The sequence below is a fragment of the Dromaius novaehollandiae genome, chromosome 7 (assembly GCF_036370855.1).
Source record: "Dromaius novaehollandiae isolate bDroNov1 chromosome 7, bDroNov1.hap1, whole genome shotgun sequence".
Taxonomy (NCBI): Eukaryota; Metazoa; Chordata; class Aves; order Casuariiformes; family Dromaiidae; genus Dromaius; species Dromaius novaehollandiae.
In genome coordinates, this window is record NC_088104.1 from 25,473,613 (window position 1) to 25,545,701 (window position 72,089).

Sequence of the window (72,089 nt, forward strand, 5' to 3'; positions counted from 1 at the left end):
AAATAAAACTGAATTACTTTTAATATTCTAAAACAAAAACAAAACAATGTGGGACATGATTTCTTTCAAACCTTTCAGGACAAAATTGTGAGCAGCTCATCTGACTATATCTGTTATTTTCTAGCTTCCCGTGGATTAAGATGTGATTAATTGTATTTGAAAGTTAGCTGGCAATTGCGTATGCACACAGATGATTACACACAATATTTTTGCTGTGGAACTCATTGCAACAAGAAACGGCCACGCGACACCTATGATCACCAAGCTATGTTAAAGAAATCCTTTTTCTAAGGATTACCTTAGGCTCCTGGAACTAATCATGTAAGGTTAATTCCTCAGAGGTTGCTGCAACCCAACTGCAGAGCAATGGAATTTGGCTTATTTTCTAAAGAAACATATGTGCTATTATTTACATAACATTGACTTGACATTACAATGAGTTTCACAAAAATGCTAATAATTGCAATGATGAAGAAAGGAGTCTGATGACACCACTGCCTTTTAGAACAATTATAATTTCATTAAAATAGGAACATAACTTATAGATTTTATTTTCTTTGATGATTTACTCATGCAAACTGCACATAAAATAAAACAGTACAGTTTGTGAAACATGTCAAATGTAAAGACCCAAAATGCTAGGTACAGAAGTAGTGTGACATACGTCTCAAAACTGAATCCATGGTTGTACAACTAGTAACTTTTCTCTATTTGCGGAACACAGATAGATTTTAATGGTTCTTCTTCCAGCCCCACTGTTAAATTCATTAACTGTTTACATGTCTCCTATACACTTATGTAGACTTATTTTACAAGCGCGATAGTTTTGTTATAAAAAACGCCACTTATATAAATATGATTTAAAAAGCCTTTGTGTTTAGGAGAGCAAATTATAGTGTAACCAATGAGGCCTTATCTAGTCCACCAAAACTACAATGAAAAGTAACTGCAAAGTAACTGTATAGCTTTCTTGCAGAATTCACATTTTGTGCCTTTGCAATTAATTTCCTTCTCACAAGATGTCTGTTGTATTTTACCATCCCAGAAACATAACCATTATAGCTTTTTTCCTTGAAATTGGGAAAGACTTCTAAACACACGAGGTTATCAACTCAACTTCCTTATTTTAAAAATACAAAATACTTAGAATCCTTATTATTTTCATGCTTAAAGCCCTGAAATGAAATATATATATGACTTAGATATGTCTTTGTCCAGTTTTCATTATAGTATGGTTGTATATATATACTGTAGAAATTATGATTTTCTTGTGGATCAATTACAATTTTAGATTTGAAACTGAATCAAATATGAAATTTGATGGCACTGACACTTAAAACAGATAGTATACCGTGGAGAAGGAAGAGCAAATGAACTACACAACCCATTATAAATGCATTAAATCTTTGTTATATACATAGAGGAATCCTGCTTTACTGCCAGTTGCTACTATGCTTCTGTTTTTGCTATTATACAAAGTTTTCCGACCTGAAAGCACACATCTACTTTTTTTAAACAACTTAATCTATTGTAAAATATTGTACTGGATTTTGAACATGAGTACAGAATCAAAATAGATAATGGCACATTTAAAAAACTCAATATCCTACAGATGATTGGATAATGAGAAAAAGTGTACCTACAATCATCTCATCAGAAACAAACTACATCATGGAATGTTAGTTATCCAAGTTCGCACAGTAAATAACATTTTAAAACTGCAATCACCTATCAGCCAGCATCACATTGAAGGCATCTTTAAACATTCAAGCAAAAGACTGCTGGCATAAACTACTGAACCATTCTCACGCACACACCACACACACCACATAATTACATTGTTTCCAAGATACCGTAGATACTGATTTTTTTTCCACAAGAAAGGTATCAAAATTTTTGCTACTAAAAGATGACAGTGCTTACACAAGAATTAAGTACAAGTTAGCTTGCAAATACAAGACAATGACAAAAAAAGTCTTGAATTGTCTGAAGAAGGATTTTAGGCTTTTCTGGCATCCAAAACCATGAGTAAATTCCTTAGTCTGTGACTCAAAAATCCACAAAATATCAACCTACTTTGGAATACTAAGTATTCCATATTTGATAACCCTGTATTTTACAATATGCTTACTGGTTTCAGCCTAGCAACAAAGGGTAGTTACAGATATCTGCTCTGACTGGAAAAGTAAAGCTCTCTGCCCCCCCAGAATGAAAGTGTTGGTGTGTGAGGGGGAACTGACATCAATTTTCAAAGAAATCTATTTAGTAATGATCCTCATCTCGGATAGGTATGTGCATAAAAGTACTGTATCTCATATACTGTACTGGCCCTATTAAACAAATTAAAAAAACCCCAACAGTTAAAAAGCCAAACAAAATGCTATACACAAAAAAACCCAAATATTTTTCTCCCAATGTTCCTCCTCTCATAATGTGCAAAACAACAAAAAGGCAAAAAGACTAAAAGCAAATTTACTGTTACTGTCTTTCTCTTGCCTAGTGCTTTATGACCTTGCTAACATTACAAAGTCAATAGGGACTATGCAGAACTTTGGTATAAAATGTCACATAATATTACTATCACAGTCTTGGGGATGACCTTTAGTAATTCACCCCAATGCTTGTTGAAATAATACCAAATTAAAAATGAAATAAACCACATTGTACTGTACACACACTTTACACATAGAGCACAGAAAATAACTAGTAAACCTAATATTAAAAAAAAAAACAGTCTTTTGCTAAGAGACTAAAAACTGTTGTTCTGTCTCATCTTCATCTGCCAATCATTAAAGCCAAATTTAAGTTTGATTTTTAAAAAGGAATAATTTTAAGCTACAGATTTCTCCTAGATGGAGACTGGTCTTTTGCCGATTTCCCTTTAAAGTCACAAATGTATATCTAAGAAACTGATGCAAAGCAAGTTTTTAATCAACTTCCTGACGGCTGCGACTGGGAGGGAGGCGCCATGACAATCTGGGAAAGCACTGGCTCTGTGCTCTGGTCCGCCATCTGGGTGAGAACGGAAGTGGCCACTGCTTCTGCCTTGGAAGTTGAACTCACTCCATTAGAAGTGCTGACAGAACTATGCTGAATAGCTTCTGTATGTGGACTACTTGGCACTGATATGTCTTCGGAACTGTCATCTTTATCTGCAGCTTAAGAAGAAAAATTCATTTATTTTTTTTCTGGAATGCACACCACCACTTTCCAGACAACAGCAATCATCTTCTAAATAATTAAAATTCATGGTATAATTCAGAACAATAAATTGCCAAAAAAAAAAAAATCTTATTTTCATGCTTTTTCAAAAATACTAGTTTATAAGCAAAAAATATGGACCGCATTATGGAGTATTTAGGAAACAAGTAAATTTTCACATCTTTAAAAGCATGATTAATATTGTTCAATTTCCCACCTAGTAAATAAGCTGATGAGTATGACACGTAATTCTAATGACAAATGCTCCTGTCAATAAGCAGTATTTAAAGATTAAAATAGCACAAGATCTCCTAATACTACATAAATTCATTTGATTTAGATTTTTAGTGTACCACCTACTATATTTGCTTAGTAATCGAGACTAATTCTATGTTTAATATTAGTTGTGAAAATCTTATCTGAAAAATTGTGTAGAACACTTATTAGTTGGACAATTCTTATTAGTGGGACAATACTTCCAGAGGTTTTCAACCTACATTCTTTTCACATAGTGAAGTTCAGTAACATTTTTTACTATGTAACTGTCTCTCAATAAGAGTTAATTTATTAACACTTTGTTTAAAAAAGATTTAGGTATTCTACACAAAACTGAAGTACTGAAGTGAATTAGCCACACAGTCACACCAACTTTTCTCATGACGAAGGATAAACAGATTAAAAGAGTTTACAAACTGGCCTGGTTTAAAGTGTTTTTACTCATACAGACATCCTAGAGTCATGCTAAAATCATGCTTTTTTCAGAGATGCAAAAGTTAGCCAAGGTATTATGCAAACATTCAAGCAAAAAGCTGAGCTAAGGACTAAAAAACAAACAAACAAAAAACCCACCCTGCTGGTTTTCACTCAAAATAAAAAATATGAATACCAAATGCACCGCTTCATGTTGCTTAGTGTTTTCCAAATATTCTTCACAAAAGATTTATGTACTGACCCAAACCCAATATACAGGTGGACAACTGGAAGACAAAAAGCCCTTTCTAAACAATACTGACCAGTGTATAACATAACATCAAAAAACACAAACACTATCTGAAGAAACACAAACTGTTGCCTGTGACATAGCAACAGAATAAAGTTTGATTTGTCTTTAGGATACCTATCAGATCTGCTTGAGATTAGCCTACAAGTTCAAAAGTTACCCAGCAGAATAGAAGAGATGGGATAAGATGACACCAACTCTAAAAGATAAACAATACTGTGATCATCCTGTCTCATTTCCATACAAAACCAGGCTACTAGCTGTAACTAAAAATGAATGCAAAGCATGAACAAACAATGATGAAATGAAGTTTATGATGAACTGAGGTTTGTATGAAGTACTGGATAATAAAAGTCACTGAATTAGCAAGACAACTCTACAGCAAAAGAAAATCTTTAAAGCAACCCCAGGTATGCTACAGACACTCATCTTCAAATCCTGATAATAATAGTTCTACTAGCATTGGCTGCTTCTGGAAAAGCAAGGTAAGGTCAGAGAGATGTGTAAGTAAGCAAAACTGCTGTATTTCTTCCTAAGAAACACTGCCTGCATGGACAAGGTAACAATTTCTCTTTATATCCCTATTACAAGAGCATGGAGATAATCCTTTGAAAGTATCATAATGTTCTTACCCACAAGGCTAACTATTTTTACATGTATTGTATTTTTTTCAAAAAATAGATCTTTCAAACATCCAAGGAGCTAGACGGATGAAATTGAGCTAGGACTGCTGACAGTTACCACATATCTTAAGATTATATGGCAACTGACTATAGCAAGAGGAAGAGACATAAAATACTTCTGAAAGATGTTTGTGATTCTCAGTAGGATTTGTGCATTCAAGAGAAAGGGAATAGAACACGAACATGCACCAATTCAGTTAACACCATTCCATAGGAGTTCATCTTCGCTACAATTCCATCAAGAACAGCACGATCTGATGTAAATAAAACGAACACGTGCAAACTTTGTTAAAAACAGAAGGAAATTTCCTGAAAAATACTGGATTAATGATTAGGACAGCAGCATATTCTTTCCCTCAAACAGAATGAAATGGCAGTGAGTGGCTCATCACATATCAAATACAAACTCCATACTGTCACACCTGCTCTTCCTCTTCTGAGCTGCTGTTATTCTCATAGAAATCTCAAAACTTCCTAGTTACGCTTCTTTTGGTGATCCTGATCCCCTTTTTGGCCAAATCCTCCTTATCCTCAAGTAGAAAAAAAGGGGAGTTGTAAATGCTGCAAGGCAGAGATAGCCAGGAAGTAAAGCAGATCATCATCTTTCAGCCAGAGAAAAGAGAGCTACTTCCATTGTTCTGTATCCTGTAACATGTATGCTCGCTGTTAATTCAACTTAGAAGAAATGCTTGTAGTAATATCACACTTGTACAGAACAGGAGAAGGACTTGGTTTTCTGGCTCTGGTGAAGTCAGAAGGACCATAGATGCAATGGAAGAAACAAATCTGAGAATACTAATTATCACCCATGTACAACAGAAGCTTTCATATCTCATTGAGCAGATGAACATACTGTATTGAAGAGATAAGAGTGCAAGATTCAGTTATTTTCAGATGCTAGGGGCTGGAGGCAGGAGCTTACAGCAGGCACAAATTATCATGTAAGATACAGACTTAATTGATGCTAATGAATTTGACTAGAAGCTTAATTCCTTGCAATAACTAAGTAATATTTACAAATACCCTACCTACAGAACAGCTATTTTGATTTCCTTGGTAGCCCTAAGTTTACAAGAATAGCAGCCAAAAATGGAATACACAACTCCATTTGAAGAATTAAAAACAAACAAAAAAGTCTACTCAGTGAATACAGAGTATACCTACAGTCACCCTGCTGCAAAGGTCGCTTGTTTTCTTAGGCCTGAAGACTGGGAATAAAAGACAAAGACATGCAGAAGAACACAGGAAAGTCACATTCCAAACCCCAAAGTGGGAATGCGTAAGCAAGCATTGAGATAAAGCGATCTGGAACTCCTCTCAGTCCCCTGACAATCACAAGAAAGGAAGTCTAATGCTAACTCTGAATAAGGCCCTGCATGGACTATAGAGGGACTCAAGCCTAGAAATGCTGATTTCCAGTGAGTTGGCTTTTGTGGATATCCCCTTCGGTTACTGAAGGACTGTCACCGCTCAGAGACAGGCTATAGGAACACAGTAATTATTTGAGGAGTGGACCTGGTTAGTCATCTCCTATTGCTTCTTTAAAATTAGCTAGGGAAAGAACCACAGGAAAAAAAATTTAATATCACCTACATAACAGCATCTATTTAACTTAAAGTCAGTTTTGTGTGAAAGCTCTGGAAATTTATGGCAATCTTCTAAAAATAAATATGAAAAATATCTAAAACACCTTTTTCAACTTTTTCACAGCTAGAATTTTTACTCCACATTTTCCTTCTGAAAGTTTTCAACTTATTCCTGCCTCAAGTCCAAGAAAAGTCTGAGAAAATATATAAAAGGAGACTTTTAGAAATAATTTGGTAAGGAAGAACTGAAATGAAAGCTAAATGAAAAGCATTTAGATTTCTCCTATATACTGCAAATATATATATATTTTTTTTAAGGACTCATTTAAAACCAATAGCATTCCTCTTTGGGAATGAAAAAGTTTAAACTGGCTGACAACTCATACACTGCACCAGAGTTTCATCACTGCTGCCTCAAAACATAATAACCATTCTTCTGGTTTCTCTGTCCTGATAACACACTCTTTTGGAGCAAGCACAAGAGATTTAAAATAATGAAAATATGGCTCCGAGGAACAGTCTTAGAAGAAGAAAAGAGAATTTTCATTCTCGTGCTCTTCACTTGGTCTGAGGCAAAAATGAGTACAGGGAATCTGAAAGATCTGAGAAGATGATATGTAGGTAGGTGCCAAAAATACCCTGCAAAACCATAGATTGTTTGGGCCTATTTGTGTGAGTCATGAGTGAAACCCCATGAAATTGGACTTAGCTATTAAAACAGTCTTCATGGTATAAACCAGCGCTGTCTCAGCAATGCATAATATTCAGCACTGCAGGAACACTGTCTCTTTTACTTCCACTGGGACAGAATGCTAAACTGCGCGATACTTTTTGAAGCAATTCAACATACATGATCATTCCCCAGTGAACATAGTAAGTAACTATTTAAAAAGACTATCTCCACTATTTTCATGAACATATTAGCTGAAACAATTTCGCACCCCCCCATAAATTATAATGTGGGTCACTTAGCCTAAATGTTTTCCTAACAACAGTCACGTGAAGATAATGTGACATAATGTCTTCAAATAAATAATGTTAAAATTATCATTTGTGCTGAACTTTTACTTTCAAAAGACCGTTGAAGAAACTAGGCAAGCTATGCCTCCAATTCCCTTGCTTACTATAACTGTACTTTTTTCTAAAATGTAGGCTGTTGCTGCTGATTAGTATTTTAGTACTTATTTATTTTTCATTCTTTAGTAATTTAGGAACATTGTAGTCCTTTTCTGAGGGCAGAAAATAAACAGTATTACTAAACAGGCCATCATTAGTACTTTAACAAAGAAATCCTTAGCATGCACTTAGTTTGCCAGTCTATTTTGAAAATCTGTGTTTTAAAATTTTTCATGCAAATTCAGGAACACATATGTATCCTCAAAACATCAAAATTCAAGACCCTTCTTTTCCTTTTGGAAAAACCTTGCATGCATAATGTTATCCCCTAGTAGCTTCTGTATGAAATTATGTTGTTCTGTCAGATGGGAGCCATAATGGCCTCATCCCTGCAGCAATCATTGTTAATATAAATCCCAAACATATTTCTATACAGTTCCAATTTATTCCAACATGCTATTTTCCATCCTGTCAAAATGACTGGAGATCAAAGGACCAAGATTTATAAGCTCAAAACTGACAAAATCAGTATTCTAAATATATATGGCAGTGGATAGTTGCTAAATCTCCTGAATCTTTTAAATTAAAAAATATTGCCCATTCTGATGAAACTGCTTACAATGACTACAAGTAAAGATGGTGGCCATTAAGTTTTATCGCAAGCACCTGAGGATCTGTTTGCATGCAATACAAAATGTTCCTTTATTCTCCTGCATTACTGACACGGGCAAATTAAAATGAAGTGGCTACATATGGCAGAAACAATCTTCACATTTACAAATATCCTGAAATATCACTAAATCATAAAAACGAAAGCTGTGGGTTATATATTATGAATGTTGCCTAATGCATTCCCAGCTCAGTTATTTGTTACAAATTTGTGTACAATGGACAAAATTGGCCATTTATTCTACAACAGCAGCAGCTGGTTCTAGCACTGTGTTTCATATCCAAAAATGAAGTTACAAGTCAGGAAAGCATAATTAACCTTTAAAATGCTGGAAGGATGAAAATCAAGAGAGTAACTTAATCCTTAAATATCTGGTTATAGAAAAGTAGTTGCTTAATGTGAAAATCAAAACAATCTAGAAGACGGTGTACAGTAAGAGCAATGAACCTGCATCTGATTATTTTAATGGCTTGACTGATCCTGGATGTTATGGTAAATGAGGGCAGCTGTTATATTACCTCTACTAAAATCTTATTACGATATGGGAAAAAAAACAAGGACCTTTCACTGTACTAGGCTAAGATAAAGTATAAAGAAATGGTTTATCATGTGCTATTAATACTTTAATTATATTTTCCAAAGCAGGTATAGTAGCATACAGTCTTTAAAAGCTAATTATCATACACATTTATTAAGCCAACATAAAACCTTTAATGTTATGCAACATTTCAGCTGAAAGGACTTATAAAAAATATTTCTAAATACCACATTTATTCCTGTCTTGCAATAACCTTTGAGATTTTTTTTAAATCTTTAATGCAATATTAGAATTGCACTTCTCATTTTTAATGTTCATTCAGTTCACTTTCGCAGTATTTCATTGATGCAGCCTAAGGCTATAGGTAATGGAACATTACTCACTATGATAGCCAGATTTCTTCTGCATGGCGGTTACAGGGCAATCTTTATGAGCCAGAAGAAGCTGTTTCAGCTGTGCCACTTCATTTCTCAGCAGGGTGACTTCATTCTAAAGGAGAAGAAAGTTATGTACTTCACGCGGCTCAAACTACACACATTTAAAAGGTAAGTATTAAGTTTTATAGGATTTTCAGTTGTTCATTTAGGGGTAAATAAAATACAATAAATTTCCATTTGGTATATATTGAAAAAATTTTTTAAAAAAATCTTTAGAATACTTAAATATTAGCTGAAAATTGACTATGTTTTACTTAAACTAGGAAATGCTTTTATGGTAAACAACAACATATTCTTCAGTTTGCAGACTGCAGAGTCCGCATATAGTCTCATTCACATGATCCAGCTACTATAAGAATCTTCTGCGGGTTTTGTGATGAATTCTAATCAGAGTAAGCCTACATTTAACTACTCACATTTTAACAGATGCCACAGCCAACAAAATAGAAAAATTAACCAATGCAGAATGATATTTGGCAACTATATTTAGATTTAGATTTTGTAAAAGGAAATCTCATGTGATGTAAAAAAATTTGGCAAGTATCTATTGATTTTTACATTGATTTTATTTTTGGTAACCATGCACAAACCAAGTGTTGTAGGAAGAAGCATCTATAATTGATAATGATAAAACCCTGAAATGTCAGCTTATGTCATGAAAGCAGTGTAATCTAGGAGGCAGCGCTTGCAGGATCTAGTAACTGGGTTCATTTCCAAGCTACAGCACTCCATATTGGGTGACCTTGAGCAAGGTCATTTTACTTCTTTGTGCTTCAATTCTCCCATTTGTAAAACGGAGGACAAAGATACTTACCTTCCTTGTAAAGCAGTTTGATATCTATGGATGAAGAAGCACTACAAAAATGCATTATATGTGACAACCCAAATTAAGAACAGTATGTCATTTTGATAGATCCATTTTCACTTAAAAGAGCAGAAAAATGTTTATATATCTACAGAATCCAGTCATCTGTAATGCTTTGGGATCCCTACACCTTGTCACTATACATTTTTTTCACAGGTTAATTTTTCTTTTCAGTGTAAATCCCTCTCACCATTATGAAGTACTTGAAGTTACTTAGCCTATAAGAACCTTTGCACGTTAGCATAATATACTACACGTCATAATTGCTCAGTAAACATGTTTCTGCATTTAGGAGCAAGTTAAAGAAAAATGTAACAGAAGAAAATTGGATTGCAAATAAACTTACATGGAAAAAACACATGAGAACTTCGGCCTATTTACTTGCAAGTTAGAAATGAAGCAATACAGTCAGAGGAGAGATGAATTATAACTAAAAGTATTCTAAAATAAGGAAATTTTAAGAAGAGAATTTGGTTTAATTATTATCCTAAATATAATTCATAAACATAAAAAAAAAATTGTTAAGACAAAGCTGCTCTTTGTGTCCTCTCCTTTCATTTAGGAGATAAAAATCTTAAGTATTCATACTTGCAAAGTTCTCTTGGAAAACTATTAAATACTACTTTTCTATTCAGTCATTTTACTGTGCCAAATATCTCCTTTAGAAACTTGGTATTTAAAACAAAAAACAAGAGCATAAAGAGATGCAAAAATCTGACTTGAGTGAAGTTTCAAAGGAAAGAAAAAAGTGATCACAAACCAAAAAGTTTCAATAATACAAAAAAACCACTATCAGCTCTCAGTTCCCCTTTCAGGCTTCCCTGGAATCACATGTCCAGAAATCTTGGGCTATCACTGGTAAGTACACTACTTACACCTTCAGTTCTCAGTCTCCTCTTAGTTCACCACGTTATTTACTGAGGAGCCACAAGTGGATGCCAAGCAGGCAGCTGCACAACAAAATCAACAGTTTGGGGGCGGGGGGGAGGGGGAAGCTGATGTAGCTTTGAGACACTTACTGATAATCTACAGTTGCTGCAGAAGCAGCAGTGTTCAAGAGTATAAAACATACTTCTCCTGCTTGTTTTAAGGAACGTTGGCAAAATAAATGATCCAATCCAGAAAAAGTTTTCAGTGAGTTTCTAACCTTTGTCTCTCATATTTTAAGGAAGAATTTTATACATTAACGGCATATATAAAAATGAAATGGTTGCTTACCAGTGTAAGTAACTCTAATGTTTATGAAAATGATCGAAAAGGCAGTTTATAGATTAATTTCAGTTGTATTATAAGTATTGAATTATGCTAAGAGCAATATAAAAGAACAAATATGGTCTCTTACATCAAAGCAGATTCGAAAAATGGGACAGCACATCCTGTATACAAATTACAAAAGTTGAGGTATTGTCATTGAATACATACCTTTCATTGTTACTAACACAAACACTGTGCCAATAGTGCCCTACTCAGTTTATGAATTATTCCTGAAAATAGCAAGAGTATGTCTGCTAGATACAGAGTATAGGGAATGTCAAAGAAAGGCAATCAGTAGTTGCCATCTATGTATTACTAGTAAAATCCACTCTTCGTTGGTAATAAAAGAAGATTCTTAAAACTGGACCAACAAGTATACATTTTGGTTTTTTCTTACTATGTGTGTGATATTATCAAGTCCCTCCATCTCATCGCAAATACATTAACATGCGGTTTTCTTTACAGAAAAGAGGCTAACAAGAAGAAACTCAAGGAATAAACACTTCAAGAGACAGCATAAAGAAAGTTTTAGCACTGGGAAGGTGAATGCTCCTCATCATTAATGAGATACTCAAGTCAAGTATCAGGATAAATGTTTCTTTATGCAAACATGAAATATACTTTATACACTATCTAATAAATAGAAAATACAGAATTTTCTTACATTCATGTATTCCAAAATGCACTGTTGGAAAGCACAGTTCTGGAAAAAAGCATATCTATTTCTACCCATACTGCATTTTTGAAAAGATACTTATTTTCCCCTCTGTAGTCTCAGCAAGGTATACCATTCAGTGTACGACATTCTCTCCCATATCTGCCTATTCTTCACTGGATCCAAAATGAGTATGTAATTGTGGGATTAGATTAACAAGGTGTGGGACAACGTTTCTGAGATATGTTTACCAGAACTATCATCAGAGAGTCAGGTAGCAGTGACTGTAGTGGGGATAGCTTATAGTCCAAGTTAAACACTAGTCATCCTTTTCCTTTTTGGATACACCTGTAGGGAAAAGGACCTTTACTTACGTGCATTTTTTTTCATAATTTAGCCTCCTCTAAGCAGCATTAGCACAAACCACCACTGATTGCTGATAATGGATGTCCTTTAAAATTTACAATGACCTCCCAAGGAAGGCAGGCCATCCTTCTACTCGGAAAGAACGCTATTCATTAACACTATGCCCTCTAAGATTATTAAAGCAGCAGGACACAAGCAGAGACCATACATGAACTTTGGTGTCTGATACTGCAATACGACTGAGTGGCCGCTGGGGACAGACTGTCAATAGTTCCTTAAGAACATCTCTCACAGAACAGTGTATCCTGCAGTAGTTATGCAAGCTCAGAAGCAACACAAAGTGGTATATCAAATTTAAGATCCACAAACAATCCAACTTATTAGTAGAGAACAGAATTCACAAAAGCAAGCAGCTAAAAAAACCCACCCCAACTTTTAAAAGGTAAAGCATGAAACAATTTACAGAACAGACCCTATAAGTAAAGGCAAATAAAACCTAATCTAAATGTTATTGACAGGATGTAACTGACAGAAATGTTCTCTTAAACCAAAAATTTGAAAAATAATATAAAGAAATAAAATGAAGTTATATTCAACCATCAAAAAAAGAAATAAATACAGGAACTGGAATGTATCAAGGAACGTCAAAGTAGACTTTTCTTGTACAGAAGTTTGTCTACAGAAAGCTGAGAACTATGAACATACATCAGCTGAGTAAAAAAACATTTTCAAAATCTGTATGTACTGTTAAAGGGTTTCCTTTCTTAAAAACCTTTAAATTTACATAGTTTGTGTTTTCACACTGAAAAGAATTTATACTTAAAAAAACTGACAACTGTTGAAAGAAGTTAAGACTTCTTATGCGAAACAATACAATATAATTTTAAGTTGTTTTAGTATTAACTTACTTTTGGAAGAATGACATCTCAGTAAATTCAGTTGAGCAGGGCCTTTAGATATTAACAAAATATGATCTACTAAACCCTAACATGCAGTCTATAAAACTGTATACTAAGGCAAAATTCTAAACTTATTAAATACAACATAAGTAATCATGGGTCATTACTGCCCACTACGCTGATCAGCTGTGTTAGCCTGTCAAGTGTAGAATTATTAAGGAAATACAGGATTGATTAATGTTTTCACATAAAGTACAGTTTAATTATTTCTCTGACATTCAATTTTCTTTACAAGTCATTCTGTTCTTCACAGTTAACGGTTTTGCTTTTGGCAGACTGTAAGAAATTTCTTTTTCTTGAATTCACTATTACTGAGTTAACTCTTAGATATCTGGAAATCTAACTAAAGCTTTCTTCATATGATACATATTTTAAACCTGAATAAAAATTTAGATGCAATTATAGGTCTAAACAATGCACCTGGATAAATATCATAATATTTTACACAGGCAACCACAGTTATATATTAATAGGTTAGGAGACCTTAAGGAGATCACTGACATAAATAAAGTCACAGGATAAACAAACGTTTTTAGTATCTACTCTAAAATAGATAAAATATAATAATTTCTTTTCTGACTTTGGACTCTAATCCCATCCCTAATTTTATTTCCAAGGAGACTAAATATAACACATACTACAAACAGGGCAAAGGCAAATGAGAAAAACTGGCTCTATGGGGGACAAAATGTGGCATCCTGTATGGGTTAACACTTTTTAATTTTTTCCATGAAACGGCTTCAATTGCAGTTCTTAAAAGTTCTCAAGCAAACACTTGACACTTGTAGCAGTTTAAATAGAGCACGTTGCTACCTGATAACAACAAGGCAAAATGTTAAATTTGAATAGCTCTACACAGCTGCATTATTTTTATTAAAATATCTGAAAACTACTCTAATTCTATGCTTCACCTATTAAATGGGGGTTAGAACATACTGCATATAAAAAAAAAAAAAAAAAAACAGGGTTTCTTTCCTGTTAATGAAAAGCAAAAGACTACTAGGGTATTCTGCAACTGTACAACACTAATGTTGGTATTAGAATAGTGGCTACAGTGAACAAGGAGTGTGTGCATGTATACAGATAAAAATAAAACTGTAAAATAACTTTTCATTATTGGCTTCAGAAACTGACAATTTATTACCAAAGGCAATATGGTACTTACATTGTTTTGAGTTAAAAAAAAATGGATATTTATAAGTTAAAGGTAGTTCATTTAATACTGAAAATTTCTTTTACTAAGAAAACTGAAATATGGCCAATCTTTTATTTTCCCCTCTTTCTTCTTCCCATTCATAAGTCTGTCTTCACTTATTTCTTAGAGTATTTAAACTATGGTACTACATACCATTTTGTCATTAAAAAATTTAAAAGATTTAAAAGTCAGTGATTACATTTAAAGAACATCTACAAATTGTGAACAGGTATGAGAAGACTAATATATTTCTAAGTAATGTAACTTATGCTGGGGTGTAGTCTCACGATTCTTGAAAACAGGGAACAATTTCATGTTGTGTGATTAGGCATGAATTTCTTGCATTTTACAGTCTGGGATATCGAGTATTTTTAAAGACATGAAGATGAAGATGGTTGATGCATTGTAATTTCCGTTACATGACAAAAAAGTAATCTCAACATGCCCTACTTTCCAGATAGCCAAGCTGAGACACTTTCTTTATCATATATCATAAGAGAGGAATTTTAATAGGAGGGATATCTGTGAATATTTGTCAGTTTGGGTCAAACTCAGCCAACGAGCTCTGAAGAATGAACAAGAAGGAAAATTTGTAAATATCAGAATATTTTCCATCAAGTTTTTTAAAAAATTCTTTATTTAGGAAATAAATTTTCTTTTTTATCATTTCCAAAATACAGCTTTTAGATTTTTTATTTTGAAACAATACTTGGTGCTAATTCTTATGTACGGCTGGAAAACATTAAGAAAGTATGTTTTATCATTTAACAGTAGCTTAAACAAAAGGGTCCTACATTGTCCTACAGGGGAAAAATGTGTCCACATCACAACTTTCGAATGACTGACCACCTCAGTGGAGTTGGAAAAATGACTGGGAACATACACTAAACTATCTTTTTACAGCACACATCCCTCACTATAGGATTTATGCACACTGTGACAGCAGTGTGGTAAAATCTGCACTGCCACTGCCTGTGCTGTACCTGTTCTGTGGACAAAAGAGGCCTTCAGTTTCCAGTGATGTCAATCTGGCACCTTTCACGAGCCCTACATACACTCTGAAGGAAAAAAAGTGAAGTTTAGAACCAAAAGACCAAAGGAAATCAAAACAGAACGTATTTAAATAACTCAGGTTGTGATACAAATTGTTAAGAGCAAGATGTTCAAGTTAAGGCTATTATTTGGCTAATGAGCCTTTACTCCAATGTACCTTGTCATCCTTGTTAGTATCACAGCTTGAAAGTTATTTAAAATGGAGCAAAGGACAAGTGGGCAGGATTCTTAGGTTCACATGTCTTGAAAGTTAAATATTTTCCTATATTCTTAGTTTACTGATATGTGCAATTCAATGCTGAATTTTCAGTTCTGAACCGAGCCACCATCTACAAAACTATTTATATTTCAGATTTCATGCAAAGTGTGTGCTCCATTGATCCAGGATCATTGTCTATAAAAAATATACCTGTAACTGGCCATTTAGAGAGCTCAAGTCCTCAGCTTTTTTCTCCAATGACTGCACCCAGACTTTCCGCTTCTGTCGGCATCGGGAAGCGGCAGCACGGTTTCTCTCCAAAAATTTCCTTCTTTTCTCATCAGGGTCTTCATTGGCAGCTCTTCTTCGCCGACCACCTGTATTTGCTGTTTGCGGCGTAGGCTGAGCTGGTGATGCCTGAAAACAGTAAAAAGTAGTAAAGAGGTTATCAGTGTAATACTATTCATGACTCAACCTACTGAAATCATATAAACACATCACATCTTTAGAAAAGCATTCACAATATTTCTAAATATATTCAGGTTATATACACATATCTTTTCTAGAAAGTTATGTGATGCAACGGTACAGCTATTTCTTTTTTAAAAACTTCTACTGTATTTACACTCTTCACCATATTACATTAACACTTTACATTTTAATCAAAGCTCTAGTTTTAGGGTTTAAAAAGTGTACTGAAGAAAAGCCACTCACTTCATGCTGTTAAATTTATGACATTCATATTTGGCACATAAATAAAGCCTGGAAGAAATACCTCTTAGACAAACTCTCAGACATTCTTGTACCAATTCTGATGACATAAGATGACTAAGTACTTACAAAACTTAAGTAACAAAATTTACAAGTTTTAAAAACGTTTATGCAAAATAGCTTTAAAAAATTAGATTTGGCAGTAAACACATTTATACAGTTTCTGCTTTTACCTTTCCCAAATACCCTTCACTAAAACCTAATTACAATTCTAATACTGCAAAATTATTTATGCTCAATATATAGAAGCTGCTTGTCAAATAATTTGAACATTGGTTGGTATTTACTGATCACTGCATCTCCAAATAGCAATTTCCTACACCTCTTGTTGTTGTGTTCCCTCATCACGCCACACCAAGTTCTTTTATATCTTCCCATATATAATGACATGATCAAAATATTTCAAAATTAATTATGCATTACACTCCTTTCAGATATACAGACCCTGGGCAAGGATCTAATATATTACAATAATATTATAGATCTTAAAATCACTTCAAGTGATAGTATAGACAGTATATAACTGTCTACATTACACATTCACAGGTGCACCTGCACACTCAGTCTAGCAGAGTAAGAAAGTTTTATTTTTAAATTAAAAACCCCCAAATACATATCAAAATACCAATGCTAACTCTAGTGCTTCTTGGCACAAATTTTGGATGGGTAATAAAAAAAAATATCTGAGAACTCAAACCAGTGTTTAGGAATGGAACACTGGGAAACGCTTTCTTTGTACCAGTAAGACACTGAGATTTTTCACAGCAGTATCTACAGGACTGTACACCTAAGGAGAAAGATTGAGACTAACATCTACCTTCTGAAAAGGCCATATTTGCAGAGGTTGCCATACCAAATAGGTACATGCCAATCTTAAATTTTTGCTGTATAAAAGTTATAGGTTGAATCAGTAAGTAACAGCACTTTGCCCCAGATACCATATTTACCTGGCATGACCTCAAAATCAACAGGGTTAAAGATACTTGTAGGAGTAAATCAAGTGTATGAAATACTTTTGAAATTCAGGCCATTTACAAATCTGTAATTGCTTTTTCTTCAACTAACAAAATACGGACTTATCAGCAGAACTTTAAAAAAAAAAACAGGCTTGAGACACAGTTTCTGTGATTCTTCAGCTTTAAATGTTTCCAGTACTTTCCAGTACTACACAAAATAACCAAACAGCAAGCTTTCCATCTTGAAAACTCTGCTATGTAGTATTATGAAAATATTCTTCTTTAGAAAACTTCAGGAAGTATGACAGAACAGTAGCCTTAAAACAGAGATTATCTTCCCATGATGTAACTTTTTGCTCCAAATATTTTTTTGGATCTATTATTTGATTACACTGGCCAATCTAAATGCTTTCCCTGCAGCTGCAATTAACGCCTATGGCTATTGGTTACAGGCACACAAAAGATGCAGGTCCTTCCATTTCTGGACTAGGTATACAGTTTTTATAAATTGCTATTATGCCATGAATTCTGAAAACTCTTGAGATTTTACAGACATTTTGAAATTGTTGATCAAAGCCAAGATTTCATCATCTAAGTTGGGTCATTGTTGTTATGAGAAATTTGTTACATGCTCTGAAGAAGTTTTAAGATCTTTTTCACATGACTTTTTTCTTAACAGGTTACAAAAGCCACATGAACATCATCCTCATGCAAAAAAACAAATCTATTCTTAAAGATCAAGTTCTACAACCCTGTTCAATATCAGAAAAGTAACACTTAAGAACAGGTATTTCACAGCAGTTTTTGTACTATTTGGGGAGCTAGAAAACAGATAAGGAGTATATGAAGTATTTACTTAAATTCATATGTTTAAAATGATTTATAAGGGTAGAAGTGAATGATTGCAACTCTGTTTTACTTACTTTGCAGGCTGACCTACAAAATGAAATAAAATATACCAACGTGATATGTCCTTCATATTTGTCTCATTCGACGTTTGTTCAGAGATACTGACTCTGTTTTCACTGTCACCCACAATTACTTTCTTAAGAAAGCACTTCAACAATTTTCTTAAAAGCAGAGCAGCAGCTGTTCTCCAGGATGCGAACTACAGCTTTTGAATACTTCTGCACTCACACACAGAAGTATTGCCTACAGCAGCACTCGCACTCAGTCTGACTCAGTTCTTGTCCTTTTCTCTCCTGTTTTTATCTATCATTCAAAAGGAAAAGAACAGGCTCCTGAGCTCACAATCCCCCTTTCAGTAACCAGGAGGACATGGTACACTTAATCACGCACCTGAGACTCTTCCTGCGGCAGCCCAGAAAAGATCCTTCAAGCAAATTAACATAAGCATGATACCTGATGCAGTTATAAAATTCTAAGGAGTGTTTACAATATAAAATATTAAACAGATGCAATACAAATACAAAATAAGAGCACTTGATTTTTTTCAAATATATATTAACCAGCTGTACAATTTTCAGTTACCACAGAATTCCCTGGTAACACACTCCAGAAATTAGAAGGACTTAATTCCAAATTTGAATAGATAGGAAATACCTATTTTGAAATTATCATCTTCAATAACACCTTAGAAGCATTTAGGAACACCACTAGAAAAATGTTCTTACTGTAGAAATACTGACATAACATGCCAGCAAAACAAACACAGTATACATATAGCAATCTGGCAAAATTGCATATAATCATAAGCAAATAAAACATACCAGTAAAAAGGCAGTCTGCTGCATAACTGTATTTATACTCTGAGATTCTGCCAGTATTTTAGCAGGGCAATCTACTTCTCCCTCAAACTTGTAACTCCAATAGCAGTCTGTAGCACATATTAACCTTTATTTTACAAATCAAGAGGATGGAAAAAAAGATAATTGTTTTTTGCAAAACAGTGAAGGGAACAGGAAGTACATTTTCGCTTTGTTGGCATACCGGTGTTTCAGTTGTTGAAGTTGCAGGTTGTTGTAGTGATTGTGGCCGTGGTTCCTCTGACTGAGTCCTAACCAACCCACTTGGATGTCCCTTGGCAGTATCTCCATTTGTTACCTGAGGGTGCTGCTGGGTCAAGGCTGCTTTCAACCTCTGAAAGGAGAAGAAAAAAAAAAGTCCTTTCTGTTTTTCCATAATGGAAATATTATAGCATACTAACTTCAGGCATTATTAATCATTTATAGTTGCAGTTACTTCTATTTCCCAAATCTCAGCTCAGACTCTAAAATAATTGTTTCTTTTTAAAGGCCTTCAACAGTGATCTAGACGTATACCTGATAAGAGCTTACAGTTTCTTGCAGGCATTGCTATAGCAAGGAGGCTCTATAAAGGATCTTAAAGAAAAGGAGGGTAAGCTGTATGGAGAAGTAAACAGAAAAACTCCTCCATGATAAACTGTGCCCACAGGAAGATGACTAGAAAGGAGTGAGCGAGCAGTTGCTGAGGCTGATACTACCCAAGGCACAGACCAGAAGGCTTAAGGACAATACACTTGAGAGAAAAAATAGGTAAAAACAGAACACAGTCTTTCAAATAGTTTAAAAATGCTGGTGCCTTCTGATTATTTTTAAATCATTTGTCATGACTCCACTCATTCACGTTCAAGTGAATGAAAATTAGTCGTCTTAGCATACCTCAATGCTGGCTTTGCTACTCAATATAACAAAATGTGGCCATATTTCTGCAGTCTTACAGCAAGGAACAGATGTGCCATTTCCTGCCACTGCTGATTTTATGTCAGCCTCAGAAGATTAACAGGAACACCACTAAAAGAATGAGCCTAGATTTATCCTTACTACGTCCAGGCAGTATCTACAAAGCAAGCAGAGTCCTGCCAGTAAGACAAGGGAAGATGTGAAGATGGATGAAAACCGATGGGGATCTTTTCCAGGCACAGATGTTTCCAGACACTTCGCTAGACCTCTTACAAAAGGCTCAACTGAGACACTTGCAATGAAATACATGAAAATTAACTGAACCCTACAGGGTACCAGAAATACACAAAGCTGGCACAGGACTCAGTAAGCAGTAATACTTTGGTTTGAGGCTGCCCAATAAATCCCAATTTTAATTCCTAACTTTTGTTTCTTGCAATTTAATGAAACTAACCATTTTCTACCACATCTCTAATGCCAAATATACTTGTCCATAATTTCAAACCAGCATCATCTAACTGATTTTTGATGAGCTCTAGTATCACTGTAGTTTTGAGTATTAAGAAAATATTGACCAAGGGGAACAGTACCAATCTTAATGAAGTGTCTTTTAAAAATACTGCAGCTAGGCTGCATTTGATCAGCTCCAACAAAAAGCAGAGGACCCTGTAGTTATTTATGCGGATCTTCTCTATAAACTGTAGTATGCAGCCTGTCTCAACCATTAAGGCATTGGTGACAGCCCTCTCCTACTTTACATTACCAAAGGCCTTCCTGGCTCTTATTTTACAACTAAAACAGATTGCAGATCATGTCTGTCAGAATGTGCAAAAATCTTAAGGGCTGTAATATGACAAGTTACATCAACTATCAAATCTATATAGGTGACCATAGTTTCTAACCACCACTGCTAGATACCCCTCTGAAGGGTACAAAGAGAACCTAGGAAGTCTAATTCGCAGCATTCCTCTGCTGCCTTGCTGCTAAGGAATATTTAGTCAGTGACTCCTGCAGTATGTCTCTTTCCTAGTGACTGGTCTATATTGAATACGACAGCACACATTATCCCAGGTGGTGACAGTTCTAGCTCAAGTATTTTTTGTTCAAAACCAAAAATGTTAGAGATCCTAACACCTCCATATGGACATTCTCTACATAACTTTACACAAGTTGACCAAAGAAATGATTGACTTCTAAAAGCCTGGGTCCTGGCTCATAATCCATGAAGTGGAATAAGTAAGTGGGACTTTTTCTTTTCAAGGTATTTTTTTCTTCCTTAAGAATACAGGAAGTTATACAATAGCAAAATATAATGGAGTTAGATCATTCAAAAGCTGGATACTGCAAAATAAAGAGTACCTGCACAAACTCAGGTAAGCTCTATTGACCCCATATATTATGATAGTTTTAAATTTCAAACACAGTTTCATCTCTGAACCATTCACTCGTGGGGATGAACCACAAACAAAGCAGACATACAGAATTACAGAGACAGTCAGGTTTTTTCAGGTTTTTGTTCTGTGGTTAAAGCACTGGGGTAAGACATCAGGACCAAAGAAGGTGCTTTTAGAAAAGTATGCAAGACAAATTTACAGCAATTCCCCCAAACCATTCCCCAAATCCTCCCAGCTCTTGCTAAAAGAATACAGCTTGAGCTATAGCTGCAGGCATTGGGGCTGAAAGGCATAAACTTAAATATAAGATGCCCATAGTTCTCAGTACGTGTATAGCACTCTGAAAATCCTAACCCATTAGATATTTATCTTAGCTCCTTCTTTACAGCAGTAAAACTCACATGTAGAATTAACTTGTACCTTCCTAACTCACCACAGGAAAACGAATCAAAAAAACCTCAGTCCCTGTCCCAGCTAAACAATAGGAGAAAGGTGGAAAAGCTTGTTTAACTAGAATTACTAAACAATATGATCCCACTACAAGAATTCAAAGGTTGATTTGGCAATGGATTTTTTTTTTTTTTTTTTTTTTTTTAAGTTCAGACTGTAGTTCTGGTAATTAAATGACAAAATATCCTAAACTACTAGGGAAACACACCACCTCAGTTTTTTTTTTTTTTTAAAAAGAAAGTCGCAAACAGTTCATGTTAGTTTGACAGTTTTATCTAATATCCTTTCCACACATTATTAACATCTGATTTTTTTTTCAAAGTATTTTCATTTATCATTGGAATTATCTTAGGAAGCATTTCTTAAATTATAACTTGCTGTTTAGTAGGATACGTGACAAATAACCAAGAGGCAAAATCAAAACAGTAGAGACATCATAACTAATTTATCCCATCAGTATTTCGATTTCTGCTGAGGTTTCTGAGGGTATGCGCTCTCTTTTTCAAGGCAACATGCTAGCAAGGTCTAGGAAGTTATTGTCACTCAAAAATTACTCAGCCAAGATATAGCAACTTACCATACATCTGCTCATCTGCCACTGCCATAAGAAATAAAAATGATTAAATTTCACCCAACTAAAGTGTCCAGATATTGGAGTTCAGTGATAACAAGTTAACTTGTTCTAATTTTCATGGCAATGGAATACACATTTATATGATTGTGTGTATGGCCTGCATGTCTGTTCTACTCCGCTTGTGACTGTATGGGCAAATACTGATGCAAGCACTTGCCACAGAAAAAAACAAAGTCTGTAAAGTCCTGAAAATGCTCTGTAGTGTTTGCTTGAAGTCATTAAAAAAAAAGTTTCACTAGTATATTCATTTCCTTAGTGAGAGAGTGCCCAAGTTCAGAAGATTTGCAAAATGAAATAAAACTGATAGGCATTTGGGTATTTTTGGCACATAAAGCAAATATTTGTATATGATCGTCTAGCTCTATTTTTTCCTACCTCTTCATTTCTGTGCTATAGAAATGAATTAACTATATTTGCAAAGTTAAACTAAAAAAAGAAAGTTCATATATATTATATTTCTATACTTAACATTTAACTTGAAAATAGCAGTAGAATGTGTAGGAAATAGCACAATATTATCTACATTATAAAACATATACTGTCAGGCACAATGGATGTGCAAAAAGGCAAAGCAGGACTTTACTTTCCACATTGTAACTCTAACATTTAAACATAGTAATTCTGCGCATTTGAAAGTGGAGGTTACTACATAAACAAAAATACAAAACCATTGTTTTTGTTTTATACCATAGAGATTCAAAGTTATGAAATTCAAACAGATTTATTATGCCTAAAATTATCCCCAAATCAAGAAATACTGTGAAAATCCAAGGAATATCTACAGCTTTTCATAAGGAGATATCCAGGTACCATGTTTAGAAATAGTTTTACATCTCAGAAGGCAATACTGGAGTAAAGTGTTATTTGGATGTTGAGCTTCCAGTGAGTAGTGAGGTAGCCATCCTGAACACTATGAATCTCAGCTTTAAAAATCAAATATATTGTAACAAATATCAGAAGAAATATATATAAGTATTATTACATGGGGAATCTTGATCACAGCCAAGGTTTATTTAATTTCATTTGGTTATTAGAGGCAAACTGAAAGTGGTATTTTCAACTAGTTTAACAGCTTTAAAAGTCTTTATTAGTAAGGTTTTGTTGTTCATATATATCCTTGAAAACAAATCCTTAACACATCTGTCAAAATTTGGTAGGACTAGATCATTCCATCAACAGCTCACAGAAACAAGATATTCTCCAGAAACAATTTATGAAAAACTCAGATCCATATTTCATATCTGCCACAAAAGCTCATCAGAGTAATAACCCTCCTTCTCCTGGGTGTTATCCTACCATCTGCTGCTCTATTACTTATCTTTATTTTGCAACTAATTAGCAGCATAATCTTCTAAATTCAGCAAGTTAATTATCATTATTGTGGTCTTTGCAGCATCATCAGTCCTTATGAAGTCTTGTCTCTCCACCCCCAGAGAACACATGAAAATGAAGTAGGTTGTGAGCGGGTCTGTTTCTTTAGAGCAGGCTCATTAGGTGTTTGCTGATTAGCTCGGCATGCAGAGAGACAGGTCAGAAGAATTCTGCTGAACACAAGGTCCCATGCCGGGCTCAAGCAAGTTAATGTAGGCTTCTGAACATTTGCCAGGCTGCCCTCTGTCAGTTCTCAGTAGAAACCCCCTGCAGAAAACCTACTGGTTACCTACTGTGTGCAAGGTATTTCTCAGTTTGTGACAAAAGGTTTTATATGGGGAGGAGGACAGAAGGGAAACATCCAGTGTAAAAGTTGAAGCAATTTCTTCAGAAACTTCTGCAATCCATGTAGAAAGATCTGAACATTTAGTTTGCATCCACAACCTGCACATCCAAGAAAAGGAAGCTTTACAACTAGGAGTAGCCTCATTGCTCACTTTTTATATGTGAGGAGTATGCAATTTCTGATCTCCTCCCAAATAGATGAAGCAATTCTGAAATATTTAGAATCATGTATCCTTATCTTATTGAGGAAGTTTTTCTTTCCTTTTCTTTTTTTAACTGCAGCTATTACATCTATCCTCTAAGCATCTCAAATATCACAAAACTGACTTATGCATTTGATTTTACTGAAGTACATGGAATTTAGTTTCTTTTGCACAACGACAAATACAGAGCACTTCATGAAAACGGACGATTTATAATACGATGCGTGCCACACAAGATTTTGCAACCGATTTTCACTCTTATCAAATGTCACTTTCTGTACAAGACACAGGGATATTTTCAGAAAAACAGCACTAAAACAGAGCTTGTGCCTGAATAGAATCTGTCAAATTTCACTTCACAAGCAATACAAAGATAAGGATCCAAGAATATTCAAAACCACAATAGGAATTAATAAGAAGTAAGAATTTCTTTCACAGGTGTGAATGGAAAAATCTATGTTGACTACAGTAGCTTTAATTCAGACAAAAATTAAAACACAATATAATTTCACGTAATTACCCTCAGCACTGAAATATATATACTATAATGTTTCAGTCCTGAAGCCTACACAATCTAAGTGTGCTTAGCATACTCTTCTTCCACTAGATTCCAGCTGTTTTAGTTGGAGAATCACTTGCAGCAATAACACCTGTCATAAGAATTCAGCTGGCTAGTAGTCAATTTTTGTCTCTCATGCCTTTTGTATCTTCATTTTCCTTTATCTACATTTTTCTTGGGTTACGTTTTTTCTTCCTCCCAGCCATCATTCCTTCCAATTTGTACATTTTTTGTATTGCTTTCTCACTCATTGAACCTGTTCTCATGTGTAACTGTCCCTCTACAGAATTCTTGTGACCATTTGGCGTCAAACAACTTTACTGTAGACCAGAGAAAAGAGCATCGCAGCAAAGAAAGAATATGCTTCTAGAAGTGACGTCAGTAACTCCCTTCACACGAGTAATCAAAACTCTCATTCTGAAGCAGTTTGACACTTCAGACCAGAAACTTTATCAGATATAGAAGTACACGAGTCTGATGTTTTGTCAGATTTCCATTGGTACAAATGCTCCACTGAAATGGTTTAGGCACTGAAATTAAATCATTTTTAGAATATTTTATGTGGTCAGAGACCACATAAAACAATCTTTTTAGCTGTGACTAGGTAAACATTTACAGATGTGTCCTCTCAATACTGCAGTGAGATGCCAAAGCAACATATATTAAACAGAATACTGCCCAACCAAACGATGGCCCAACTGAAAACGAAGCTGGAAAACTCTAAGCTAAAAACATTTTCAAATGTCATAAGAGAGCACAGGCAGGAACTGAAGAAAGTTTCCAAAAGTTGCCCATAGTGGAAGAAAACCCCGAAACACCCAGCAAGTATATTCTCTAGAAGCTTTACAAATAAAGCTAATTTGGCATGCTAGACAAATCAGTTCCCTTAAAGGATTCTAAGGCTTCTAGGACAGCCAAAGGAAAATTTTTTTTGTGTCATAAGAAGGCATTCTATATCCGTTACCAAACAAATCTTCTGCTAGTTATTTTGCGCTTTAGCTTTTAAAAACCAAAATGTCTGTTTTACTAAAGCTTACTCAGGATTGTATATAAAGAAATATATGATGTTTTATGTGCAATTTGGTACATGCAACTCATAAGGAAACAAAAGGTATTTATCAAAACAGAAAAGCGTGCTATTTTTACACTAATAAAAAAGCAAAAATTAAGTTTTCAATTTAAATACTTAAACTCCATAGATATTAGAAAACAGTAGCATTACAATCTGTGATTTGATTTTGTAAAGGTCAAAGAGTTCTTACCTTCACCTTAAAGACTAAGAAAGAAATCTACACAGCAGCCTTTTGTAAAGAGGTAAGAGATGAGGAACGAAATCACAGCACAAACTATTTTCGTTACACAAAACTCTAAAAAGCCATTAGTTCCTTGAAATACCAGAGGAAAAAAAACAAAAACAAAACAACCCCCCCCAAACAACAACAACAAAAACCTCCCAAACCAAAGAAAGAACTTCAGATATAGTCTCTGTAAAGAAAGGCACAAAACACAAATGAAGCCAAGTGCCTGGTTCCTGTCTCAGACTGTGCCAGGTATTTAATCCGAATAGCAAAGAACCATGCTTTTTACTCATGACTAACTCTGCTTTACCCATAAGACTGTCCTTTCCTCAGAAGGCTGTATGACAAGCTGAGGAAGCTTTTAATTACAGGACACTGTTTCCTTTGGTGTTTATTATGTCTGCTTGTCTGGACATTGGATTTTTTTAAAAAAAATTTTTTTAAACTCAATTAAGGGACAGTTCTATTTCTGATAACAAATTTGCAATTTTTGGATATTGCATCTTAAAACAGCTACTTCAAAGACTGTTTCAAGAATTGTATTCCAAATCTCTAAAGTAGATAAATCTGTTTTAATAAAGAATACCTTAAAATAGTATTGTCATATATGTGACAGTACAAAATGCAGAATGCCATATATATGGCATTTGAATGAAAGAAAGATTTAACCAGTGATGGCCAGAAGCATGGATTACAAACCCCTGTGAACTTACAAAAACCATACCAACTTTCCAAATTCAGTAAATTGTTTAAGTATATTTTTGTTACATTTGCTATAAATTCTATTTTTACATTATATAATGCGATATGAAAAAAAACATGAGACTGAAAGGTCAGTATACAAAGAAAAACAAAAAGAAAAGCAAACTCCAAATAATAAATAACAAATGAAACAAAATTAAAAAAAAAGAAAATTAAAACATCTATAAAACTCCTGATTCCTGGGCCTTGTTTGCTGAGACATAGAGACCTATGGAAGTACATCACACGTTCCCTCCTCCACAAACTTCCCATCCAAAAGACACTAGCAGTAGTAGACTGACAGGCTTCATCCCAAAATGCAGCAGAAATGTGGCTATAGTAGACAAAAGAACTCAGGAAGCGTTCCCAGATTCTGCTAATTTAAATATACCAATACATCTACAGATTGTAGCCTACTGTTAATAGATGAAATACATATACTTATTAAATTTAATTCAACATAGTAGCTTACATTTCAGCTTTAAAATGGAACTTTTAATGAACTAAAAATAAACAAGTACCTAGAATAAAAATTAGACATCCAAGCTTTCTGTTGGCTTAGACAAGAACACGAATGGAAAATACATGCAATTGTCATATATTTGCAGAACTTGATATATAGCAAGCAAACATAGCCCTTCAGGAGATAACATCACAATGAAAAGATCTGGCATCACAAAGACTTAAATTTTGAAAATGAAATGAAACTTCAAAGTTAATAAACCATGGCACATCTGCCAACAATGCATCACATGGCACAGTGAGTTACTCTTCCTGTCAGAACCTTTTCTCTGTAAACATTAGAGTTTCTCATTAAATTGCTTTTACTATAAGAGTGATAAGAAATGAAGTTTTTTATTTTTGTGGATAGGCACTATATAAAAGTAAATGAGCATTAGAAATGTACGTAATTCTGATATTCCTGAATTCTGCTCGTGCTTTATATTAGGAGACAAGAACAGAAGAAATATTGCAAATATCCTTTTACAGTCTCATTTAAAAAAAGATAAGCAATCACTGAAGTGCACATATTAGCTAAATTCTAACGAGAAAACTAATGAGACTGTTAAAATTTAAGTTTAACAATCTTTGTTTTTCTTTGCATCTGAGCGATTGCTACTTCCTCTGCAAGATCCAATCTTCCCTGCATACACATATTTTTGCCCCACATAAAATGTTCATAAGAAAGATCACTCAGTAATATGCTTAAGCAGCTAATTTCTTGCCCAACTAAACAAAATTATTTGGAACTAATTTCTTCTGGATTTCACACAGCAGAATTTAATGAATGAGTCTCCTGATTCAAAGCAATGTGCCATTTCTGCATTTCCTGTTTTCACTTTCTTACATTCTTCTCTCCCAGATAAGATAAATTCATGCCCTCTGAGGTGATTCAATTAAATATTCCCCCAGCTCTGAAAAGATTCCTTTTGCACAGAAACAGACCCACTTCCCTTCTGTTCCTAAATAAACTATTTTAAAAATCATCATGCTGAAGAGAACAGAAGAATGAAGGAAGATCTGACAGCATCAGGAAAAGTCAGTGCACTGGTGACCAACTCTTCACAGTGGTCTCAGCATTTCTGGAACACGGTATAGTATTGCCACTCTACTGGAATCCTGTTACTCCAAAGAGCAGAATAATTAGTGTTCCTAGACTTATTGTTGATTATATTGTGATTTAGGGAGAAAAAACAGATAAGAAAAGAAAGTTCACAGGTTAAGGTCAAGAGAAGCAATACATCAAAGGATGATAAGAGGATTCACAATTCTCACCTCAATACCATCCCATCAGCTACTGTTATCAGCTCCGTACATAACGTTAAAGCATCCGTAAGAAGGAGGCTGACTACTTGTGCCATGAGAAAGCCCTCCTGAAAGATCTGACATTCTTTAATCCTCTCATTTCACTTACCAATATTGATGTATAAAAAAAGCATTTTACATAGATGTTTCCAATTCTTTTTCAATAGAAATTAAAAGTCAGAAGAGGAACACTACTTACACGACAGACAGTTCATGAAGGCATCTTACAAATACATAAATGGGTTAATTACTGTTTAATAATAGATTTCCTACTGCTTTAGAATGGAACAAACAAAACGGCAAAAACAGAAGCAACTACCTCATGCTGTAGAAAACAAACAAGAAGTTCCACCTACCACCTGCTACTTCAAACTACCATCTGCTTAAAGTAATTCAAAAAAAAAAAAAAAATCTGCCTCCTTTAACTCACAGTATTCCCAGGTAATCTCAGTCCTCAACCGTACCGCCCCATCTCTTCCTCCCCCAAGCACCCTGCAACAGGATCTACCCACATACCATACAACTTATTACGTGTAACAATAATTCTTATCTGCTTACAGAAGTCCTGCAAAATGGATTATGTTCAACTGAAACTGAGAATATTGCTAAAAAGCCTTTTCTGTTCCTACAGTCCTTTTTCTTTCCCTCCCCTGAAACATTGTTTCCTTTGGGAAGAAACATCATATTCTGCTTCTCTGAAGGTGAAGTTCAGTGCTGACATGACAGCAGTCTTCTCTTTCTTCAAACTAATAATATTTCCTACCCTTCAACACAAGGAGTAAGAAGGAGCTTAGTTAAAAAAATCTGATTCACTTCAAAGAATAATACAAAATAAGAACAGAATAACCATTAGTAACAGAACTAACATACACTGGAAATAAATGTGCAGCTATTATTTTTCTGTTTTTATCAAATTTTGTACTTGCAGAATTTAGACTGTAACAAAAATTAACAAATAAGTTAAAGCCCTTTAAAAAGCAATAGAATTTAATTAATTTATCAAGTCATTCTTCTTGAGGAATAATGGAGTTTTTCACTTACCAATTTAGCCTCAGACTGCACTGGCTGTGGGGAGGAAGGCCCTGGGATCCCTGGGATACTAGGCACCATGGTGACAGGTCTAACAAGCTGACCAGATAAAGTATAAAAATGAAGAAAACCTGAGTATGTTATCATAAGACAGAGCATATGATACCACTACCTCTGAAGCCAAAACAGCTATCAAGCTCTTATAAAACTAAGTTCTATGCTGCATTTCAACAAATCTGCAAAACTTTCAAATTAATAAAGCATCATGCTTACTTACTGGAACTGCAGCAGGGACATGCACATTGGAATTTGTGATTGAGGCAGGAATAGCAACAGGCATGGTTTGTCCATTAGGAAGATGTAACAGCAGAGGAAAAGGACCTGGAACTGGTCTGAAAAAGGAATGAAGTGTATAAAAGAAAATTTGTATAGAGAAGAGAACAAGTCTGGTACATTATTAATTTTATTTTAACCCTGACTAAAACTTAACTCTCTCTCTCTCTCAAAAAAAAAAAAATATATATATATATTTTTTACAGCTGTAACATAATACTTATTTAGAAATAAAAATAAAGACTCAGTCATGTGGAGAACATGAGACTATATATCAAGTGTCGCAAAAATAGTATATTTCGCATCTGATGCACTGCCACATTACACTAACGCATTTCAAATTCGAACATTAATTGTAGAAATGGTAAGTCACAATAAGCAAGACAAGAAGTCTTGTCTTCAAAATATGTAAGAAAACATTCTACTAAGATTTATGTAACTTACACTATTGGTCTGTTAGAGGATGGAGCCTGGGTAATAACAGTACTAGATGTTGGTGATGGTATCGCCTGCTGAATAATAACACTTGAGTCAGAACTTGTAAGCAGCACATTAGGAACCTGTAGCGATGCTGGACGAACTATTGTTGATGTAGGCTGTGCAGTCTGTTGCAGTGACACCTCCTGAGGAAAAACAAAGATCAATCAGTTTGTAAAATACAATTATAGACCATTAATTTAGACAGTGCAATGAACACACTTTAATGGGACAAGTCAGAAGATCTATAACATTAATGCAAGTAGAATCAGTTACATAACTTAAAAAATTCAAAAAAATAATCTTTTAATGATAAATGAATCATTTAAACCATCAAAACCAAATTGTTCAAGTGACATTTATCTTAGTTTTATAACAAATTCTGGCTCAAGGTATAAAGTTGCCATTACTAATAATGCAATTTTGATTAGGTATGAAGTTTTTTATGCCAAGAAAGAAACCCATGGCGCTTTCAGCACCACTGTGCTGCTGGCTGCCCTAATAAGGAGACATCAGCGTCCTTATACTCATTTCGACTTCCTTTGTTCTAGATTTAAACAACAGAAACAAAAGAGGTGTACTGTTCAGTAAAAAGGAAAAAAAAGTCATTTTCTTTTCGAAAAATTTATCCCTCAGCTATGTACTTCTCCATTAACTAGGCCGCTATTAAGTTAAAAATACTCAGAGTGTTACATTAATAGCTTTGCAAAATATTCAAGTATCCTGAAGCAAAAGAAATGATTTAAGCATGGAAATTAAATTTCCTTGATTGAAGGTAAACAGCAGACAGAATTGACTGCAATCCTTAGATTAGCAATTAAGTATATTATGAACTATAATATAATACCTGCATTCATGGTTTATGAGAACCTAAAAACGCCTTACTGAAGCAAGTGTTTTTCTTCCCAAGGAACCTTGCATATTGTCAGACATTACTTGTGATTTATCTTTTTTCAAGTTACCTATTCCTTTGTCACTGACTAGAGCAATCAATGGTACTCAAAGCTACACACTTAAGACTAGCACAGACATAATCTTCCCCACTGTTAAACAGAGTGCTTCCCAAGAGAACATGTAACCATACCACATAGGCTACAATGATTGCCCTTTGTTTTGGATAAAGCATAAGTTTTTAATATTCATCAACAGAGCTTTAAGTAGTAGGGCCTTAGCTGTCTTACAGATTGTTTTTCTTTTCATATGCCCATTGAACTATGAAGCACTCAGAGGAGTGCATTTATTTAACTGTAAGTGGGCTGGCAAACTGTGGGCTTTGAAAAAGAAAGGGCTTTTGGTGATCAAATTTGCTCTCCTGAAGAGCGCAGAGGCTATATTTGTCATCAGAGTCAATTAGTTCATTCAGGTTTTTCCCACGAAGGACGTAAAAGATTTTATTTACAGCAAGCAAGAGTTTCTGGAGAATAACACAGTGAACTATATTGAGGTATTCAAGAAATTTTTCTTTAGTCATCAGTCTAGTGTATTTACATATGTTATAATGTTTAACCACATACTTAGAATTACGGATGAGCATTCAGTCAAAGGAACAAAAACAACAGTAGGGAAATGCAGAAACAGAAAAAATTTAGAAAGAATTGACTAAAGCATCTTCTTACGACAACGTTAAAATTGCAATTAAAGAATTTGTCAAAACAGGTACTGAGGTCTTAATCTGTGAGAAGGGCTGCATGGAGAAAATGGAGAAGACTGAAGTGCTTTACTGTGAGAAACTAGAGAAAGACATAAGGAGAGGATATTTGATCTGATAATCTAACTTTAGAAATGATTAATTCAGAAATTAGTATTGAATGATTTGTCACTCGTTTCAGCTTCACTTTTTCCTGCCTATCGCTTGCCACTGTTACTTGTCTTCCACCAAGGATGTGATAGCCACCAGAAAAGTCCATTCCCGTTCTAGGCATCTGACACAGGAACACCCACATCTGCCCCAAACACTGGCAGCACAGATCTAAGAACTCACTTTCTTGTTCTTTCCTTCACCTGAAACATCTTCATACATGGCAACCACACTCCTAAATAGTCATCTGGCTCTCAACAGGTCTAGAAACTGCACATACAGGAAATGTGACTACCATGAACAGCTTGCAGACCTGCAGGAGTGGTGCTCCAGTCTTGAGCAACTGGTAAGTATAAAATAGTAGAAAGTCCCACTTTCAGGTCTGTCACAGAAAATGCTGTCAAGACAGCATTAAGACTTCGATCTTCCACTCTCCAAGCTCTGACAAAGATACGAAAGTCAAGCCAACTCTAATGCTTGATGCCGTGAATCATATATGATTTCGTCTCTTGCCTCCCAGACTACTGGTAAAGTTTTGTGTGCGCATGCACTGTATAATTTATATAAATAGATTTTATGAGTTATATATAGTTTATATATATATATATAAATACACATATCATTTATGTATTTTTATATTTATGTCACATAATTTTTATAACACCTGCAGAATTAGTAGCCACCACAAACTCATGCTGATTCCCCTAAAAAGAGGAAAAAGCCAGTTAGCTAACAGCAGCCATGTGTCCATTTACATAGCTTTAAAACAAAAACATAAATTAACCTGACATTTGTACATTCTCAACCACAGTAATGTCGTAAAAGCCCCTCCTGTATGAGTCTGCACGAATGGGTTCTTAAGCACCTGTGTGTGTGGATGGAGAAATAGCTGCCACAATACAGAAGGCAGTGCTGAGAAGTAGTGTGTCAAAATCTCCCAAGAACTGATAAGCTCCAGAAAATAATGGTCCTTTTGAATCTGCAATAACTAATAAACTCAGAACACCAGCTTAATGGGCACAAGGCCACTAGCTTGCAACACAAACTTGCAGCACATGTTGGATAACTCAGATCACATCCAAGAACATGGTGGCTGCTATATGCAAACAAGACTACAGGATTATAGATACACCTGGTGAAAAAACAGATGCCTTGAGGAACTTTCTGAACACCTAACTAGAAGTCACTGGCAGGTCAGTACAACCCTTGGCTTCTGAACAAACAGCTGCTCCTGGCCTCCCAACTGCTGCTCCAACCAGGTAAGCATGTGTGAGTGACCGAGTAAGTTAATGCAGCATGTGAATACTTACTGGTTATTATTAATAACAGCTTAATAATAAGAGGTGTTCTAAAAAACATTGGTTATAACCTGGATCACTCCCCGACTTGACCCCCTACTAGGGAAGAGGAAATTTACAACTATTACACAAAGTAACCCCTATGGAAGACAGATTTCATCACTGGCCAAATTCCTAATAAAACCTGAATCTATAAAATTCTGAAAACACAGAAACCTCATGTGCACATACTTATTTCCTTATTTAATAAAACATTTGTGCTTTGTTTAAAAAAATACAGAAACAATCCTCAAACATTGAGGAAATGTAACATTAACATGCTAATTTGCTTTATGTTACACTCTAGAAAACACATGCATGTGCTAGTTACTGTAGCAGTAATATAAGCTGCAGATTTAAGAAGTATCAGAGCTAAAGGAAACTGACACTTTATTAACATATAAAAATAAAACCATAGACACATCAGTCAGATAGAAGATACTAATTGGTAGCCAGAGAATTGCTCTTATTATGAAGTGTAAAGTATTTTAAAAACAAGATTTTGCCTAAAATAAAATAGTTTATAGGTATATTCTGTTTAAGAACAAGTAAAATAGAGATGAATTGGCAGAATCAAGAACTTAAGCCAAAGCAATCTTACCTGTACCCACCTTTACAAGAATGTTTAAGCCTATTAAAAGATATTAGAGACTTACTGAAAAGACCTCTCCAACTAAGCCCATCATCCTTGAAATTACAGTATTTTCCAAGTGTCAATGGTTGTTTTTTTGTTGGTTTTTTTTGTTTTTTTTTTTGTTTTTTTCTTTCTTTACACACAGAAGATTATGGCTACTTTCCTTTGAGGAAGCTATTTCAGGAGATGCATATTTGCAAGTATTTTGCAAGTATGTAAAGCAAACATCATGCAACAACTTCCTAATGCTATCAATAAATTCATGGAATTGTTTATACAGAAATATAGGTGGTCACAACTGACACTGACTGACGACTACTGTTAGAAAACAATTGGTTTTAAAATAACTAAGTTAATCAGGGAATTAGCTATCTGGCAATGACTAAGCAACTTGTGAAACTTAGTTGAAAGTCACTTTTAAAAATATTAAGAAACTATAATGAGTTTGAAAGCTCTCAAAGAATAAATTAGGTTTCATTTGTTTATTATTTTAAGGCTGAAAGCCTTTACTTCTAACGGTATCTTGGTCCATTACAAGCAGAATTTCAGTTCTTACTGAAGCCTAATGGAACTAAGAGAACTCTCTCAGAATATGAAGAAGAGTTGAGTATAATTTTAAAGATTCTCTAAGAAATTCTTTCAACAACTACAAAGAAAATTGGAACCTTCTTGCGTGTACATTAACAGGCTGTAATCATTTAAGGCTACTAAAACATATTCAGCCAATGAAAGGGTTACAGTGGCGTATATTTTAAATCCAGCTATGCCCTGAAAAAATATTTTCCCTCCTTCAGCACATGTATAGAAGGAGAATACAGAAATCTAACTGAGAAAACAGCACTCTGCTCACATTTCTCAACTTCTGCAGGCCACATTCAGCAGCAGCACACTCCAAGCAGCACCCTCATCCTTGCTCAGCTTGTCTCTACAATCAGACATCAGAACAGCATTAAGCAGCAGCAGCTTTTTACTTCAGCACTAATACAGTGACAACGCTGAAATTACATCATGAATGAGACAAGTTTATAACCACTGCCAAACATTTAGATATAATTTTCACTTGTAATGATGCTAATGAGCTATTGAAGCACTACTGTAAAATAAGAGACTAGTATTATCTCCTGTCAAAAATCAGACTGTTTACAATAAGTATTCACAGAGAAAAAACAAACTAACCTTGGTAAACTATGAAACAAAGAAGATTTAAAATTTAGACTATGATTTGCTTCATCAAAGCAGCTCTTTACATATATTCTTTTAAACTAATTATATACATTTTTGATTTCAGGATTGTCTTGATTACCTACGATTAGTCATCTTCGCTAGCTTATAAAACTCAGTGAAGCTTTCAAAAGACAAACCTAAATTGAAATTTTATTAAACTGTTATAGTTTTCTATCACACACTTATGATTCTTCTCACACTGATGCATGTTGGAAGACTGAGAAACAACAGGCATAACTTGAAACAAGAGAGGTATAGAATAGCCATAAAGAAAAACATTTTCACCATGAGGACAGTCAGGCATTGGAACACCTTGCCCAGAGATGCTGTGCAGTCTCCATCCTTGGAGGTCTCAGGACCAGACTGGATAAAGCCCCAAGTAACTTGGTCTGAACTCATAGCTGACACTGCTTCGAGCAGGAGTTTGGGCTAGGAACCCCTTGAGGTCCCTTTGAACCTGAATTATCCTGTGATCCTAGAAAAGTTCTACTGATTTTGGGGAATAAGGTAGCTAAGTCTGTCAAATGCAAGCTGCCCACTAAAGATACACATAGAAAAGACTGACTGGAAAAAATATAGTGCTTATTATGTTCTGCTCATAGCATTTTTAATTCCAAAATTAGGAGTAGAAACAATTCATTTCACTGATTTGGCTTGTTTTTGTGTTCTCCAAGAGAACTCCATGTGATGAAAACACTACTAGTCACATACCGAAGTTATCATTGATATTAGACTATTTATTTCTTCTGTAGACCAGTAGTTCTAAAACTGATTTGACAGCAACATCCTCTAGTGACAGACAACACTCCAGGAACCGAGTCTTCTAAAAATACTTGAGTAAACACAAAAGAAGCAAATGCCCACAATCATCACTCTTAAATACATCGCTCTAGCCTATAAAGAGTATTGTTTTTGAAACAAAACTATTTGGAACTTAACTTTTAAAGACAGCCCATTCGTCCCTGTACGTTTCACAAGACCAGTTGTTCTACAAAACAATTTAGGGTAAAATACAACAAACAAAAATGTAGACATGAAGAATCTTAAACTCAGACTTCAAAAGCTTGCTTTTTTAAAAAAAAAAAAATTACACTTTTTGTGCCCTTTCATGAAGCACAAAGCAGAACAGTCCTTTTAGCTTTTTTTTTTTTTTTTTTTTTTAAAGCAGAAAAGGAATAATAAAGCTGATTTCCTTTCTAGCTTTACTGGATGACCTGTGGGATGCAAAGAAATATTTGTGGTGAGCAAAGCTAAATAAAGAATTGAAGAAATTAACTACATATCCACAGATATCTGGCACACAAGAGTTTTTTCTTTCAACCAGCTGAGTAGCGTAGCTACCTCATCACGTGCAACAAACTTACAGATCATCAGAAGATTTGAAAAATGAATTCCAAGAAGAAGAAAAAAAGTTCTGACCTTTTCATCATTGGTAGTAGATTCTGGATGAGGTAAAGGACTATCTTGATGAGTTGTCTCTACAACAGAAGGTTCTTCAATTTTATTTCTTATAATTGGTGTTGCAAGAGGAGACAGATCTAGAGGCATCTAAGAGCAACAGTGTAAAATAAAACTAGTCAATCATTTAAAAAAATGAATACTTAACAATACTGTAAACAACTAAAGAAATATCAGCCTTATAACAACACTGAGGTGCTGATGTTTGGAAGATCTTGAAGCAAACACATTAGTAGTTAAGTAGATTTTTCCAGCATCTGCACAAATGCCAATCTTCAATAATATGTTGTCATGTAAATTCAACATGCCAGACTAAGTATTTTCTTTCTGAGAATTAAAAAAGCGCTTAAAGCTTTCCTTTCCTGAAAGTCACATGAAGATTATAACTGAGGAAGGAGCGTGGCAGACAGCCTAAGCATAACACATACTCTGTTATGGAGGGTCTTAGGGTTTCCCTAAGCTTGCTGTCTTTCCCCCAAAGTTAACTGTTTTATGGCATTTGCAGAATGATGACACATTTTTCCCCTCACACATACTGCCCTCCAGAATAAGGATACAGAATATGTCTAATAAGTGCTACTAAGTATCCAGTTACCACACTCCAACATCTGTTGCATTATAAACTCAGAATGTAAAAGCCAGACTTAAAATAAGATACTATCCTCCTACAAATTACTGTATCACATCTCACAAACCACAAAATACTAGCTTCATTTCCGTATTAGGAAGGCCATTGTGGACAAATTATTTCAAACTCAGTACAGCAAGTGATTATTGAAAAAGCCAAAGAAATTGTTGAGAAAAAACACTTAAGCAAGCTTTATATTGATACGTAGGTTAAAAAGATCAGGATATCTAACATGCTGTAAAGAAATAAAGTTAGAAAAATATTTAAATACTATTGATCTGAAAGCCTTACGTACTGCTGCCTAGTCTGCTATACCAAATACCATTAGAAGAAAGTTCCCTCAAATCTTATCTTCCACTATACTCTTCCACATGCTTTTTAAAATTCAATCCCTAATTTTCCTACTGAAAATGTTATTAAAGGAGACTGAAGATTGTTAAAGTGGAATTTCCTTTCAGAGACACCCTACAGAAAAGACCAAAATACCAAAAAAGTAGGAAGTGTGCTATTAGGGTAATTTTTTACACCCCTTGCCACAATCGCTTACCTATGCTACACAACAAGAGATATGGCAGGGTTGTTTCTTCTCATAACACAGAGGTCAGCTTGCAAAACGAATACCAATTAAAGAAATTGTAAAAAAGTTACATATTTTGTGATACCCGTAACCTCCTCCAACGGTAGCAGTGAATTACTCCAGAAAATTGCTATTAATAAATCCAGGATCAATATCACCACATGTATCATTTTAAGAACAGTGTGTATGCACCAATAAAAAATCATTATTTGAAGTAATTGTGGGAACAAAGTGCAGATTTTGTCAGAAACAGATAATAATCCATCATATTTATAAATGCCTATTGAAATCTTTACTGACATGGTGAAAACTGGCTGCTGATTCTGCAAAATCTGTACATTTGAGTAAAATTTTGATCATGGCCTATGGCAGCTAACCAGATAATCGATCAAAGACAAAAGTTACTCAAAGGGTACATTAAGTAAAATTTTTTATTTACATAAGTGTCTGTATGTTTGGGCCCCAAACCAGTTGCAGGTGGGAAGTACTAAAATAAATAGAAGAAGCCACACCTAAAGAAATGGGAAGTTCCTCATGAAAACGTGAAACTGCTAAACAGATTCATTCCAAATTTTCCTTACATTTCAATCTGCTCAGTAAAAAAAGAAAAAAAAAGTAGATGTTGGGTTGTGATCAACATGTATTTCTAGGCAAAAGTGATTTCAACATTGCTTAACTGAGAAACTGAATACAACTATCACAAAGTTACTGACACTTCTTTAAATCAGTGATTTTGCTAAATGTTGTCAGGATTTAAATCTCACTATCAGTACTGCCTATTCTAAAAATAACCTCTATATTTAAAACCGTATGTATTCAAAATAATTGGTATTCATATACTATTCTTTTCACATGGCTTTCTTGCAGATGCATTTCTTTCTATAGAAACTCGCTACTTTCCAGATCATTTGCTTATTCAGGACCTAATGAAATTTCTGTCAAAACTAATGAGTAACTTCAACAGATATAGACCAGACACTTAAAGAATTAAGTCAATGGAACAATGCTCGCTGTATAAAATTAATCAGGTAAACTAATCTTCAGAAGAGTAGATCTTAAATTTGTATTTTCTCTGTAAAACATATATAAGCAATTGGATAGTGATTACTGGTATAGCTTAGAAGGCAATACAGAAATCAAAATCTGATTTTTAAACAATTTTCTGATATCAAAAAAGTGGAAGCTCTGAGATTAAAAAGTGTTTGAAGGAAATTTTCCATATTGTCAACATACTTTCTTAATGTCATCTTCAGAGGCCTTTTTAAATTCATTTTCAAAAGGACTTGCTAGTTCATTGAATAAGCCCACTTCTTCACAGTTCTTCAAGAATCGAGTTGGTGTTGGTGTCTGATCTGAAGGGTGGGAAAAAGAAATTATTTTGAGAAAAAATTTATGAACTTATAGTAATTTTTTCCAGAATAAATGTAAGAAAATAGCCCCAAAATATCAAGCTAATTATTCATTTAATTAAATATCAGTGACTCACTAAAACAAAAGCAGACTTACTTTAAGGAACAGTCAAAAAAAATCTGATTAAAGTGAGGTTTATCCTTTAACTGTACTTAAAAACAAGACACCCTATAAATTTAAGAAGCCTGTATTTAGTTTACACAAAGTTGTTATAAATAGGGTTCATTAATTACTTATTTAAAATGAATTTATAATAAATGAATGTGAATATTAACACTTTAAGCTGTCCAGCAGTTCACTTCAATTGCTTCCTTTCTTCAAAAAGCTAATGTGCATGGAAAAGTATAAGTATTTGTGGATGTTTGGGATGCTTCTACATTCAGTTTTCTTAAAAACTGTTTATTTAATACATATTTTGAAGATCGTGGTTAAGGGAAGAAATCCTTAAAATCAATACTTACCAGCTTTGTGTTGATTTTCTCATGATGTATAGTATTCAGAATAACATGCTCAAAATATGAATGAACTTTACAATGAAAAGAATGGTGATTTCTGCTTTGATACAACAAAGTCCAGTATGCCCTGAAATGAGTCATAAACCCCAAATCCTATGATTGTGATAGTATTGCACTAACTAAATTTGCTCTTTTCTTAGATAGAATTATCTTCCCACTCTTATCCAGCCAACACGATAGAGATTGATAGGAAGCAAGCTAAAAATGGAGATGTGAAAGACTACCTGAATTAAAAAAAAAAACCACACACACACACACACACACACACACAGAGGTAATATATGGGTTTTGCATTAATATGTTTAGTTTTTGTAAGCTGACATTCATTTATGATTTTGGTTATGGAGAAAACTTCCTTGTTTCAAATAATAGACATAAGATGGAAAGAGAGAAATAACATGATTAAAAAGTTTCTTATGTCTTGAAAGCACACTCCTTTGTCTCGCATGCAGGCCAACCAGCAGGGTTACTCCACCTGCTGGAGACGAGTAACTGAAGTTTGTGAACCAGTAAGGCCCTTATGGTACTGGGAAGATATCTAAGTTTTCCTTCTGTCTGCACCCAGAGACTGGAGGAAACTATTCTGAGGTGCATAGTCTAGGATAGCACACTATTTTAGTGAACAAGCAGGCTCTATTTTCAAAGATGCGGCCTACATGAAGTACTTTTTTCAAACATGAGAGAAAACTGCTTTTACAGCTCATAGTTTGCTTTTTCCCCCCCTCTCCTACAGGGGAAACAGTAGCAACTATCCTCAAGCGTGCTGAAGTTCTAAAAGCAAGTGTGATACAGTACACAAAACGGATCGACTCCTACGATGTTTATACAGGCAAGTTGGAAACGTACGACTTCTGGTATCTTACTGACTACTGTAAGAATCAGTTTCAAAAGTCTTTCTATAAAATTTTTGGTAGTATGCATATTCTCCTTATTTCACTAGAAACCATGCTCCATCAGATTCTGCTACAAAGTAAACGCCTTTAAAATGTTATGAATTAGTAAGATTGCGTATAATATCAATTAACTGAGACGTTTTGATTGATAGTGCATACAGTGAAATGTGATTGCAAAGAGAACACTGCCATGGTTTCATTCTCACACCCCTGATTTGAGAGGTGCCCCTTTTATGGTTTCATTGCTGAGGATCACAGATAGTATGTTAAAAACACGTAACAGTCAGCTTAAGAGTAGCATAGTTTTATTTGTCTGCTCCTCACAGTAAGTTAGTTGCTTAGAGAAAAAGAAGTTTTGAAAAGATCTGAAAGCCTTTGTGAAATCTATTTAGGTTGTTCCACCACTGAAAAACAGTCTGACTATAACTTCACTGTAACTTCATAGTTAGCATGTGCTATCTTCATTCAAGAACTTTAAACTTTAGAATGCAATTATCCATTGGTGGTTACTTCTCATCCTAGAGAAACAAAAAAGTTAATAGTATAACTGACCAAGAAAATATTGAATTCAGAGGTGGAAATACAGTAAAAAAAAAAAAAAACAAAAAAACAAAAAAAACCACACACACCCAAATTTTTATCTTCCTTCTACTATCTCATGTAAAGAGTAAGAGTTATTACTGATTGATTTTTCTGATGTCATCACATATATTAGAAATTAAAAGACAAAGAATAACTAAGCCATAAACATGTTTCAGTCTGGTTACAGATCATGTTAGGCATGGTCTTTAACAGTGTGTTCTCATATAAAAACTTATTACATAATTTAATCAATTATTAAAGTATTGAAAAGACATTATATATCAAATCCAAATAAAAGTTAGTTATGTATAAAATATTGGCTTCAGATCCCAACAAAAGTTACTAATGCAGGAAAACACTGACTAAACACATGTCATGGTCAAACACAGTAAGGAAAACCTTTTGTACTCTGTTCACAGAAATTATGCATTATGTATAGAAAATACACAAAATGTACATACATTGCAGCAGAAAAGTGAACAAACTTTAATATAAGTATATACTAACCAGCCACAATGACACTGTCATTACGAGCTGGACCAAATTTCAGTGTCATCTCATGTTTATGTTTATGGACAGCCAAATGATCCTCGTTGGTAAAACGCTGTGGCAAAAAGTTTTAAAAAAAAGTTGTAATTTTGAATGTGAACAAAGTGAATACAATTCTACAGAAAGTCATTCTTTACAACATGTAGAATTATTATAAACTATGCTAACAGACAACTCCCTTGTTCCTTGGTCAACAATACCATGCAAAAAATATAACACTCAAATAAATAATGTTCATAGTAACAATATTAGGGAAATGGTAATAAGTACCTGCATTCATCAAAAAAACAAAATAAAATTTCAGAGTGATGCAGACTTCACTAACCATTAGCAAACAGCTATTTGCTGTAGTAATGGAGCTTGACAATGTTTAGTAAATGACTATACTTGATTTCTGTAGTTTGTATTATTATAATAATGAAAACTGATCAGACTTTGCTGTATTTAATAGTGTAAAAACAAAACAAAATATAGCTACTTTTGACTGTTCACTGTCTAACACAAAAGACAGAATGGGAAACATTGGGGCAATCTCAGATACGTAAAGGCTGTCAACAAACTAAACTAAACAAGCTAAAAAGCTGTCAAGTTTTCAGAAGTATCCAGCAGTTTTAGGCATCCTTTCTCCAAAATTTTGGGCACAACTTATGAAAAAAGCATTAAGCATACAAACTAAATGCTGTAAAATAGATATCCTTACTTAGAATAACTTGAAGTTTGCTGTGCACTTGGAATAGGGGTAAAGTCAGTTAACTGAGATAATCTAAAGAAAAAGTTTTGCAAGATGCAGGTTTCCTAAAAACAAACAAAACCAACCTACTTTTTACAAAATATTCTGGTTCTTACTTTCCCCTGGGAACATTTGGAACCCAAACTTTGTTTCTGACTCTCCCTCAATAATTTAAGTCACTCCACATACATCTTGCAATAGATACCATCAAGTGTCATAGAAATCAATATAGGAAGCTTTGTTAACCTTAGAGCATAGTTTTACAGAATATTTCAGTGAGAAAAGGAGATAGGTCTGTGGAGCTGAGGAGGGATTTAAAAATTCAAGTTTAATGAGAGGACATTTTTTGTTAGAAGCTTGCTTGTCATGGGTTGTGAATTTCCAGCTATCTATAGGTCCTCTCTGTCGTATCTCTAGATACAACATAAGCCAGAAACTTTGTGTTCTTTCACTCTAAGACACTTTCAGTACCTCTTCCTGTCTCCATTACGTGATAGACAGGCTCCCTTGGAGGGAATGGGATCTCCAGATCCTGACTCCCTCTCTGTTCTATAATATGAGCTGGTATCTGGAGGAGCCTTGCCCATTTTCAGGGACATGAACTTCTTTCTTCTTGTAGCCCCATGATGCATCTTCTAGGAGGTTTAGTTACCAAAACACTTCTGATAGAGTTTACACCAAAACCAGATTCAAATAGCATGGGGACAAACACGATGCTTAGGGAAAAGCAGGCTTCTTCTGTTGCTTTTGATGTCTCTGAACATATTAGACATAATAAGAAATCTTAGTCCTTTCCCACTTTAAATACAAAAGGATCCATTAATGAAACACTAATGCTGTCAACCATAATAAAATCTAAAGTCTTCAGAAAAAAATGAAAATATTTTGAACTCAAAATCCAAATAAATCCAAGTACATTAACATAATGAAAAAATGCAGCTTGCTCAAGAAATTAATTCTATATAAAGGCAGCAGGGATGTCTTAATCTCATGCAGCAGATAATGTAGATTCATTCGTTTTCTGGTTACTAAATTAAAGTGTTAAGACAGTTTCCTTTTAAGCAACCATCTGTTAAGATGCTTATTAGTAACAATTCTTCTCTTCAGCTCACATTCAGTGTTCTATCTACTAACACTATTTAATAGAACATATACAAACTACAATAGGAACTGAAACACATTTCATGGCATGCATACTGTTAGCATCTTCCTTTTTTATATATCTGTATACCTCTCTCTATAGCTATGTATATAAAGTTCTATGCCATTAAATACTTGCAGTCACAATGGATGTAAAAATTAACCAAAATTTTAGGTTATTGCAAAGTGAGAAAAAATTGAGATACTTTACTTAAACTTCTGAGGACAGAATGACCACGAGTTTCACAATGGCTAACATTTGAATATTCTGAAAAATGCAGGTTACCTAATATAAATTAGTGTTTACTGAAAAAAAAGAAAAAAAGGAAAAAAGGAAAAAAAAGAAAACAAGCAAATAAGGCAGGGCTAGAAAAGTTGTTTTCAGCTCAAACAGGATAATTTAATTAGTTTTTCCTTTTAAGGATATTATTTCCTAATAAATACATATTTAAAATGCTAGAAATTCTTGCTGTCACCTGCTTTTCAGCAGAGCTGGAAAACAGATGCTTTCTGCCACTTATCATAAAACCCCTTTCCTACAGTCGCTAGAAATATGTTTCACTGTCATTTCTATTTGACATTTGTTAATAACTTCAAATCAGCCCATTACCTGGCCACATCCAGGGGCAGTGCATAAAAAGGGTTTGTCATCACTCATATTCCACAGGTCGTTGTGTTACCTGTATTAAAATGAGCATGGAAAGTATTTAAAACAATTGCAACAAATTATCAATACATCAACATCCAAAAAAGATGTTAATATTCCCTGGGCAAGAATTTCTGTCTTCCGGCTGCACTAAGAATTATCTAAATACCTGAGATTCAAGGATATTTTGGTTCAGAGTACGGTTTCTAAGCTCTGTAAGGAAGATACACAAAACCAAACAGAGACATAGTAGGTTTTGAACATGGATCTCAGTTGGAAAGGCAAGTATTTGTATGTAACACAACTAATTGCAAGAACTATCTCAAAATGTAGCAAGACAGCTTACTATTGAAATAAAAATATATAGCAATAATTATCTAATACCCACAAAAAAAGGACAAAGGAGTAGATAGAATTGAATAGTCAAGAATATACTCCAGAGAGACAAGAGAAAGCCATTGATTTCTTAGTTTTTTCATGATCCTTAAAGCTCATCTTTAAAACTAAGTTAGCGAATAGCCCTTTATGTAATCTTTCATAAATGTAATTACAAAAACATGTATTTTATTAATGTTTTGGCTATATAGCTAATATTTATTGACAGGCTAAACAATATTTAAGAAAGAAGTAATAAATATTAATGCTATTTTACTTTGTGCTGTGCTGTATACTCAGAGATATACATACCTGCCAAATTTCACATGTAAGCTGATTTCACAGGGCAAACTATCATATCCTCCTTTTCATGGCAATGAACTGTAATTGAGAGAGACATTAATTATAATGCATACTAAACATGTAATAACATGTGATTATTCTTTCATAATCTCCCTGGATAATATATAATATATAATTATAATAATACAACAATATAACATAGACTACCCACGATTCATCCATGAAACAACGCTTTCTCAAATACATAGTTAACTTCAACCCATCTACCGATTAGTTATACCTTTTCCCAGAGAAGAGATACTTTTACAATTAACTGTTTTGGAAAGACCCTCTCATTCTACTTATTCTTGTTTAAAAAAAAAAAAAAGAAAGGAAAAAAAAGTTCCAGTATCCCTTATTTTTAAAGTGAGAACTCGACATACAAAAGGAAGAAGTCAGGCCTTAAATTAACCTAACAACTCAATCAGGGCCAAAGAAATCAGGGCCTAATAAAATTTAAGGGAAAATACTGAAAAGAGTAAAAATACTTTAGAACTAACATCTTTTCTAACTAAACGTCTCAAAGCTGGATGCCTGCAACAAATTGTAGTATCCAGAAAATTTAAGTTTTACAAACAAAGAGGGTCTTTCATTTAAGTTTCAGGTGAACCATTTTAGGTCAGAATTTTAGAATTAAAATGTGCAGGAAGCCAAAAAAAGTGGAAAAGGAAAAGAAATATGCTGTTTGCCCTCATAGCAGAGCAAGAAAAGAAAAGAAGAAAAATCAATCTCTCCCCTACAGTCACTAAGAACACAACATATTTGTACCATATGTTGTTATGCAAATGTAGTGATCTACTTGAATCTGTCATGATACCATACCAAAAAAGCATTGTAATTCTATACATTACTTTGATACTGTATTAACTTTTTGAATAAGTGGTCGACATGGTTTTAGGAAGCTGTGCGCAGGAGCTGGAACTTTCTCCCTCATCATTACGAACCCTCCACTCCCATCTCAATCTGCTGGAGGACTAGAAACTCAAGTTTATGTTGGGTTCCACTTCTCTTTTTCTACTTATCTAGTTACTGGGCCTTACTGTAGCACAAGACTTCCCTTCTGGTTCCAGAAAACCAAAATGAACCTGCTAGTACAATAAGTCTTCTCGGGCAGTTCTCTAGGAGAGGGAAGGACACCACTGGACAGGAGAAGAGAAAGGAGAGTGCACCCCTTTCTTGGCTACTCCATCATCCTACGAGCCCAAAAGAAACATCCCAAGGTAGCATCACTACACTTTGGGAAGAGGAAGAGGGACACAAGATGGGATCCAGCCAACCCATGCAGGGCAACGTGTAAAATTGGTATGCAGATGCTGTGACATCATTGACTAAAAACAAAGTTCTGATACAGTGCACATAAAATCCCGATACTGTTGTCATGTCAGTAAACATGACAGTGATGTGTAACTTTCATCTCACCACTGAATTTCTCTCATTTTAAGGTCAAATGATAAAGGAAAAAAAAATGAAGGCACCAAATTGGCTAATTAGCCAGGCAATGATAAGCACTCTTAACCCATCTGTGGCTTTACCCAGTAGGAAACACAATCTAGCATTAAGTATGCATATTAGTATGTAGATCTAACAGCATTAGTTTTGACTTCTGCTTGAATTGGTAAGTAAATAAAGATAACTATCACTAAAGCAGACCATAACCAGAATAAGCCCATCTCTCCCCCAAAAGACTGGCCATGAGAAGTAGCAAGGCTTTTGAAGCTGCCCAAGTATTCTGAGAACGTGTACCTCTGGTACACTATTCAGCACTAGACATGAAATAGCTCAAGCTAGCTTAAGCAGATCTTTTAAAACATAATACCTCAGCTTTGTACATGTAGGGGACACACTACCTGATCCTTTTGCCTAGACCTATACTGCAACGACTACTGTATGGAATTCTTAAATATTACTTCAAAGAGAAAGGAGAGTCCAGTGTCCTTGGCCATGGGCACTGAATGGCAAAGAAGCAAAAACATGGAGTGGAGGAGATTCCAAGGTGTCACTTCTAAATATACACTTTCAACAGAATAAGGATATTAAGACTGAGATCACCAGCCAAGAAGTGATGAATGGCTGCTAGAAACTTAAGAGTCTTTGGCACCAACAACTCAGAGAAACATCTACGTCTCAAAGAATGGATGCCAAGGCAAATCAGGAATGGAGATTTTTCTGCTGTTCTTCGCAAGGAGTTTGCAACCTGTCTCAAGTTTCTGAAGGAATTCAGTACTTCTTGAACTGTTAAAACTATGAACTTTGATTAAAAGAATACTGATGAGGTCATGGGCAAGTCTGAATACTCAGCGACTAAGACTTCAAAGTATCATCAATGAAGCTTTAGGATTACATCCTTCTGTTGTCTAAAATTTCAACAGACACTTACAAGTCACCTCATGAGCATATTATCTTTGCTAAGTTATGCATCATCCAGAATTTTTTAAATGCTGTTTTGAAACTAGCAATTAATGGAATATTTTTCAGAATAACAAATTAGTATTGTTAAATCTTCATAATGGGGGCCCTATATAGTAATATATGGATATAGTGTACACGTATGTATGTATATTATGGATATAAGAGTTATAACCATATCAGAAATAGCTGACCGTATCAAAAGCCTCCCTTATTTCCAAGAGTATGAAGATTTTTTTTTAACATATGGGGCATACAGGACACTTTTTTCACTGTACTACTATTGCTTGTTGTCAATCTTTGACAATCACATAGTACCAGCCAAAAAAACCTACCTCACTGATAGTACTCTTGATAGTACTTTTCTCAGGCCAGTCTGTAAAGACCAATTTTTCCTGCCTGCCCATTTTCTCTTTTAAAGTAGCATTACCAAAACACATACTTGCATACGAAGTGGGTGTCTGCTGTCAATGTTTTGGTTGTGAAAGTTTGTGAAGCTTGTGGATTTTAACAACATCTGATTTATGAACATCAGTCCTTGTGAAAAATGAAAACAAAAGTCTTGTCCTCCAGGATAACTTACTGGAAAAAGGTCAGAGACAAATTCATTTCCTGGACTTTGCAATATTACTTGACTGCAGGCCACAGTCTGAAGTAATTTTCTGAAATTATGCCTTGTAAAGAGATTCCAACTAACATCTGAGGAAATTTTTTTTTTTTTATCATCTTCAAGCACTGTAATTTTTGCTCTTAAAAGAGAAAAGAAAATTCACTTATGCATTCCATTAAGATCTTGGACATTATAAGCCTAAACAGAAACTGAATCCGAGAAGATGGGAAAACAAAGGGCCATTAGTCCAGTCAAAACTGTAAGGATTGCATTTACCTATTACAAAGGCAAACACAGGAAAGCATGTGCCTGGAACTGAATTAACTTCATGCAACAGTGCAGGCTGAGGGCTGATTGGCTATGAAGCAGCTTTGCAGAACCTGTAGGTCTTGGTGGACAACAAATTGAAGTCAAATTCAGCAGCAAGCTCCTTGCAGCAATATGTATTGGGCTGAAATAGCAAGAGCGTAGCAAGCAGATCAAGGGAAGCGATTACCCTCCTATATTTGGCACTTACAAGGCTACAGCAGGAATACTGTGTCCAGTTTTGAATCCCTCAAGACAAGACAGACATTGACAAACTGGAGAGTGTCCAGCAGGGGCCCATCAAGATAGTTAGGGGGCTGGACTACATGACATACAAGAGGAATGTTAGGGAGCACAGTGTGTTCAGCCAGGAGAAGGAATGCAAAGGAGGAATCTATTTGCTGTCTTACACTACCTAATGCGCCATTATAGAGTAAACAGATCCAGACTCTGAGAGGTGTGCAAGAACAGGAGGAGAGGCGATGTTCACAAACCACGACAAGGAAATTACAAGCAAACATAAGGGAAAAAAAAACCCACAGTGAGGGTGGCTAAGCACTGGAACAGGCTGCCCAGAGAGGCCATGGAATCTCCATCCTTAGAGATATGTAAAAGTTGAGTGGACAAGGCACCGAGCAAGCCAACCTAATTCTGATGTTTGCCCTGCTTCGAGCAGGGGTTTAGATAACATGATCTCTAGAGTCCTAAATTATCCTACACCATAAAGACATCATCGTAGCTAGAAATAGAGGTGAACAACAACAAAAAAGAACTCAAACTCGGGTAAAGTTTTGACAGCTTTAAATGACTTAGGTGGTTAACTTTACAGCCTACCAAATACAACTGTAGCTGCCAGGCAAAAAGAACCCGTCTTTTGCCTTTGCCTCCTCTTTTGCCCAAGACAAATAAAAAAACAAGACTAGCATACAGAGGACACTTTCAGGAGAGAAGTTTGTGATTATGTCATTCTAATTTCAAAAGGCTACTGGAAACTATCTGCTCTGTAAGACAGAATATCACAGTTAAAGAGAAATTTAAAAATATTCTTCCCCCCAGAAATAAAAAAGGAACTTAAATGCCTTCTTGACCGAACGTTACCCACCAAACCAAATGAGAAATTAAGGATGTGAACATCTAAGCCAACAGCTACCATTAGCTATTAGCTACCATAGCTAGATTTATAGCCACCTTGGATGGTAACCCAGGTACAAGCAAACACCTGTCCAACAGAAAAAAGATCATTCCTGAAGTAATTCCATCTGAATGTGAAACTTCAGCCTTAACATTATCTCTTCAGATAACCTGCAGATTTCAAACAAATGTTTTCTACTGCAGTCCAATGAAGTACGTTTTTCTACAAGCCTTCCTAACCTAAATTGCTTTCAGTAGCAAAAGAAACCTATAGATTATATTCTGTTGTAGTCTTCTGCATTACACTGAGAAACAGGATCAGAGCTGAACAGAGGAAAAGCATTAAATTATCTTGGCAGTATTATCCATTTTGGTACTTTAATCAGAATGCAGTCCCACACTTTTGGTGCTCATTCACTCCATACTTTCAACACCACGTTAAGATATTTTCATGCACATTCTTATTTAAAATGCCATAAGCTTATTTTATCACTTTGAGGGAGCACGGTACAGTAAAATACATAAATATGTATGTTTAAAATATATATAAAGAGCAATAAAAAACAATAAGGGTTGCACATAATTTGCTAATACTTAAAACAGTGCTCTTATTTACAAAGTAAGGATGGTTCTATAAAACAATACACTAAATGTGCTACACAAATGACTTTCAACAATCATTTTACTTTTTTTGATATTTTAAACACTAAGTATATGTTCTGAAAACTATTACTGCATACTTTGAAGCTTGCTTCTAAAATACCTTCCTGAAGGCAACCTGTAAGACTCATGCACTGACTTAACCAATGCCTTGTAGGCTTCTTCTGGTAAAGCTTCTTCTGTTTTCTCTTAGTTCCTTACATATCAGGAGCAATGAAAACACAGTGGACACTTCATCACAAAAATTTTTTATTAAGCATTTAAATACTTCTTTAAAATGTATACATGCACATTAACAGTCCCTTAAAAAAAACTATGGAAGTTTGCTGAGAAAAATTCTTTGCACACCCCTAGTAAGATTTGTCAGAGTTGCAGCTAAGGACTCTTAAACAGTTTACCTGCATTAAGCAGGCCGTATGCCAAAAGACCTCTGTATGTTAACTGGTTCATGGGCTGAGCAGTCTTCCCCTATAATTACCTTTTCTAGGCACTGTAGCAATACAGAGACTGCCTTTCTATAATTTCAGTGCTGTCACATGAACAGCATGCATGAAAACAACCTGAATTGAATGTAGAAACAAGAGTTCTTTTGAAAAGACAGACAACTATAATGCTTAAGCAGAACCTGAAGTAAAATTAGGACTCTTCATTTTCAGCGTTTCTCTCATGGCCAGCAAGAAGATTCACATGCTCACAAGTGTGTCATCCCTCTAATCTGGACAGTCCATAGAGGACAACCTGTCAACTACAGCAACAGCTGATTTACCTCCTACTGCTTAAACTTCTGTGATGCAAACACAAAGTTTCCAGCTATACTGACCACTCACATGTGGTTCAGTGTGGCTCCATCTCCAGAAACACCTGTAATTTCTGGTTTGAAAAGATGAGAAAGTTAGACAAAAAGTTGTGCTAGACTGTTGAGACAAACCAAAATTAAGATAATCCATTGCCATAAAGTTTCCCCTGGGTCTGCATATCAGAAAATGCTTAAGTTACAGCATCAGTGATGTATCTTCCTGCCGACATGTATTTCATCAAGACTGATACTGTCTATTCAACATCTGATTTTACTCTACATTTGATCTGGGATCTTGTCCCTTATCACTGCAAGGTACCAACTCTTACTGCATAAAAAAAATTATTAACTCTTAACAGGCTTTTCTGTAGACCTTATCATGGTGTGTGATTGCTGTAAGAAGTATCCTTAAAAAAAGATGAGATTTATAAAAATGTTTAAAACTTCATTTTATAATATAAAACCGAGACATAAAAGGGCATGGTCAAAACTATCGAAAGTCTATTGATTCTAAGAGTCTACTTGAGGTGAATAACTTTTTCATCTCACTTTTCATGCTCAAAGTAAAGTGCACTGACTATATATACCACAGTAAGGAATACTATTCTTTTAATGGTTATCTGTGATGAGCTGAATTTAGTGATTTGCTGGACTCCACACAGGAATTTTAATAGAGATGCTTCTAAGAAAAATGTAGCTATTTTGTTTTCCAAATTTAAACCTCCAAAATTAGAACAGCTGGCTTTCTCCTGCAGCTAAACGAATTACAATTCCAATACTTGTATACTATACGGTAAAGCATAAATTTTAAACACCTCCCACATTTGACCCCATCTTTATTTCCACAAATTTCTATAGAGGCTGACTTGCAACTTTTGCTTTCAGTAAAAATCAGAAGTTAGTATATAGAATACATAACCTACTAAGAAGTTAAACAAAACAAAACATTGGCATTATAAAGGAAGGGGGGGGGGGAACAAAAATAAACACTGCTCCACTTACCTGGAGGGGCTGAAACAGCTCTTTTCGCTTTCCTGTAATTCAAAAGAAGAAAGGTGAAGGAAAGGCAGTCTGATTATTACTTCACTGTTAAAGTCCACTTTCCAAAGTGCTCTAACTGACTTTATTTGTGTAAACTCACCATAGATTTTAGCATTCATAAGAAAAAAAAAACAATGAAGAGTCTGAGGGAGAAAAGTTTTTAAAATTAAGAACATTCTTCCTTATAAAGCAAGTGGGATCACCAGGATGTTATTCAGTAGATTCTGAAACATAACTATTAGCCATAATCCAGAGTATTTAAAGGATGTAAAATTCAAAAACCATCCAAAAAGAAACTGGGAGCTTTTTCTTCACTGCTGCCACTTCACTGCTTACTAAAGTGGCTGTTCTATTTCCTAGAAGACACACAATCTGTTCCAGAGAGTTCTGGGGAAGAATCAGGAAGAAAATAATGCCTGCAACATTATGCTCAATTTTCCTCTTAAGAAAAGTCACGTGTAACACTTTTTGCTGATGCTTTTGTTAATCATTTGTAACTAATGTCTAGGACAAACCAAGTAAAAGACATAACTGACATCCTATAAACGAAACCTGAATAAGAGGAAAAAGGGGGAAAAAAAAAAAAGACATGAGGACAATTGATCTGACAAGTTCAAATGAGAACAAGAAAACCAGTTGCCCAGATAGTCTCATGTACAGAAACAAAACAAGTTATTTCAGTTCTGCTGAAGGAACAGGCTTTTAGGCATATGAGGGTACAATTCTGGTAAACAGGGAACACACACAGAAAACATTTACACCTAACATTTCCTGTTGGCTGGGTACGGTAGCTCCTAATTCAACCCACTGGCTTAAATATTTTTCAGAGGCACTTTGATCTTTCTTTGTTTTAGTGAAAATTCATGCTATGTAAATACAACTCCTACAGTGAAGTGAAAAACACATGAACCTCTGAGAAGAAATATACAGGGTTAGTATTCCCCTGATATTTTAACATTTCAGTTAAGGAGATATTAGGATTTACCTTCCCCAATTCATTTTTCTAAGTTTCAATGTTTTTATTATTTGCGATCAATCTAACAGACATTAGAAATCCAGTTTCCTTTTTCTACATAATTTCCAGTAAACTCAAAAAAGCAAAAAGACCAACAGAAAAGCTACTTAATGCTTACTTTTTCTAGATTGCACCCATGAAGTGCAAAATTGAATAATTAAGAATTTAATTTAAAAATCTGTAAATATCTTAAATCACTTCTACAGTGCAATAGTAGTTGAATATTGGAACAGGCTGCTTGGACACGTTGTGGCATCTCCATCGTTGGAGCTATTTGAAATCGCACTGGCCACAGTCCTGGGCAACCTGCTCTAGGTGACCCTGCTTGATAATCCCCAGAGGCCCCTTCCAGCCCCAACTGCTTTGTGATCCTGTGAAATACATCATGAATATGTCCACTGCAGGACTCCCATTTACAATAGAGAGTGGAAGCTAGTGGAGAAGTTCTCTCTGGCATGGCCAGGAGCTCAGCCCGAATTTCTAAACTGAAACTAACACAGAATACTGTTGGAGCCAGTATGGCATAAACTTGAAAAACACGAGCTATTGCATTACTATTTAATGTGGTCTTATATTTCTATCTTCTACTTACATTCAATGTCTCCTTAGAATGCATCTTAACAATTTAAAACAAACACGCAGTTTTGTTATGTATGGGGACGATGATAACTTGAACTCTGTTCATTGTTAGAAGAAAAGTTATAGTATTGAATCACATTTACTCATTTAATTATTTTTATATATAAATTCAGCATCATTTTAACAGACCATAGACATGTTGAGATCGGAAATAAAACTACAGGAAAAATAACAGACTAACGGATAAAACTTTAAAAGTTAGTAAAGCTTTTTAGACCTGTAAATATGCATTTGTGTGCTTAAGCTAATTCATAGTGGAAAAAAAAATAGAAAAATAGCTGATGAGAGAAGATGAACTTTATGTAAGAGAGCATGTAAAGCTTATTCAAATAAGAATCAAAACAATATCATACTATTTGGGTTGAGGCTGCACAACACTTAATTTGTCACAAAAGCAGCATAAAAAACAGAATGATTTATGAAATTACGCAAGATGCAATTTAGGACCAGAGCACCTTATGTTAGATACTGTGTAGTCAAGAAGTTTCTGGAAAGAGACATACCAAAGAAGTTCATATTTCTAGAATTTAAATTAGGATAAAAATACTAGTTACACAGTGAAGACCACCAAAGGCTCAACTAGTTGATGAAATATTAGTATGCAATATCACTATTAATATAGAAACTCATCACAGATTAAAAAAAAAGCTACCTCACCCTACACATACATCAAGTGATTTTTTTTTTAGTTTCACATTTCTTTTAATGCATTATATAGCAAGCAGTCCCTGACAAAGTTATTAGCCTCTGTGTGTTTTGTTTTTTTTTAAATAAGACAATCTTCAGACTTCAGTTCTAGAATGCAGAATTATAAACACTAAAGTGAATGCCTCACTTGACTATGTTTTGTGGCCCTGAAAGTATGCATGCAGTGGTGCTCCTGTTAAAACAAATTAGCTGATGTTTTAGTGGAATGTTGAAGACATTATGTCCAGAATACTTATAGAAAACCAAGACCACATGAAAAAGTTTTCCTCTTGCTATCAACTGATGCTACCGCTATCTTAGATGTCAGCTTAGGCAGGATCATGACTTTAATCTTTATTTGCTATTTTTTTTATTAATTCTATCTAGCTTTACACTTGGCAACAGCTTGGGACAACATATTTCTGACCTCATGAATAGACTACGACAAGGAAAAAAAAAAAACCCCAAAGCTATGACTTCAAAAGGTGGAAAAGAAAATACAAACACTTCGACTTAATTAGTTGGAAAGTAGTGGATGACCCAGAATTTTTTGCTTTATTAGAATTTCTCATTCTAGGGAAGAAAATAGGTGACAATATCTTTATTTGATGAGTAACACCATTTCTGAGAGAGCGCAATATAACAAAAAGTAAAAGCATTAACTCATGGCACATGGATGGGACATGGAAACATCCTCATGGATCCCACTTCACAAATGAGGATGCAAAAAGGTTGTAACATGAATAAAACAACAGAAGCACCATGACAGCACACATATCCCCTAACTCCAAATACAGCTGCACCAGGGCATAAAATATTTCTGCCAATATTATCATGTGCAACCGTCATTCCTAGAGCACCTGCAACGTGTTTTTTCACAGAAAAGCTTTGCCGACCTTTACCAAGGCAACTCTGGAGGCCCCGCGCACAACCGCAGGCCAAGCCGGGGGCAGCGGGTGCACAAGGACCGCATCCAAGGCCAGGCCGTGGCAGGACGCCCCCTCCCCACGGCGCAGCGCAGCTGCCTCTCGCCCCTCCCGCGCGCACCTCGCCCCTCTCGGCCCCGGCCGCGCACACGCTCCCGCCAGCGCAGCAGATGGATGCGGGAGGCCCCCGCGGAGCGCAACGGGGCCGGGGCCGAGGCGGGCCGGGCCGCAGCACCTTCCCCCCACCGCCGCCCGCAGCGGACACCGCCGCTGCCCTCCCGCGGCGGCCGCTTCCGGGTGCGGGCCAGGCCAGGGCGGCCCGCGCCCCCCGCCCTCGCGCCGCTCCCCGCGGGGCCCTACCTCCGCGCCGGCAGCGGTCTCCACGGCGCCGGCCGGCCAGGCCGCCCGCCCCGCCGCGCCCCCGGCTCTAGGGGCGGCGGGAGCCACAGGCCGCGGTGGGGGAGGGGGCGGCCGAACCGCGGAGCGGCGGCGCCATGTTACTGCCTCCCGGGTAACCCCCGCCTACCGCTACGCCGGGCCGCTCCCCCCGCCCCGGTGCGCGCCCCCGCCCGCGCCCCGCTGCAGCGCGCGGGGGTGGGGGGAGGCGAGGAGCCGCCGCCGCGCCCGCCGCCGCCGCACGCTGTTTACAAACTCACCCCAGGAACAGGGGCCGAACCGCACATTAAAGGCCGGGTCCCCCACAGGCTTCCGTCACATCTCGCGAGAGCTCAAGTGACATCTCTCCGGGCAGCGGGGGAACGCGAGTCACGTGGCAGAGAGGGGCGGGAAGCGGGACTGGGCGCGCCGCTGACTGGCCGCCGCCGACGGGGCGCTTGGCAATGCTGGAATGTCTGTGTGGCCGGAAGTGCTGAATGACTGGGTGTGGCTGAGCGGGGAGCCGTGACACTGCTTTAGCTAAGCAGGCTCTGCGCGGTCTCGCGCGTGGAGGGGTGACTAGGGGCAGCGCGGACCTGCCTGGTGGTGGCTGAGGCGCTGTATCCCGTATAACCAGCACGATGCTAATAATAGCCTCATATTTGGTAGGCCAAACCTACTGTTTCTGGTCCTGCAGGCTCCTCGACTGCCACTAACTCAACTCCATGGTGAGCAAGGCGTCGCATTAAAGTGCTCTCCTGTACTGTATCTGCTACCTAGAGTGGTAGAAAACCCACCCTCTCTGCTAGGGATCTTGAGTGCATTTGGCTGGCTTAAGATTTCACTGGCCCCAGCTGGACAACGTGCCGTAAGAGCCAAACCAAACTGTGTCTGTGCTGCAATCCAGCGTATTACGTTAAACTGCTGTTCAAGGAGGATTTGTGCTGAAATGCCAGACAAGCAGCTCAAGTGACATGATGAAGTCCGTGCTGTCTGATGCTGATCCTGCAGAAGGGATGCTAGCTCCTGGTAGAATAGTGGACAGGCAATAGCAAGCAGGTGGAGACTAAACTGCTGCAACTCTTTGCTTACTGACAATGCTTTAAGCATACATCACATCCGAGTTTTGGAATAACCCCTAAAACCTTGTCCTGGATATGTTCCTTTGCTTTGGTTTCCCAGTCTTCCTAATAACCACAGTTGCATTTCTCATGCTGGGAGCCATGTATGTGTCTGAAGCCATAGCTCTGCCAAGCATTCAACTTATTTAACACATATCAAAAATGTTATAGAACTGTAAAAAGGTAAAAATCTTTATCTAAATTTTACAGATAAGACATCAGACACATTTCAAATTAATTAAAAAATATCCTCATCACCTCTGGCGACAGTTTAGCCAGTAAGTGCTCTGAAGCAAGGATGCGGTTTTAATTCTGTGTTCATGTTCCACATTGTGGAACTTTCTTGTTCTGAGCCTCAGTCTCCGATCAAGATACAGATCAGTCTAAGAGACTATAAACAAAAAATACATAAGTTTTCTAAAGAGTATTAACTCCAGTGTCATAAGCAAATCCTACAGCATGCAATTATATTTTGTCTAAATTTCCCTGACCTTGCAAAAGACTATATATAGCAGTTGCATTTCCTCTTGTAAACTGTTTTGCTGGGCCCTGTACAGGATTTGTGTAAAGTACTTTGAGCTGAAGAGGAATAAAGGACCATGCATACATGTATACTGTTTAAGTTAGGATTATTATTATAAGTATGTTGTGAAGGACTCATATTTGAGTGCTGAGAGGAACAGAAATCTTATATTTTGCACAGTTACACGCTTTCCATGCAGAACAACCAAGAGCTATATTAGACAAATAGCCAGTATTTCAGATCTTCACATGGCGATGCCAGTCCTGAATCCGAGCAAAGAACTGAACTGCAAGTTCTCTGCCTTTCCTCAGTCTGAAACTGGCCCCAAAAAACCATAAGCAGAGAGAAAGAAGCAAGAAAAGTCAAAGAAAGAAGCAGGATACACAGGATGAATCATTTCTACCTGCAACAGTGACAAAAGAACTTAACTGGTAACATAAACATTTCCTTCATTATACATTATGGAAACATTGTTGTACACATCACTTTCAACGTATTTGAGGTGGAACGAATCAGATCTACTTGGACAGCAGGTAGAGCAGTTATTCAGAGGTAATGAAGATCTCTGCTCCAGCTGGCTTCAACAACAAACCATGAACATAGTCTTCAGATTTGGAGAATCTATAACAGGAATTTTCTTGAGCTGACAATCTCTAAGGACAACGTAGTCCATGTCAGAAGAAAATACGACAAAGGTTTCAAGAAAGTAAAGTCTACAGCATTGTGACATGAGACTTTTTATCTGGTTCCTTTAACCCATGGAAAAGGTTTTCTGATAATGTAAGCTCTTATGGAGAGGACTCATTTAAATAACTTGCTACTGCCCAATTGCTGCAAAAAAAAGTTTTTGTAAAAAAAAAAAAATCCCATCTTTTACACATTTACAGTTGTACCTTTTGTGAGCACTTCAGTAAAACTTTTTGTCCTTGTAAGACCACTGAAACCCGATCAAGCTGTTAAAGTACTCAAGTTACCAGCAAAACCAAGATCTGGGTTTTTTGGGAGGTTTTTTTTGTTTGTTTGTTTTTCTGAGAACAGGGAAAATAGATGAAGAAAGTCAATGTGCCCCAGGATCATTCGGATGTGAAAATGTGCCCATCCTTCATTGACTCTAAGCCCTTTATCTCCCATAAGGAAGATAATCCTGTCTGAAGGTTTGTTGCCATGTTTTGAAAGACCTTGATTAGTCTTTATCTGCGACACTGAGATCCAATTCTTTCAGGATTGGCATAACCTAGCAACAGTTTTGCTTGATTTTAGGACCACGTTCAGTAGTCTAAGAGTGATTTCAAAGGTAACAAGCTTGGGAAGATGCTACTAGTAAGACAGACAGGTTTCACATCTATATCCTGGACCACCCAAGATGTTTGTTGCTTTTCAGACAAGGCTGATCATGAGGAATAGGGTACATGTTGATAGGGTTAACCACAAGGGAAAGAAGGGATGTAAATCCAGAAATTGCCATTCAAAGCTGATTAAAATAACTAGTAGTAACTCAAAATGCTTTTTTCTTGAGATTATGGAGCAATATCTTAGCTAGAACTCATCTCTACACCAAGCACGCAGTCAAAACTCAGCACAGCCATTTCATATGCATACTTATTGATAAATATGATTTACAGAGCTGGAGCTAGGCTTGATTGAGATGGGTTTGAAGATCCTGGTCTGGCCAAATCCCAGCAATATGGAAATATGAAGCTTGCATTAAATATTCTTATTGAAGCTCTCTACTAGTGCTATTAAGCACTCTAGTTCAGCCTAGAGTAGTCAGTGATGCTGGGAAATACCTATTTCCAACTCGGACGCCTCCAAGGATAAAGAAACTATGGCCCAAGCCATACCAAACCAGAGATTTCTGTGGTACTATCAGAGCAGAACATTGTTTAAGTTTCAAGGAAAGCACAAAAATTGAGGTAAACAGGCACAGCCATTGCATTGTCCACCAGAAGGATAACAGTACAAACTTCAGACTAGAATTCTAGTAACCTATATCTGCCTTTCATCCACAGCAAATACATGGTATGTCAGCTCAGTAAGAGAATAGCTTATGAAAACAGCTCATAGCAAATTAGAAAAACACTGCCCAAGTATAAACATAGAAGATAGCTACAGTAGGCTTTACCTCCTATTTCTAGAAAAATATAACTTCCAGACCCAGTCATATAAGTTATTATTAATACTATGCTAGAGCTGAATATTTAAAGATACTGCATCTTTTACACTCTGGAATTTGCATGCATGCACACACACATTATATACATGGATGTTCTCCATATTTAGAGTCTAACTTTTAACCCTTTTGTGAAGATCACTATTTTCTCCAAAGGCAATATGGGGAAAGAAGCCTCATAAACTATGTTCCTAAGTTAGGCTATATGAAGATCAGTTTGATATTTGAGTTCAGATTAAAACAAAGACCATATTTACATTTTGCACTGACCTGACAGTCACTAGTAAGAATCTGACATTTCCCTGGGGATAAGCTATTTATAGCTCATAGTAGATTGCTTCCTGGATTTAATTCAGTACCCATCCAGAAACAAGATGCCAAAGATTGTAACAAAGTTTTTTCCTTCCAAAGTTCAGTTTATCTATATTTGTTGAATGAGCAGATCTATTATTTAATATCCTGAATAGAAAACTTGATGTGTTACCAGAGAACCTCCATCAGTTAGTATATAGGAGTACAAAGCTTGTTGCTAGAAGTGTAGACAATGCCTGGAAACGCATTTAGATTGCTAAAAGACAGATACTGTGAGACGCAAAGCTTGATACTGTAGGCATTTTGTTATTAAAAACACTTTGATCCTACTGCTATTTAAGACAAGAAGAAGGAAGATAGCACAACAGTGGCTTAAAAGGAAGAACTTCCAGCTTCCTGATTAACTAGATGATGCCAAGAATGCAGCAACTAAGTAACAGTATAATGTCCAAGTGCCACAATTAAATATGTTGGACCAAGTTTTTCATAGATTTATTAAAAAAACTAAACCAAATAGTTCAATCTGGACAGTAATCAGAACTGATTGGGAAACTTCAACTAGGGTCATCAAAATTTATAGCATATCTGAAAACTGATGCAAAAAGAACTTCCCTATTTGTAGATTGTTTAGGTCCTTCTATCAAGAGATGCCAAAACACCTTATGTGCGAGCTAGTACGAGAAGAAACAATGTGTATAGAAACAGCTCTGAATGAGTCTGAAGCACAGGTGATGGAAAAAGGCCAGCAGTATAGCATTCCATATTTAATTTCTCTCTACATATATATGTATATTTGTTCGACTTTAAGCCATTGTTTTAAGGATCCAATGTTATATGTAATTCACTGAACAGCAGAAATCCATGGTGACTGAATGACAAGACGCTGTCTTCCAGATATCCTAATGAGAAAGAGAACAAATGCAGGCAACAGGGTGACAGTTAAAGTTGTTATCTTTAATGAAATGACTTTGGAAATAGTATCAATTTCCATGACACCAACATTTTGGGAGTCCCATAAAATATGTATTACATTCCAATGCCAATATTACAGGCAGATCTCCTTTCACATGGCAAATAGGATCAAGAAAGCAACCATCAGACAGAAGAGACCCATAGCTTCAGACAGGGCGAATCCCAGGATAGCATATGAGAACAGCTGTTGCTTCAGAGAAGGGTTTCTAGAAGAAAGTGAAGGCATAAGACCTTTTTACCTTTACTGAATAAGATATTCATACACAGGTTGATATATCTGACAGATTCAGGATCTCATGCCACAGGTGCCATAACAGGAAAATCCAATAAATCCAAGCAGAAGTAATTTTTAGCAGAGATTTCACCAAAGACAAGTGACTTTGCAATTAAGACTGGATTCAGGTTATGCAGATTGTATTTAAGAACTTGTAGAAACCTTTTCCAAACTAGTGTAATTTTGTGACTACATTCATATGTCCTTTTGGATGCAAGTTCTTCACACTCTCATGCAGAAACTGTTAGAACAATGTTTTATAAATGTACTTCACACCTGTGGCATTAGAACTGTATTCTAAGGAAGCACCTAAATCTATAATATTTCAAGTAGCTTACAGTTAAATACAAGAACTGAAACTATCTGGAGCAAAGAAACAAGTATGCAGCAGTTTGTTACAAATATGCAATTAATTATCCCTTCAAGAAGTGTATGGGAAAGAAAAAAATTCAACATAATACTATGAAGTTATTTCCTGCACAAGTTGACATGTTAAAAAACAGTGCCAAGTCGAGAAAAGGAAATATTAGCTTTGTAATGAAAACACTTCTGTCTCTTCAAGTGCAAAGTGAGCTTCCTTGGCTTCACTAGGGCTTAGAAATCTTTAAGACAACTTAATTAAAATCTTAACTCGTTCAAAGAGTAGTGAAGAACATGATACCTTCAGTAGTCTTTTATATCTCTAGCAGCTCTGCTCTTCAGTGATACTATGTGAACTATAGGTACTACAGGAACAATGTAAGCTCTAGGCTGTAAACTGTTACTAGTTTCATTTCATCCCCCTACTATCAATTTCCTACCCTTACTCCACTCCTTCAGATTCCTAATCAGTAATTTCCTACTCAGAGATGCCAAACTGAATGCACTGAAAAGCTGAATTAAGCATGTCTACACAACAGTCCTGATTCTAAGTATAAAGCACATAAAATCATATTACATATTAACAGTTCATACACAGTTTAAGATTTCTCCTCCCCTCTCACAGGGAGGAAGACTCAGGCTAGATTTTGAATTAAGTTCTGGAACTGAATGCTGGAACATTAACTTCAGGGAATGAAACATTGATTAAGTCTAATGATCTCATCTTTTTCATATCTGTTCTCTAGAGTAAACTGTAAAGAGTTTTGAATTCAACAACAGTCCCGTGCTGCTGAATATACTGCAGTTTCACACTATTCTATTCAGCCATGTTTAACATCACTGTTTATTAAGGGAATTTACTACAGCTCTACTATCCTTACTGCAACTCAGATAACTTATCTGTAAATGCTGCGTCAAGATATATCTGCATGCAATTCAAGATTTTCATAAGGGAGATTACCTGGCATAACCAATGATTAGACTACCGAAGACTGTTCCAATACCAGCACCAGAACCAGCCACACCTACTGTGGCAGCCCCAGCACCAATAAATTTGGCAGCAGTGTCAATGTCTCTGCTGATAGCACTAGTCTGGAATTCTCTAAGTGCTAGTCGGGAGACAGTGTTTTGGGCCCCATAAAGTGTTGAGTTGCCCTAAGAAAACAAAACATGGAAAAAGCATTATATTCAGGCATAGACCATTTCCTATGACTACTTTGATATAGTGTTATTCTTCAGTTTTCAAAGTTATTCGATCCGATGTCTGGTTATTCTTACAAGCATTGACTCTGTAACTAAGAGTTAAAACTTCAGAATGTTGTATTTCCACCTGAAAGCAGTCAACACTAAATGTAAAAGATTCTTCTCAGGGGAAGCAGCAAGATAGCAACAAGTACTATATAAGATTCCATTTAAAGCAAGTGTCACAGTGTAGATATTTGCATTAGTGTGTGTGAAGTCTAGATTGAGGACATTTAGGCTCACCAGGTAATTTAGGAAGATACAGAATTTTGTTTATAAGGTACCTCTCCAGTCCTGACCTCTGGCCTAGAAAACACAGATGCCGAAATTGGTCTGTACAAGACTCTTGATCCAGCACGGATCTGCAAGAGGAAGAAAAAAGTTATAAAAAGAAAAAAAAAAACATTTGATTACAGCAGTTCCTACGCAGTGTCTTTTTGTAAGATTAAGAGCCTGTTATCTACTAAGCCACTTGTCCTACTAAAAAGACAGCAATCACTGCTTATCTGGATATACAACAGAAGATACAGAAGCAGGCACTTCCATGCAGCTTGATGACTTCACCATAGCAGCTTTCAGAAGACATTATTATGACTAGCTGGATCACTCAGTGAATCTGCACAAGTGTTATACAGACAGAAAAAAAAAAAATCTAACAAAACAGCAAAGGAAAACCTAGATAGATCAGCAGGCATCAATATGCATTTTGCAATGAAAAAATAAGAAGAACCACAATGCATTTTAAAGCTGTTAAATGCAAAGACATAACCTAGGCTTTAAAAACTAGCAAGGCATGAATGAATGAATCCTCTTTCACAAGCGGCCTGCATGTGTCCTTGGACATCCAGCCCTCTAAGGTCACACCAGCTCCTGCACACAGCCCTTCCTGCAGGGAAAAGCCGTGCCTGCGCCAAGCAGAGGGGATGTTCTGCGGGCTAGAAAGGACGTTTTGAAGGAGGAGAATCTCCTCAAGGGCAGAAAACCGCGGCCTTGCACAGGACAAGCAACAGGCTGGAGTTTGACCTACAGCGGGGCGCAGCGCGCAGCAGGCCCCAGGGCGGCTCGCCGCGCTGCCCTCGCCCCCCCGCCCCCGCGCGGGAAAGCCCCTCGCCGTGGCCGGGGGTCCGGGCCGACGCCAAGGAGGCGGGAAGCAGAGCCCGGCCCCGCCGCGCCTCGCCCCCCGCTCCCCTCCCCTAGGGCGGCCAGCGCTCGGTGCGGCTCGCCCGGGGGGCCCCAGCGAGGCCCGGCGCCCCCGCGCCTGCCGCCCCGGGCGCCCGGCGAGGAGGCCCGGGCCCCCCCGACTCACCAGGGCGGGCGAGGCGGCGAGCTGGGCGCAGGCGAACATCTTGGCGGGCAGCGTCCCCGGGGCACGATCCGGCGTCTCTGCGGAGAGAGCAAGAGGGTGAGCGGGGCGCGGCGGCGGCGGGCGGCGGCCGCGATGGGGGCGGATGGCGCCGCGCCGCCACTCACCCCGCTCCGGCGGCCGCACCACAGACCGAGGGGCCGGGGCGTCTCTGCGCAGGCGCGGCGGAGCCCGGTGGCGAGAGCCCGGATGCAGCGAGGCGGAAGTGGAGGGGAGGAGAAGCGGCGCCAAGGTCACTTTGTAGCAACTTTATTGGCAACGTGGGGAGGCGGACACCGCGCGCCCGGCGCCGCCGCGCACTGACGTCAGCGCAGCGGCGCGCGGCAGGCGCGCAGTCGCACTTGCGCGGGGCCCGCTGCTCTGGGGGCCGTGTGTGTGGGCAGTTAGGGCCGCTCGTGTGACCGTTGCGGCCGTTGAGCGTAGCTGCGCAGCACACAGGCCGTAGGCGCAGCGTGACGCTGCCGCTGCCGTGAGCTGGCGGCGGGAGCGATGTGACGCTGCTCCTCCGCAGGAGCGGAGCGGAGCGGGCCGGCGGGCTCGCCTCGCCCTCGGCGAGGCTGGAGCGCGCCCGTGCGCGCTCACTGAACGCCTGCGCGGCGAATAGCGGCGTGCCGGCAGGAGCTGGCGCGGTGGCTGGAGGTGTGAAGACACTGTATCTCTCACTTTATGAGAGCTTCTGAGAGCTAAAGTCTGTTTAGCTGGGGAAAAAAAAAAAAGAGACATGGAGAGACTGCAGTAGATAATTAGCACGGCGCGTTAGGTGCTAGGAAGTCTCTCTACAGCCTGATGAAGAAAGGCAAAACAAAAATCAGTGTCTAGGAGAACTAATGCCTGATTGGGACTCTTGCTTCTGTCAGTGTGGGGGACAGTCAGAAACTGCAGAAAAATACTCAAAATCCTCAGATCCCACCTGGACAAGATTTCCAGACAGAAAAAGAGGGCACATGCAAGAAAGCTCAAAGGTACAGTAACACTAGGAAGACTTTGAACATAGAACAGAAAATCCCTACTATTTGATGAGTCAATGCTACATGATGAGCAGGTTAAGACGCAGGTAACAAAAATTCCTGTTCATATAAACTTAATCAGACCAAGATTATCATTATTGAAATGAGTTCCAGAGACTTCAATTTTTAGCACTTCAAAACCTCTGTGATGCTTTCTACTTGATTTGGAGTATAATTATATTAGCAGTCCATTACTATTGTAGTAATGTTGGTGCCAATTAGAAAACATACAGAAAAATTCACATTTTGCATAGAACACTGGGAAGCATATTTTTAATCAGTGATAATTTTTGCTTTATCTGCTACAATCTGTGTTATAAAAATGAAGTAAAATTCAAAAATAATCTGTGTGCTACAAACTACTGCAGAATGAAAGAGTAAGAGAATATGTACATTATACTTAGGCATGGGCACATAATATACTGTTTTCATGTCTTAGTAGTTGCTGGTTTCCTGCAAACTTACACGGACTATTCATGTTGCTGTCACTGATTAAACCGCAGGTGCTACATAGAGGAGACATACTCCATATCATCAGCTTGAACACCGACCAACAAACATGATCAATATGCAATTTCAACAGTTGCATACTAATGTTAAGGATAATGTTGCTTATCTGCCCTACACTGGAGTGCTTTACTTCTGATTCTTAGGTACAATGGAGTTATACTCAAATGGAGGTCCTAAGGAGAGAGGCAAAAGTGCAGTCTCACTATTCCAACTTTCTGCCCTCTGCCTCAAACACAACAGCAAGCATGGTTTAATTCATGGATATTCTAAGATTAGTGATAGAGCAGCAAGAAGGGAGTCTATGAAGGCCAGTGAAAGAGATTATAAATTACCTACTTTTTTGTTGCATATTCTTTTTTATTTTCACAATCTTACACACATGTTTGGGAACTGAGGTAAATGGTGAGATCTGCAGTGCCTGTCATGTGGTGTTTCCACAGACAAGCACTAAGAAAGAAATAAGTATCAGTGGCAAAACCCTTACTGATTAGTCAGAACTTTTCACTTTTTTTAAATTTCAGTCTACACACCATTGTGCTAACAATCATTTCCAGTACCACCAATCAGTATAAAGCAAACATGGATGCTGTATTGCTGGAATTACTTAAATGAAACTTGCAGTACTTCACACTAAAATACAAAGTATACTATTTATGAAGTAGTATACTTTCTTTAGGAAGTGTAGGAGTGAATAGGCCATTGCAACAAAGAAATTCATGGAAGGAAGCCAAACCCAACACACTGGAATTAGAGACTTGTTTTCTTCTTGGGAACCTAATGGTCTCAACAGACCTCCAGGCATGAAATGGATCTTCCCACAGCTCTCCTGAACAGAAAAGAAAGTGGACATTACTCTCATGTGTATGCACAGTACAAACTCAAAGGGTTAAATGGAACCATCTTCTATTACTTTTATTTAACTGCAACTTAATTTGAATTAGATCCTTAGAGCAATAGTGGAGTGTGGAACTTTAATACCAAACAATATTAATTCAATTATTGCCTTCCCTGGATACATAATTTTAAAAAGCAGGGATGCCTTTTGCATGGATTTTTCACATTTCCAGCATAGGGTTTTGTCTTCTATATAAAAGTTATTTATTTGCTTACAGATTCCTAAAGAAGGGTATGATTACTGTAGACTTTACATATAACATTACATGTAAAGAAACATTTAAGCTCTATATGTTGTAATATAACTTTATTTATTATCAACCTGAAGGTGCATTTTATATTTGTCTCAACTTCTGCATCTTTCCTCAGGCAATTTCATGCCCCCTGAGATTGTGTCCTTTGTTCTCAAGTAGCATGCTTTTCTATGCATTACTAAAACTATCCTTGAGTCTCATGAGTATTGTGCACTTTCTGTCATGATTCCCACTCTGGAATGTTTTGCAAAAATGCATTCACAAGCCATTTGATCTCAACATCAAAACCACCATTAAACACTTGTTTACTGTTGCTTTTAGTCCCCGTTAAGGCACAACAGCTGATATTATATTTTACATGCAACTCAGCTCTTGCTTTTAGGAGGAGTCAGAATAGCAGTTACTGATCTCTGGGGAACACGTTAAGTTTCATTCATTTGAACAGATCTTCATAAAAAAGAGTTTTGTCAGTCTGACTTTATTTTCTGCCAGGTGGACATACTTTTAGGTCCTCAAAGAAGTATATTGGTACATTGAAGAACAGTGTAATTTCTAAGTGCTCAGCAAACTTCTGAAACTCTTAAGTTCTGGGAATTTTATCTCAACCTCTCAAAATCTGTTGGAAGGTACATATTTCCCAGTTTTCCAACTAGCTTTCAGAGACAGGACAAGTTTTACATGTAGGCAGTAGCCAAGGCTGCCAGAAGAGGTTTACTCCCCTTTTTGCCTCTGACAAGGGAGATAGGGTGCAGTTGTTTGAGCAGTGTATGCTACCTGAAGAGCCAATCCACATCTCTCCTAGAACTGCCTGCTGCTGAGCTAGGTTTATGTAAGGACAGTAAGAATAATAACTCCCACTAGCTATGGTTCACTAGTATGGCCCTTTCCATTCTCCAAAGCAGATATAGCTTCTTGCCACCTCCACTTGCTTGGCAGCATCCTGGGAAATAGAGCAAGATAAATACTAGCTTGTTGCATAGTTTTGGGTGTAGGTAGAAGAGCTGAGAGAGGAGACCCAGGGAGGCGAGTGAGAATAAGAAACAGGGAAAGACAAAGATCTCCCCAGATGCCCTGAGCCTCCTGAAGACTTCCACTGAAACCATAAAGACTTCTTCCAGTCATTTTGTCCTTATTTTTGGAAAAGCAAAAGTCTTTGATCTTCACTGCTCAGAAGCTGATTTCCTAGACACACCATGTGACAGACCAATCCTACAGCAACATATGCAGTTTTGCTTTGCAACTCTGAAATGAATTGATACTTATACAGTTCCAACTGTGATTATTACAATACACAAGTATCAGAAGAAGAGACATTGCATACAAATGGCATTTTTCCAGCGGCTTTTTAAAGAGACCTATCAAGCCTTTATATCCATTCTATTTGTCATCCAGAAAGTAGGTAATAAGGAAATTGGTCACAGTAACAGTCAACTGGCATGCCTGGTGTATATGGATTGTTTTTTTCCTCCAGATAGGGATGAATTTTGACAATTGCAGATTGGTTCAGAGTAATGCATCTAGAAGCTAAAGAGGTAAAATGCTGCGCAATGTTGAGTAAGTGAATATATCCAGAATGCTTTGCGCCAAAGGTCTTGTCAGAATTTAACATTTATTACTATTAACTAATAAAAGATGAATGGCTATTCTGTATTTGCTGAAGGAGAAATCATGGCTAGTCAGGAAAAATCCCGTTGTTCAAAGCCTAAATAAAAAGTAATCTTCTGTGTGTCTAGAAACCAGTATATTCCAATAACCCTTAACTGCTGGAAGAGCCTCAAAAGACCAAGCTGGATCAAAGGCCTCCAGAGACTGTTCTAATATTTGTGAAATGTTTTATAACGTAAAGTGGCATTATTACCTCAGGGTTAGCTCTCCAGAACTTTCAGATTTATGATGTACTTTGCAGGGCATTGATTGATATTGACTTACAAAGTCAGGGTTTTTCAGGGTTTTTCATAGCCTGGGCTGTATTTCAAAACAGAGAGTATCTTACACACCTACCTCTTCCATTCATAACTGTGTGGTCAGATCTTCCTCTTCATGACTGCATAGGTGTCCTCAGATAAATGCAGTAAATGCCTGTGGAAAGAAGCTATATAAAGCAGAATATTTTATGCTGTAGAATTTTTAAATCAATTCATCTCTGGAAAGAAGGAATGAAGCTATCATTGGGTGGCTCTGCTTTAAGCAGAAATTCTATGGTCAACACACTCGTATTAAGAGTTTATCTGTTTACCTTGTTGATTATTAGTAGTTGGCAAACTTGACAGGAATACTGTTGGAAGGTCTGATTGAGGAGTTGGCTGGATTGGAAGGGATGCTTTATAGGAAAGCATATGATGAAAGTTTTTTCTCATCATTGTAAACTTCTCTTTTACTGGGAAAGGGAGAATCTGTTTCTCAAGTGAACTTTGTCTCCCATAGTACTTACACAAGACATTTTTTGCTCAAGTTCATTTTCTTTTGGTCTCAATAGCTCCTTCTAGTAAAGAGCCGAAAGCAATTAACAAACTCATGCTAATTTAGGCTGTAGAGCATTCCGCTCAGCAATCCATTGATTATTTTAACACATGAGTCCTAGAAACTGGTGACATTAACCACAGAGACAAAGAGCATAGTGTATTCATACTTAGCAAGACTCTGAAATTGTGCAAATACTTTCACAAGTATTAAACCATGTGGGTCAGGGTCACCACTCTTAGGTTGGGCTTCCATACATTTAAAAATTGTTAGTATGTATCTACTCAGTATTTCTGGGAAATTGATTTTTGAGGAAAAGCAGTAATGAAAAAATCCAGTGATGCTTAATGAATATAATAATTACAAATACAGAGAAAATTCAGAACCTTTGGAATTAAAGTACTTCTTAAGGTGTTACTTTAGAACATAAACTCCCTAAAGTGTCTTACTCAGATGGCTCAGATATTTTCTATCATTCATACTTCCTCTTTATTGTGTTGTAAAAAACAGCTAATACGTGAAACAATAGTCAGTCAGTCAACTGGGAGCACACAAATAAATTGCTAGTTAACAGATTTTTGCTGAGATTAAATTAAAATAAGTTCAAAAATCCTTTTTATTCCTACTAATAGCATTAAACTGCTTTTCTGACAGAAAACAAAGTTCAGCCATAAGTTAAATTGACAATATTAGCTGCATTGTTTAGAACATGATGTCATCAACTCAGTTACAACACCTTTCATATGTTACACACTTTCTGATAAAACATGGATGCAGAGAATAGCACAGGCAGCCAAGACTTTGGCCATAGTAGAGCCAGTGTTTTCAAAAATATGCATGAATTTTGGTTGCTGAAGTTGAAAAAACACAAAATGGAGTGATGTGTTGTTACTGGGCTCTTTTAAAAGTGCAAACTTTTGTGCAGACTCTTAGTTTTTAAGCAGTAATAACCAAACTGTTTTTGTGAGCTTATTCTGTTCTTGGTGTTTCTCAGAATCATGTAAATGGTTCTAGGTAAGTCTTTTAGGGCAATATGCAGAGGCTTTGGTTGTTGACAAGCTGAAAGGTAGCTGTCCAGTGCTCCAAAAACACAGGAATTACTAATTCCTGTTTCGAGAGTAAATTAGTGTTTTGGATAACTGTTTTGCTGTAACTATTTTGTGCCATGTACAGAGCAAATACAGGATTATCCATATATATGCCAGGATCCTGGCAGAAGGATTTTGTCTTCAGAATCATTCCAGTGCACTTCCTCTACCTCTCCACAGAGAATACACTTCCAGTTAATCCCTGGTGGCAGGGTGGATGGGAGGATAGCCATTAATACATGCAAGATTCATTTTCTTAATTGTAAATGACATACCTTTCAACTATGAGTCTAAATTTTCAAACACCTGCAAATTGCTTTGGGATCACTGGCTGAAAGGCACTGTATAAATGAGGATTATTCATTATCATCCTAAAGCTCTTCAGTCTGAACCACTTAGCAGAAAACCTGTGGAATCATTTGACTATAGTACACAGATTCTGCCCTCTAAGATCTGGTGCCAGTCTGATTCCTGAGAAGCAGTTGTTCCAATTTAGCTGACTACTGTCATGCTTTGAGTGGCCCAAATGAGCTATTTTAAAATGAAGATAATTAATTTTGCTCATAGTTACAAAAGAGATAGCATATTCTTATATTCTGTACCTAAGGTACAGAAACTCTAGACAGCCTGCCATTTTTAAATTCTTGGAAGGGACTCTGTCCGTAATATTCAGACTTGATGAACACACTGGCTCTCTGGCATGCCTGCATTCATTGCCATCTGTTGTGCTGGCATTGTTCCCACTCACAATGATCTATGCCAATTTCAACAGGGCATAGGTGCTAACCAAACATGGCTTTAGAGGGACAGCTTTCATAACACAGCAAGTGCCATCTCTTTTGCCAGGAGATCCTGCTGTTTGCAAATAATTCCAGCTTAAGGCCACATGCTTCATAACATGGGATCACATCTGTAGATGCTTGTGGGCATTATAAAAAAAATCAACAAATGTCTACTGTATTGCTCTTTCAGTTTGGCTCAGTGCTTGGAATTTTCCATGTGGAGAATGAATGCTCTGCACCTTGTTAACAAGAGAGAGCCATAGGCTATTATATACTCTGAGCAGTCTTAACAGGTTTCTGCATCAAAGCCGAATTAACAAACTGCAGAAGTTTACCAGAGGTGGACTGCTTTTTCAGGTGGCCCTCAATTGCTTTGAGTCTATAGTGTATTTTGAGGAAAGAATGATGCAGCATTGCCTTTTGCACCCCGTCTTTTGCCTATCCAGATTCTGAATAGATTTGTGAAAAAGACATATTCTAGCCCCACCCAATTTTAAGCTGGCATATATGTAAAGCAATA

General features: G+C 36.6%; 2 protein-coding genes across 8 annotated transcripts; both read right to left on the reverse strand.

The window, feature by feature from the left end:
- Window positions 1–495: 495 nt before the first annotated feature.
- On the reverse strand, window positions 496–56,658 carry ATF2 (activating transcription factor 2). Of its 6 annotated transcripts, none has more exons than XM_026092798.2 (15): window positions 56,519–56,658; window positions 52,557–52,588; window positions 51,586–51,628; window positions 45,616–45,684; window positions 44,893–44,962; window positions 42,371–42,467; window positions 39,697–39,815; window positions 37,220–37,348; window positions 30,775–30,953; window positions 30,275–30,389; window positions 30,010–30,096; window positions 19,455–19,604; window positions 15,988–16,194; window positions 9,178–9,283; window positions 496–3,158 (listed from the first exon to the last, which is right to left on the reverse strand). In XM_026092798.2, exons 5-15 carry the CDS (start codon window positions 44,938–44,940, stop codon window positions 2,932–2,934), a joined length of 1,464 nt encoding a protein of 487 aa, XP_025948583.1. In that variant the 5' UTR covers window positions 44,941–44,962; window positions 45,616–45,684; window positions 51,586–51,628; window positions 52,557–52,588; window positions 56,519–56,658; the 3' UTR covers window positions 496–2,931. The 6 variants fall into 6 exon arrangements, with proteins under 6 accessions (XP_025948583.1, XP_025948576.1, XP_064371057.1 ...); XM_026092791.2 differs by having other exon boundaries at window positions 51,525–51,628; XM_064514987.1 differs by lacking the exon at window positions 56,519–56,658 and adding an exon at window positions 56,223–56,409.
- A 4,638-nt stretch (window positions 56,659–61,296) lies between these two features.
- On the reverse strand, window positions 61,297–64,830 carry ATP5MC3 (ATP synthase membrane subunit c locus 3). Of its 2 annotated transcripts, none has more exons than XM_026092763.2 (5): window positions 64,682–64,830; window positions 64,518–64,594; window positions 63,511–63,573; window positions 62,931–63,124; window positions 61,297–61,541 (listed from the first exon to the last, which is right to left on the reverse strand). In XM_026092763.2, exons 2-5 carry the CDS (start codon window positions 64,554–64,556, stop codon window positions 61,427–61,429), a joined length of 411 nt encoding a protein of 136 aa, XP_025948548.1. In that variant the 5' UTR covers window positions 64,557–64,594; window positions 64,682–64,830; the 3' UTR covers window positions 61,297–61,426. The 2 variants fall into 2 exon arrangements, with proteins under 2 accessions (XP_025948548.1, XP_025948539.1); XM_026092754.2 differs by having other exon boundaries at window positions 63,496–63,573.
- Between the last annotated feature and the right edge of the window lie 7,259 nt (window positions 64,831–72,089).

Coding starts and splice junctions, on each gene's coding strand:
- ATP5MC3 (XM_026092754.2), bottom strand. CDS start 64,556: ATGTTCGCCTGCGCCCAGCTCGCCGCCTCGCCCGCCCTG. Junction 63,125..63,495: donor CAGAGGTCAGGACTGGAGAG/GTACCTTATAAA, acceptor TTGTTTTCTTAG/GGCAACTCAACACTTTATGG. Junction 61,542..62,930: donor CTAATCATTGGTTATGCCAG/GTAATCTCCCTT, acceptor ACTTTCTTCTAG/AAACCCTTCTCTGAAGCAAC.
- ATF2 (XM_026092773.2), bottom strand. CDS start 44,940: ATGAGTGATGACAAACCCTTTTTATGCACTGCCCCTGGATGTGGCCAG. Junction 39,816..42,370: donor TGACAGTGTCATTGTGGCTG/GTTAGTATATAC, acceptor CCCACCCTTCAG/ATCAGACACCAACACCAACT. Junction 37,349..39,696: donor CTGAAGATGACATTAAGAAA/GTATGTTGACAA, acceptor TGTTGCTCTTAG/ATGCCTCTAGATCTGTCTCC.